This window comes from Mustela nigripes, chromosome 4 (genome assembly GCF_022355385.1).
Source record: "Mustela nigripes isolate SB6536 chromosome 4, MUSNIG.SB6536, whole genome shotgun sequence".
NCBI lineage: Eukaryota > Metazoa > Chordata > Mammalia > Carnivora > Mustelidae > Mustela > Mustela nigripes.
Window position 1 is genome coordinate 117,728,194 of NC_081560.1, and position 64,640 is coordinate 117,792,833.

At 42.5% G+C, this 64,640-nt stretch overlaps 1 protein-coding gene across 1 annotated transcript; it reads left to right on the forward strand.

The window, feature by feature from the left end:
• The first annotated feature begins 2,960 nt into the window (after positions 1 to 2,960).
• RNLS (renalase, FAD dependent amine oxidase) lies at positions 2,961 to 58,456 on the forward strand. Its single transcript, XM_059397643.1, has 4 exons — positions 2,961 to 2,979; positions 4,917 to 5,090; positions 33,036 to 33,211; positions 56,771 to 58,456. Exons 1-4 carry the CDS (start codon positions 2,961 to 2,963, stop codon positions 56,921 to 56,923), a joined length of 522 nt encoding a protein of 173 aa, XP_059253626.1. The 3' UTR covers positions 56,924 to 58,456.
• The last annotated feature ends 6,184 nt before the right edge of the window (positions 58,457 to 64,640 follow it).

Genomic DNA, 64,640 nt, shown 5'->3' on the forward strand with positions numbered 1-64,640 from the left:
GCATAAGAAAGTTGTTGTTTGTTTAGCTAGAGGAGGTGAGAAGTAGGGTCCCTTCTATTCCCCATTTGATCTCTTTTCCTCATACCACCTTTGCCAGCCCACAGGGATCACGGCTGCTTTATCTTCCAAATATGTCTAAAACCCTATGCATGGTAAACACATAAAGCTTTCAAAAAGAGTAAATAAATAAAATACTACAGATGGGGAAAATGGTAAATTGTATTAAAATTAAAACTTTGGGGACGCCTGGTGGCTCAGTCAGTTGGGCCACTGCCTTTGGCTTGGGTCATGGTCCTGGGGTCCTGGGATCGAGTCCTGCATCAGGCTCCTCGGTGGGGAGCCTGCTTCTCTCTCCGCCTCTGCCTGCTTGTGCACTCTTTCTCTCTGACAAATAAATAAATAAATAAAATATTTAAAAAATTAAATTAAATTAAAACTCTGTTCATCAAATCACACGATTAAGACAGTAAAAATTCAGGCCATGGAGAAGAAAGCCTATAACTCACATACAAGACTCCTGTCCAGAATATGTAAAGAACTCCTATATAGCAGTAAGAAAACGGCAGCCAACCCAAGAACAATGAGCAAAGATTTGAACAGGTGATTACAAAGGATATCCAAATAAACAAGGCAGGTTTTCCAAACATGAGTCATTAGCAATGCAAATAAATGCACAGTGTGACGTCATTACACCCCCAAATTAAGAAGGCAGATAGGTAGTAGCAACTAGGGAGGAAGGCGGGGAGCCACTGAACTTCTGTCCATGTTGGGGGCAGGGGGGTGGTGAGGGCGGGTAGTGCAGATGGGCACAATCGCTTCAGAAAACATCTGGCAGGATCTGGGAAAGCTGAGTGGAAAGGAACCCCGTGTTTAGGAGTCCCAGCACTAGGTACAGACCCGAGAGAAACACATACTATGTTCCTCACGTGACACTTGTCGTTGCCGAATAGTGCAAGCAGTCCCCATGGCCATCCACAGCAGAGGGGGTCAAGAAAGGGCAGCAGAACTATCCCGGCAGTGGGGAATGAACTACAGCTACATCCGAACAGTATCTGTAAATATCACAAACTTAGTATTGAGGGACTCCTTTCTGGGGTTCTCGTAATGTTCTGTTTCTTCATCTAGCTGGGGGTTATACTGGTCTGTTTGTAGGAACATTCATCAAGGCGTACTTTTCTGCATGAAAATTAAAAATTGCATGATACGTATTGACAAATGTATATGTGTATATGTGGCATATACGTATATACATATACACATGTATAAAATAGATAAGGTAAATGCACTTATACACACCCAGATAGACACACACACACACACACATACACACACACACACGTATATCCCATCCAAGATGGAACGGCTTCTGACCCGCCTCTCTGTTATCTCCATTCTAATGTGACTCCAATAGCTGTCCCCACTTCCTCTCTTGGAGTCTTTATCTGTAGCCAGAATGATAGTCTCTGAAACAGAGGCTGGGTCCTTACCTGTCTTTGGCTCATACCCAGCAGTAACTACCCGTGTCAATCAGAATAAAATCCTCCAGGGAGACATAGATCCCTGACAGCCTGACCACCCAGACCTGTCACGTTTCTCCATTTATCCTGCTTCATTTTTCTTTATAGTTCTTCTCACCAGCTGACATGCCACTGACTTGCTTCTCAGATTATAACTGGCCTCTTCCCCACTAGAATGTGAGCTATATGAGAGCACAGACTTCAACTTCTGATATCTAGAACAGTGCCTGGCATAAAGTCGGCGATGAATGAATGAATGAATACCAAAAAAATAGAGGAAATAGGGACGGACGCCTGGGTAGCTCAGTTGGTTAAGCATCTGCCTTCAGCTCAGGTCATGATGTCAGGGTCCTGGGATCGAGCCCCGCATCGGGCTCTCTGCTCAGCAGGGAGCCTGCTTTCTCCTGTCTCTCTATCTGCTTCTCTGCCTCCTTGTGATCTCTATCTGTCAAATAAATAAATAAAATCTTTAAAAAAAAAAAAGAAGTGAAACAAGAAAATGCAAAGACTTGATGTTATTCAAGAGTACAGCTCAGGTCTTTCTCTCTCTCTCTCCCTGTTCTCTGTCTCCCATTGTATCCACACATCACACATCCATGCAGTATAATTAGATAACGCTGCTGGTTCAGAATTTAATGATGGTGAATCCAGGTAAAGACTGATCATACTGAAATTTGACATTTTTATCTAAGCCTTGTTTGGGGGATATATGGCCCTTTCGAATACGTAACAGTAGAAAGCCTATCATTGTTCCTGCCAAAAACCTGTATTTGGGATCTAATGATGCTCCCCTCAGCATTCTGCAGAAGAATATTTTTCAAACAAAATGACACCATTTTGTTAGGCTCCACAACAATTGTAAAACTTTCCAGGCCCTGACAATGAACTATTTCATAAGTGCGCATGTCCAGAAACAGAGGTTTTTCCTGTCAGAAGTCCTACCCCCCTGTCCTGGGAGTGAACCGTGGGGGTCCCGGAGCAGGCAAGGGTGTTTACAGTTAATTTCTGGGCCTGGCTAGAGACTGACCAGTTACCTCTTCACAGGGCCCCCAGTGGGGTATGCCACTTGGCAAGCTTGTCTAAAATCTGGTGAAATGAGCCCATCTTGGTTGTCAACCTGGTTGGCCCTTCAATTGGGGTTAGAGAGAAGAGCGAGGCAGCTGAGGACACGGTTTTGTTGCTTGGTTTTTAATTGAAAAAAAGAGAAAGAGCCATAAGCCTGCAAGTACACAGTGCGTACTCAACTGCCATAAAGAATCTCACCCTTCCCCTCCTCCTTCTCGGAAAGCAATGAGCGTAACATCAAGCCGTAACTGTAGCAGCAAATTAAATAATAAAATGAACCCCAAGAGACGCGGAGTATAATAAGGCCAGTGTCAGATCATTTGCTCATCAAGTAGTTCAGGCTTTTAATAAGGCAAACAGTGATGGTTAGAGGGCACGATGATGCCGTTACTTCTAAGTGAGTACAAAATAATCGTTCATGTCAGAGGACAAAGAAATGCCAAAGTTCATTTTTTAAAAAATTTATTTATTTAATGATGTTTCGTTCACCAACACATAGGACATCGTAAGTTTTTGTGTAGTGTTCAACGATTCGTTAGTTGCGTAGAACACATTTTGGGAGCTCAGATTACAGCTCAGGAGGGGAGAGCGCGGAATAAAGAGGATATATATGTGACTCCAGTGCGGGAATTCTGGTTTCATTGGCCACACCACTTGGAAGCTGTGTGACTCAGGGTCAGTTCATTAACCTCTCTGAATATTGGCTTCCTAGGGATGGAAAATAAGGTTGGTAAATACACCTTATTTGCAAGGCTTTTGTGAAGATCCTGTGAGGTCCTAGTTCCAAAAATATTCTGGAACCAAGAATATGCTGTAGTAATGTTTAGGTTTATTAGCGTGCTTAAATAATTCATTGAATAACCTTCTTACCTTCTCCCTACCTCTTCAAGCCACTTCCCTAAGGTTTAGCTAAAATACTGCCCATCCCTTAGGTCTGCCTATCCCTCCTGTTATAGATTAGGACAGTTTTCTATATTTACACAAAAAATTTGTATATGTTTCATATACAAATATATGTATATGTTTGTATATGTTTCATATACTGAATCAGCCTAAGTCTTCAGAATAGAATTGTGGCCTTCTGTGAAACCCAGATTCTTAAAGCTGTGCATATATGAACAAGCAATTCCATGACAAGTAGGAAGACAGATGGAGACTGAGAAGGGAGGGAAATCACCTCCTTCCCCATCCCAGTTGGAACAAATATTTTCTTCTCTATAATAGAAAAAGTGGCTATTTGGTGAACATGTGTCCTATGCCAACCACTGTGCTACCCATTATTTGATGGGATCCTCAAGACATACTGTTACTGCTGCCTATAGACAAGAAGACTATAGACTACTTTAGAACAAGTAATTTTTAAAAAGATTTTATTTATTTATTTGACAGATCACATGTAGGCAGAGAGGCAGGCAGAGAGAGAGAGAGGAGGAAGCAGGCTCCCTGCTGAACAGAGAGCCCCATGCGGGGCTCGATCCCAGGACCCTGGGATCATGGCCTGAGCTGAAGGCAGAGGCTTTAACCCACTGAGCCACCCAGGTGCCCCTAGAACAAGTAATTTGACCAGTGTCACATAGTGGAATCAGAATTGGAACCCAGACCTGCCTAATTCCTTTCCTGGTCTTTTTCCATTCGGGGATTGATGATTTACCTCTTGATTTTTAACTAACTTTGCGTGTCTGTGTTTGCCTTTCTGTTCATTCCCTTATCCTTTTATTTTTGGGGATGCGTGTAACAGAGTAGGGTAGAGGCTTATAATAGAGATGTCTACGGTGTGGTCACCGTGCTTAAGGAATTGTTATAATCCACTGCGAGAAAGATGACCGACAAACAAATCCCTATATGACATGGAAGAATTTAAGAGGTCATCATGGATGGTGCATTAGCCTCCCGGCGTGGAAGTTGCGAGAAATGCTTGACTTTATTCAACTGTTGTTAGAACAGACTGAAATGCCTTTATCAAGTGTGTGGCAAGGACTCGGACACCTAGTAAGTGCCCAGAATCTGGGCTGTATAATGACGCCAGACAGTCCCAGGGTACTAACTGGGATCCAAAGCTGGAAAAGCAACTTGGTGCCAGAGTTGGAGAGCCTCGAATGCCATTCTAAAGAGTTTGGACCTTCAGCTTGGTTAAAAACAATTGTGCCAAGGTCAGTAATCATTGCCAAAAGAAATTAGAGCTGATGCTGTTTGGCGCTACCTTTAAAAACCCATCGCGAGTGAGACAGAGTTAAGGGGCCCTGTTGGACCTGGTTTAGAGGACTTTTATATTCGATGCACTCAAAGGAAAGATGATATTTTCAAGTTTAATGCCCTGTACTGTTTCTTCCACAGTAATTAGTGAATGCCAAAGGCGGCAACTGGAGTCTGTGAGCTACTCCTCTCGCTACGCTCTGGGCCTCTTTTATGAAGCTGGCACGAAGATTGATGTCCCTTGGGCTGGGCAGTACATCACCAGTAATCCTTGCATACGCTTCATCTCCATTGATAATAAGAAACGCAATATAGGTCAGTACCCCCATTATTTCCCTTAAATACAGTAACAATGGTGGGTGTAGATCATGAAAAATGCTGTTTAATTGAGTGTTGCCATTCTGAACAGAGCAAGCATTTAACTCTAAGCCACAGGGGATAAAATTTAATGTCACATTTGGCCAATAATAAAATACACAGTGAAACCAGCAAAGTTTTTCAGAAAAATCATTTACCACATGGTTTGTATTACCAAGTCCGTGAACATAGTGTCAGAAGTTTTAAGATTTTTAAAGTGGCCCTACTTCTGTTGCTTTAATGTGGGTCCATCTATATGCAGAAGTATCTCTCCTCCTTTGTGGCTTGGTGGAGTTTGTTTTCTGTTTGTTTGGCCTTGTTTATGTTTTTGTTTTGTTTTGTTTTTAATTTGCTAAGTGCTGCTCTTTCCACTTCCCAGGCTAGAAATAAAAAGTGAATTTTACTATGTTATGAAAATCCTTCACTTCACTATAATGTTATTTATTTAATTTTCCTCCGGAAGACTGCATAAAATTACTGTGTGTACAATAGGATGAAAATAACAGCTAAAACGTTTCATAAACTCTTCCCTAGAATGGGCTAAAATCTACACTTCGCCCTTCTAGCTGAAGGTCATTATTAAAATTAGATTCAAATTGCAAAAATAAACATAACGCTCATCTCAGGAATAAAGGAGAAAGTATCTCCTCCTTCACAGGATGAGAGCGAGCCCTAAGATAACTGCCTTTTCAAGAATACGCTGTGATGATTGGAAACAATGACTTCCTTTGCAGGGGCTCGTCATTTCAATTCGTTGTTGTGTTATACGGTGCAGTGATGGTTTCACCAAGCCGTTAGTTAGAAGTCTTGCTTGATAAAATCACCAACTAACGTCTCCTGGCCTGCCAGAACTTTAGAGTGATAGAACCGGCTTGGGGTATGGTTTTTGTATCCGAGCACATGATCTTAGAAAAATATTTCTTTTATAACTTAAAACTCCCCCAGGGCTAGACTGTTTATGTTAACATGATCTCACATATATGTATAATCAGCAGTTCACGAAATATCCTGTAACAGCAACGGATTAACCATTTTTAACTCTAAAACCGCTTTGTTCTGAGAAAAAAATAGCCCTTGACCTGCTTGTGTTATAGGTCATGAATTCGACATTATCCTTCGTGTATGGCTTCGTAAGATATGAAATATTTGTTAGGGAGTATTCAGTAATACGCAACAAAAACCAATTTAAACTCGTTTAGACAACATGAGGTCATTTGTTACATTATGTACTATGGACTGAACTGTATCCCTCCAAAATTCATGTGTTGAAGCCCTCATCTCCAGTGGGATTACATTTGGGAAATAGGGCTTTGAGGATGTAATGAAGGTTAAATGAGGTCATAAGGGTGGGATCCTGATCCGGGGTGATTGGTGGCCTTACAGAATGAGGATGAGAGTTCTGGTTTCTTGCGCACATACCAAGGGTAGGTGGTATGAGCACGGTGAGAAGGTGGGGGAGAGCAGGCTCTGTGCAACCAGGAAGGGAGGCTTTACCAGAAACCCAACTGCCGGGCGCCTTCATCTTGAATTTCCCAGACTCTTGGAGGGAAGAGAGATACATTTCTATTGTTGAAACCATGCGGTCTATGGCATTCTGTTATGCCAGTCCAAGCTTACCGAAACGTGATCTAAGAGGAAGACGTCGGACAGGAGACAGCAGGAAGGATCGGTTCAAGACCTGAGCCATAGCTTCAAGGATCTAGAATTCTCCTTCTCTGCTCTCTTCACTCTTCCTCAGAGGGTTGATGGCAAGATGCACTAACTGTTGGAATCGCGTCCAAACCCACCAACGTGCTCAGGGAGAAGAGGGACCATTCTATTTCTGTCTCTTTCTAAGAATCAAGGAATTCTTTCGCAAGCCCTCTCCACTGACTTTACCTTGTATATCATAGGTCAGAATTAGGTTACCTGACCAGTCTGAAACCCATCATCATTCACTGGCCGGAGGGGCTGGGACTGCCGCGATGAACCAGACGGATCAAGATTCATTCCTGGAACTGCTGTTAGGATCATCTTCCTTAGGTCATGTGAGGGGTAGATACCTGAATAAAGTAGGGTTTTGTGTGGAGGAGAGAAGGGTGTAGCAGATGCTAGGTCGGTGGTACATAGCGCCCATCATTTTCAAGTAACGTCACGTGGTGGACGGGAGGTAAAGTTCTAACATCGACACATAAAGAGAAGAACTGTGTAGATTCAAAGTTATCTTTGAAAATCCCCTAAATCTAGGTGACATTTTGGAGAGTAAAATACCTTTCACTAAATTCAGGATAGCCATGGTTCCAACATCCCATAGATTCCGGTTCCTTTGGGTGAGACCAGATGAAATAGTTGGCTTCCATTTGTAGGACAGACTGATAATTTCTACCGTGAGAGGCTCATGGAAAACAATAGCAGTCATATGTCCTAACAGATTAAATCGCCGTGCAGATGGAGGGGGACAGTGAGTGATGCCCCCTGAGTACACCCCGGTCACGGTGTGTTAAAGAGCTGTGCAGATTTCAGAGAGCACACACGAGCATATTCATAAATCCTCCCATGATGGGCAGCATCTGAAATAAGAGAAATAAAATTTTTTTTTGGTATTAACAACCACAGAGGTCTTTAGACCTCTTTAGACCTCTTCCTGCTTCAGCGGGAAGGCTGGGGGGATTGGAAACCACGCTTTCGCTCCAGCCGGGCCTCTTCAGACGGCCAAGAAATGTCTGCCTTTCTTCTCCAGTTTTATGGAAAATTAATCTTGGATTATGCGAGTTTTAAATTGTGGGAGGCCTCCAGTAATGGCATCCCCTAACATAAAATCTAACTGCCTTGCCTTTCAATTAGTTTTTTTTTTTATTTCCTCCCTATCTGGGGCCAGGGTGCTAAGAGTGTCTAGCGGACTTGACACGATATAAATGTCCACATAGCATAACTCTGCTGTGTTTTATTGGCGCTATATTTAGATAGACCAGTAAGAGTTGTGTCTTTATGTTACTAACACTACCCCGCACCCACCCTGCGATCGAATCTAGAAAGAACTGGAGCGTGTGATCGAATCTAGAAAGAACACTGTACGCATACGTGCTCCCCTAATGACTGAGAGAATCTTTGTGCTGTGGAGGTAAGGCGGCAACAAGATAAAAAGTGGCAGGGTTGAGTCCACAAAACACGGTCTGTTGTTAGGTCTTGAAAAGAGCCAGAGGATGAAGGATTTGTGGCCCAGACAGGACAAAGGTCAAGGAGTAGTCATTTGTCAGATGTCAGGGATAGGCAGTACACACAGAAAGCCACAGACAGAAGCCAGGTCTCCTTAGGCAGAAAGGCTAAATTCCAAGACATGTTAGGCCCGGGTTCAGGTACCAATAGTGAGGGGCAGGAACCACTGTCCTTTGGTTTGTGTTTCCCAGAAAGCGCTCAATGGAACACCAGTTCCTTGATAAGCTCTTTGAGAAGGGGTTCTGTCTTCACATCAGTTTGCAAAATGCTCCCAGCTTTACCTAGAATTTAAAGAGTTTCCAGTCATAATTGACCTATTAAAAGACATTTCTATTAAAAAAAAAAAAAAAGCCACCTTCTCATTTCATTTAATCTAGAATTTCCCAAAGGTATTTGACCAGGGGTATTTTATCTGAGCACCATACTTACTAATATCTGACAGAAATTATGCCCCCTTGGGAAACCCTGATGTGGTATCACCGTGTGTGCCTCAGACCTGGAAGGGAATTACAGGCCAGGGAAGAGGAGTCGAAGCCTGGTCGGGAAGCCATCGATAGAAAAATACTGATTTTTTTTTAGAAATGGAAGAAGTTTGAAGCCAGCCTGGAACCCCCAAGTGTTGCCTCATTAGAACAAATCATCCTGCTGTCCCACAAGAAATTCCAAGGGATTTAAGAGCTCTGTGTTAGGAACTAGGATCAAAGAACAAAGATTAGAATAAAAGACATTTTAAGTGCTCTTATCACTTGGGAAATTACAAAGATTTTAAGAGTTCTGTGCCAGGAACCAAGGGGAGAGATAGATAGATAGATAGATGATAGATAGATATTATTTCATATTTCCCAACACAATCTCAGAGAGCCCTCTTAAGATCTTATATTTGGAATTAGCCTGGCCAAGAGTAACTTCTTAGATTCAACTCAGTTCTATCATTTAATAGCTGTGTGATTTTGGACAAGGTACTTAAACTATCTGTTTGTTTTCTGGTCAATATGATGAGGAAAACAATACCAACCCCAAAGATTTGGGGATGAAATGGCTTGAACATGGAAAGAGCTCCATACAGCACTTAGCAAGTTATAAGACAGTATCTCTGGCACCTGTTATTATGACTAAGACTACCACTCTTGCACGTGGATATTATATTTTCCAAAGCAAAGGGCATAGATAAGAAGGCCTCCCTTTGGCGAAGCATCCCTCTGATACCAGTGCAGATAGGAGGATCTGTGGCCTTAATAAGTAAGATATCTGTTACCCTGAAAATGGTTGGTCACAGTTTTAGCCTCCTTCCATGATCACCATCTGGAGGAGTGTTAATGAGAGTCAAATAGCCAATAGACAGCAACCCAAGGGGATTAACACAATCCGCAATTCTAGAAATGTGGATGGCCAAGGACTATGATTACATGGCTTTCTATAACTCATCAAAGGAATCAGTTCAGTTCATCCCCAAAGGAAACAAACACAGGAAGAAAACTTCTTCATCACATGGAATGTACACCTGCCAAGACTGTATGTTTAGGGACCCTCGAGTACCTACACGAGTATAACGTGTGTTGTCTCCAACAGCTGTTTTACAAGAGATGCAGAAATGTTCTTCACAGAGCTGTTTGTTCCATCAATTCTTTGTAAAACAAAAACAAAAACAAAACAAAACAAAAAACCAGGAGCATGCTATGAAGTCCTGTAAATAATTCGGATGAGCCTGGGATCTCGAATCCAGTCATCTTGGGTTGGCTTAAGGGAGTCGTGATCCTTCCAGTTAAGCAGAGAACCATGCAGTTGACGCCATGAAGTGGTCTGCTTGAGGATGCAAATAAGTGTGGAATTATTTGCTCTTAAACTTGCAAAAAATGTAATCAAGAAAGGTAGCACTTTTTAAAAATATATTTATTTATTTATTTGAAAGAGAGAGTGTGCATGCCAGCGTAGGGGGGAGAGGGAGAGGGAGAAAGAGAACCTTCAGGTGGACCCCCCCCCCACTCATCGAGGAGCCTGACCCGGGACTTGATCTCATGAGTCACGAGATCATGACCAGAGCCAAAATTAAGAGTCAGTCGCTCACCCAAATGAGCCACCCAGGCCCCCCAACAGAGGTAGTACTTCATAAGTAGAATAAAAAAAGAAGGGGGAGAAGAAGGATAGGGGACTGTAGTGGGGGTGGGGGTTGGTAAGGAAAGGGGAAAAAGGGCTGAAATCCTCAAAAATGGTTGGGTTTTCTATTCAGGCTTTTGTTTCAAAATGCCAATTCCAGAAGCAGGGCTTGCAGGTAAAATAGCAATCATTGTCTTAAAATAACCAGAAATAACCAGTTACAAGATGCGTGCTATGCTGTCTGTTGTACAACAGACGTAGTCATTTGTGACTCAATTAGGGAGTCACTGCTGTCCAGGTCAACCTGTTAAGACGATTTACTTAACCGCCAATACTAATTACAAATATCCACCTCATTATTACGGTGATGCCACAGAATGTCACATGATCATCGTATCAAAATCTTAGGGTGATCCCCCAGGAAGGAAAAACTACACATGGGGCACTTGGGTGGTACAATGGGTTAAACCTCTGCCTTCCGCCCAGGTCATGATCTCGGGGTCCTGGGATCAAGCCCTGCATTGGGCTCTCTGGTCGGCGGGGAGCCTGTTTCCCCCTCTCTTTCTGCCTGCCTCTCTGCTTACTTGTGATCTCTCTCTCTGTCAAATAAAAAAATAAAATTTAAAGATTTTATTTTATCTCCCTGCCAAGCAGAGAGCGTGATGCGGGGCTCAATCCCAGAACACTGAGATCATGACCCAGGCCGAAGGCAGAGGCTTAACCTACTGAGCCACCCAGGCACCCCAATAAATAAAATTAAAAAAAGAAAAACTACATGTGTGCTTCTACGTGTGTATACACATACACATAAAACTAAATGTCTTTTGTTGTTACTTAAGTCAATAGGGAAAAATCATAAAAGACACTGATCTCATCACATAATATTTGCCAATTCTCAAAACAAAAAGGATTTTCTTCAGAGAGTGAAATTACCGAACCCATCTTGTAAGGAGAACACTTGCACACACAAAGTAAAAACAAACAGCAGATCCCTTTCAGCCTCTGGTTTCCCTATCAAGCTCTCCTCAAGGGGAACGATTTACATCCAACTTAGCACGTGCCCTCCCACTTGCCAAGCAAATTAACTCATAGGAAAATCAATGCCAGAGATGGAGGGAAACTGGAAAAGCAGCAAAATATAGAACATCAAAAGCAAACTTTAAAAAATATCCTGTGGAGAGTATTACTGGGAAAAATATTTTATGGACGTTTCTTGCAGAATACTGAACTCACACATATTTTATTTGTATGTTTCCATTCCCAATTTCTTGAGCAATTACTTATAAATGTGTATTGACTGCCTCTGTGTGCCAGGCACTGTGCTAAGGGCTAGGGGCTCTTATTCCCCACCCTCCCAAAGTGAAGGTCCATGGTCCGCTCTAATGAGGACTTCTGAAGGCAGGAGAGACAGAGACTCTGTTGGGATTGGTGACTTGGAGTCAAGAAGAGTCTTCCTAAGTTTAAATGGATGGACGCAAGACAGAGACCATTAACTCCCATCTGTAATCAGAGAGTCGTGTTACCTTGTGACAACATCATAAGCTTCTATAAGAACACTTAAGACCTTTGGTCAACGTGAAGCCATACTCTTCTTTCTTTAGGGGAAGAAAGGAGAGGTGGGAGCCATCCAACGTTTAAATCCATGAATAAATCAGAAACTTTAGCCCAGCCTATTATTTAACTTTCTCCTGGAACTGCTAAAAGGTTCCATACAAGTAAGTCATGAAATGTCCAGGAGCCAGTGAGCAGAAGGGTAAAGAAAGTCTGGAGCCCATAGCTTCCTGGCATTTCCGTAACTGCAAACAATGACAAATCATAAATTTACGGAGCAGCCACACTAAGAAGTGAGTCTCAAACATCGACTATCCTCAGTCCCCCTTTTTTTTTTCAACCTTCTACCTCCATGGTCTGCCTGCCTTGCCCTTTGCCTTTTTACCTGGGCTGTTGGCCTAAAGTTGTGGCTGTCTCGCGGAGACTCACCAAAGACCCTCACGTTGGGCAAGACGGGGTTTCAAACACAAGAACCAGATGTGATGATGACTGAATGTGGTTTTACCCACGATTTATGGGGTGGGAGGCAGGAATAAGAATCCTGCCATGGTGTACGGATCTGAAATTGACACGTCGTAGACGGAAGCAACTGAGAAACTAACAGAGGCTGCCATCACTGCTGCGGGTTTCAAAAAGAAAAGCAGAGGAGAGCCCTGCATTGGCTGCGTAAGGAGGTGAGGAAGAAGGCCAGTGTACAGCAGAGGGGGAAAGATCTGCAGAGGCGCGCAGACGGCACTTGCCATGGTCTTTCTGTCCTCTCTGCTAACAAAGGTCATGGAACGAGGTGGGTAGCTATTGTCTGATGGAAAAACTGCTATATTAAATGTAATGACACCTAATTTTGGCTATTTGTGATTCCACTCCTTTTAAGGGATGGTTCTTTTGTCTGCTGAGCACCCAAAAGAGAGGAGATGCCAATTGGGAGTGGAAACAGGGAGGGCTAAATTGCTTTGCCTAATTGAGGAGAAAATTTCAGATGTCCTGAGACAACGGGGAGGGCGAGGAGCAGAGAAGGGGAAGAGGAGAAAGCCAGCTGGATGATGGAAATCCTCTGGCTTGACCTGAGGGATCACGGCGTGGATTTGTAACGTCTTTGCTGGATGATTTACTCTGTGACAGCTCCCACAGCTCCCTACAACCCAACACAGCTCTGAATTGAGCAACAGCTTAAAATCCATGCTGGCTTTTTATTGGGGACTTGTTGTTGAGTAAAGTCAACATAGTCCAGGCGCTTTGGGGAAAAAGCTTGAAATTTTAGCTTGAAATTAGATAGGAACTGTGAGATTTCTTCAGGTTAGTTTCCGAGCCAGCCCTTGGAGGGTGGCAAGCCCACATTTTGCATCGAGAACCGTATTTGGAATCAAGACAGAATTTCTCATCCTCTGGACTTCGAACAAAGCCAAGTCCAACTTGCTGCTTTTGTTATACCTGTGACCAGGTCAGCCCGCCGAGGGGAAGGGGAATTGGTAAAAGGCTGTCTCTGTGAGACTGAACTGTTTTGAAGGATCCTGAGGTTAATCCTTACTATGGTCTGAAATGAGGCTGTCAACACCGTGCATTGGAAGCCGAGGCTCGGGATGATATACTCTGCTCTGCTTCCCAAACCAGTGCATGGTTTGCATCACCCCGGAGGCATCTCAGAACCTCTGCAAGTTGAGAATAGTCTTGGAAAGCCATGGGGCACGCCGACAGCTCGTGAGCCTCGGGTCCTGGGAGGCCGTGTAGACGCCGAGCTGGGAGAGTGCTCGACAGGTCTTAATTCTGGCCCATTTTTATCTGGGCCTGTGATGTCATCCACCCAGAGATGTGGGACCTTGCCTTTGCCTAGAGATCCCTCAGAAGAGATTTCACCATTTTCCTGCCTGTCAAGAATTCCACCCAAGGTCAATCTAAACGCCTCGGGGGCTGAAGAATTGTTATGCCCTGTTTGCAGAACCTGTGTGTTTTCTCCAGAATTAGAGCTTCTCCCCCGTAGCAGGGTATAGGCCACGATCCGTCACGCACGCTGTTCATCAGCCAGTCCCTCCTGTCTGAATCCAGACTGAAAATAAGACATAGACACTAACATCGTGGCGTAGCGGGAGCGTGGACCTGGAGCTTGGTAACTTGCCGAGCCCGTCGTCCTCAGTGTAGCTCTGAGATGCCTTTTCCTGGTCCTGAGAGCTAATGTTTCACTGACACTGAGAATTAAGCCCTCAGCCCTGGTCACCCTCTTAGCAGGCAAGGGAAAGTAATAGCTAGTCAGCCGATAGTTGACCCCCTAAGACCATCTAGGGATCTGTTAGCACTGCCCTTTGGATCATGTGAAATGAATGAGCTAGCTTTGTAATTTCTGAATCTGGAAGCCTTTGAAAAACACATATGAGTTCTTGGCAATCAGAATGATCTGAAGCCTCCTTGGGAGGCTCTCTGGACCACGCCTCGAACACTAGGACTAGGTGACTAGGACTAGGGATTGCCAGTAAGACCTGGAGCCCTCTCCCCAGAGAGCTACAAGCATTTTAAGCAACAGATTTACCATGGTCTCTAGAGAATGTACATCTGTTTTGAATGATGCCCTGTGACACAGACCTTGATTTCCAAGGTTACGCTTCAAAGGATCCCACTGTTCTCTTTGTGAAAGATACTTCTTTTTCATACTCGCATGGAGAACAACTGGGCTCCAGCTGAAATATTGAACTTAGAAAATATGCCATAAGCTTCTGCAAATGTGTCATTTCCCTGCCACAGTTTAGCAATTATGTCTCTGTTTTGTATCCTGATGGCATTCAGTGAAATGCTGTCTTGCATCGGAACCTCGCCATAAATGATGAGTTTGTATGTACCCAAGCTCTCGGGGAGTGATGAATTCTTTATTGTATAATTCATGACTTGGTTTTTATTCTCATGGTTGGTCAAAAACAACCGGTACCAGCCAGCGTGATGCAGTGGTCTTTGTACTCATGGAGATCTAGCTCCGAATTAGAAGTCAACACTTGTGGTTAGTTTGAGTCATTTGTGTGGCTTTAATCTTTGTGGATTAAAAATGGTAGAATCGAAGCCTTTCCACGTGATTCAACCTTAGAGCTCTGACCATGAGCAAGTTTCGTAATCTGAGTTTTGCTTATCTGCACCATAGGTATAAGGTTAATAATGCCTCCCAGGAGTGTTTCAGGGGCTGAGTGCAATGGTATGTCTGAAAATCCTAGTACCAAGCCTGGCACAAAGTAGAGCAGTAAATGCTATTTTTACAGTTGCTGTCACAGCTAAATGATTTTACGGTCTATCGGTCTATCCATTACATAAACTTCTTTGATTCTGAGAAAGAGATGAGACGGAAATGGCCAACAGTACAAGTTTAATGAAGTTATATTTTCTTTCGTTAAAAATAATAACACACGTCATTAGGGCCAGTAAACAATCTCTCTTTACCTGAAGAAGGTGTTAAGCTGGGAGAACATTAAGTCAGAAGCACTCTTCCATCTTTTTATGGACTCTCAAATGATTTTTTGCATACAAATTATTCACAAAAAATATTTGCACTCTAGCATATCCTAGAAGAGTAAGACACCGAAGTTAGCTGTCGGCAGATCAAAGGGCTAAGAAGAACATAAGAGCGGGTTTTCGAGTCACACTGCAGGGTCCTACCCCAGGAAATCGCCGCATTGTGTTTCATAAATGCTTTCTATCAGTTAGCATTTTTAACTCTGTCCAGAAGCACCAAGCCATCACGGTGCCCAGATGTGACATGATTCAGTTAATTTTGCCTAAAAAGCCCTTTGGTTTATTACTAGTGACTTTCTTGCTATTGAGTGAGCGGAGAAGGCTTTGATATGCCCTCTAAAGACCATATGTGGGCCCTGCCAGTTTTAATGACCATTGCCCCTACAGACTTCATATATGTGCTCATTTAGATAATGAGAAGAATCCGTGTACAGGACAGGTCATTGAATTCCCTGCCTAATATGAATGAATATTAAACATTGGGATCTGAAAAGAATATTTTGAAATTCCATTAATATTTATAACCAATCTATGGGACTAAGGGAATTCTTCAGTATAAAATATTCCAAATTCATGTTTGTAAGAATGAAGCATCCTTGAATTTAAAATAGAGTTTTCCTCACTGAAATAGATTTCTATTATACGTATGCCTGGTGATATCTTTGTTGGTGATGTTATATATCCTTACATTATTTAATAGGGATGGGAAGGGCATTTTAGAACCTTGAGCTCAACTGAACCTAATTCACTTTTTTTTTATCAAAAATAAAAAGTCTGTTTCCTTTTCCACTGTCTGTATTCATAACAATGGCTTCTCAAGAGGAGCTAACAATATCATAAAGATTATAGTCCCTTTGATATAAGAACTTTTTCCAAACCCTAGATTTGATCTCTCTCTCTCTCTCTTTTTTTTGTCAAAATATAACAGAAAGAATAATTCCACTGGTCTTATTAGTAAAGGAGATAAGAGTGTCCACAGTAAACCAATAAATTTCCTCTGTGGAAAGGGCCAGAAATATTCTGACACAATCATAAATAAAATCTTCCCCATCCAATTAACATCGGTTATTCAAATGCAACATTTCATAATGTCAGGACTGAAACTTCCCTTTAATGCACCAGATGAACCCGAGCAAAGCTTTAGGTCAAATCCTGGGGCCCAGAGATCTATTTCATCTACTTGCGGAACCCTTTTGAACAAGTTGGAAATCTTTTTTTTTTTTTTTTTAAAGATTTTATTTATTTATTTGACAGAGAGAGATTACAAGTAGGCAGAGAGGCAGGCAGAGAGAGAGAGGAGGAAGCAGGCTCCCTGCTGAGCAGAGAGCCCAATGTGGGACTCGATTCCAGTACCCTGAGATCATGACCTGAGCCGAAAGCAGCAGCTTAAACCACTGAGCCACCCAGGCATCCCACAAGTTGGAAATCTGAAGCTGACCCCGGCTTCCCAACTACATGATGAAGTGATATTCTTAGAGGCAGACCAGTCTGCTGGTTAGGGGGGAAACCTTGCCCAATTTGGGGAAAGGGTCCAGTCATGATGCCACTTCACACACCAAATTCCATAGAGGGCACGAGGATGAGTAGGCTGAAATAACAATACGTGGCAGGGGAGAGCTGCTCATTGCTGGTGAGTAGTGGCCTTGGGCGGGTGCTGCGGGGGGCAGGGGTTGTCATTAGAGGAAAATGGGGCTTTCAGACCGCAGAAGAACTCCAGCGAGGGCCTGGACATCCGAGGGATGGTTAGGACAAATCCCCTGATCTAGGGACCTGCATAGGCCCAATTAATGGACTATCAAAATCTTTCTGTGTTTCCTTTTGGCCATGCCCATAAAAGCTGCAACAGGCTGCAGATCTCCTTGTGTCTCAGGATAAATAGATAGTTTTTTTTGTTTGTTTGTTTGTTTGTTTGTTTTTTAAATTTGGTAGGTCTCAGCCAAAGAAAAAGCTCCTTCCAAGCAGATCCTGAAATGAATGCTGTCCCACTAAACACGGCTCCTTTCTTGAAATGGGCAGAATCTATGGAATTTATGGCATTTTTTTTTTACAGAATTAATACAAGGAACATAGAGGAAAGATTATTCCAGCCCTAGACAGGAAATAGAATTCAGAATATGCTTGTTAGCCTAGCATTACTCCCTTAAAAAAAAAAAAAAGCTATATATGTTATAATCAAACTTAATATGTGCAACACTGGCTCTTGATTGCCTGCCTTCAAAATTCAGAACTTGTCCCTTCTCAAATCCTCTGTGTTTCAGAAAACAGAGCCACCCTTCTCCTAGCTCCTCAGTCAAAAATCAGGAATCGTCCTTAGTTTCTTTGGCTTCTCTACCCCGGTATCTGATCTATGACCAAATCCTACTGATCTTGCTTCCAAAACAGACATCGAACTCCATTCTCATCATTGCCATCACAGCCAAGACACCAGCTTATTTTATAACTGGTCTCTCTGTGTTGCCCCTTTCTAGTTCATTCTTCACAGAGCCAGCACGGTCCTCTTAAAACACACGTCTGTTCACAACACTCCCTTTCCAAGTCAGAGCCCTCTGCTGCTTTCCCTGTGCACACAGGATTCAATCTCAAATCCTTATCATGACCTGCAAGGTCCTGAGTGATTTAGGACAGGGGTCACAGACTTTTTCTGTCAAGGCCAAAGAGTGACTAGTTTGGAATTTGTGAACTATACAGTCTCTGCTACAGCTACTCAGCTCTGCTAGTGTAGTGAAAGCTACAGATGTTATAAAAAGGTTTGGACACAGCTATGTTCCAATAAAACTTTATTTACCAACACAAGTGACCGGCCCAAGGACGGTAGCCAACCCCTGACCCAGCACTTGCTAATTTCCACTCCAGACCATTGTGCACTCTATTCTCTCTGTGCATGTAAATGTGTAAATGTCACTCCTACATTTCATTCGGCTTTCCAATTGTCTTTTTATAGCTCCCTGTATTTTAATTGTCAGTCACTGTACATTGCATTGGTTTAAAGTCTGTTTCTCCTTCAAGTTGGGAGGTCCGTGAATGCAAAAACTGGATTTGCTTTGCTCATCTTTGTATCTCCGGCGCCTGGCACACTGCTTAACACAGCGTCACTTCTCAATTAAAGGTTTTGTACATTAAGAATGAATTAATGAGATCTAATCAAAACATGAAAAACAGCAAAAGACAAAAATCTGGGTTCAAAAGACAAAAATCTGAAGTATGAGATGCTTTAAATCCGTTCATTTCCAAGGTATTTTATTTTAAAAGTTCCTCACTCAAAATAGGCAATAGGTGGGAGTTGGGGTAATTAACAGGCGTGTCTCCAGATCTTAAAGCTACAGAGGCAGTGTGTTTGACACATTGTAGCTTACACATGCAGGTCAGGCAGCTCTCCTTCATCTTGTAGTTCTGCTGTCTGGAGCATGAGCCCCCACGGTCAGTGTGGAGGACAGAAGGAAGTGGAAGGAGGCCCGTGGCTTTTCACAGCCGTGGACTGGATGTGACACATTTCACCGGCATATTACCAATGATGTATTTTACTGACTTAAAAAAGCTTTTTGTACATGTTAATTTACCTAGTTTATGATAAGATCTCATTTTGGTGGTAATTATTAGTGTCTTACTCACCTGTCTCCCCCAGACACTTTTCTACAAAGACTTTTAATGGTTAGTAGAGGAAAATGCTCATTTTGTAATAATTTCGTGTTATGATCATGACTTTTCTATATACTTTATAAGTTTGGGTCATTTTAAAGTAATTCTTTGGCATATTTCTTTTTAATATATATATAGAGAGAGGTTTACTTATTTATTTGAGAGAGAGAGAGAGTGTGTGTGAGTAGCGGTAGGGAGGGGCAGAGGCAGAGAGATAGAATCCTCAAGCAGACTCCCCACTGAGCACAGAGCTCCACCGGGGCTCGATCCCAGGACCCTGATATCATGACCTGAGCCAAGGTCAGATGCTAAACGTACTGAGAAACCCATGCGCCCCATTAAAATGTATCCTGACATGATAATAAGTTAGAATTCCTTGAAAGTAAAATTTCAACAGTGTTTTTAATCTGATATTCTCTTTTCCCCTTGTTTTAGTTTTGCAAAATTTTGGAGGCTATGTATTTTGAAGTCTACGTAATGTTGGTGGAGCTGAACTATCCGTGGCTCTATGACACGTGGTCTCATCTGACCAGTAATCCTAGTAGGGTCTTTGGCCATCCTTGAGTGACACTGACAGGAATATAAAAATGTACCTTGTTTTAAAGGAACAATACTAAACATATGTGCTCCCTCAAAGAAGGCAGAAACAATTCTGTAATTTAAAATCAGCCTCCTGAGGTTTAGCCTCCTTATTTCCATAGCTTGCCTGAAGGAACGCCTCTGGAGAGACCGGTCTCCGGCTCAAAACCAGATCTGCTTTTCCGACACGGAAATAAACGCAGGCATGTGAGGAAGGATGGCGAGCGCCGGACTCAAACAGGGGTCGTCGGCCAAGTGGCAAACTTCCCTCATACAGAACCTCCCAAGGACCCTGTAACAGGGATTCTGTGCACCTGCAAGGGTCTGTCTCTGCCGTGGAATCTGGAAGTCTTGCCTCCTTGGTTTGCCACACTGGGAAGCTTTAAGAAATTGCTTCCTCTGAAAGGGTCAGAATTATTTGAAAGATCATCAGAATTTCCAAGTCAGTAGTAACTGTGATTGGGAAAGTCAAAGTCCCAAGTCCTGAGAAGGAGGAGTAGGGGAAACATTACCTCAGACCCTCCTGAGGCAGAAATACGTATGAGTTTGAGTTCCGATGTACACAACGTGTATCAGGGTTTGAGGATACCATGGGTCTCCCCTGTCCCTCTTGCTGTGTGAGCGCATGCACACACAGCAGCTTGGGTATGTGCTGATTAGGTCTTAAATTACAAAGAAGAACATATACTTTTCCCGCATCACAACTCATTTCTATTTTAAAAAAAAAATGCAAAGAGGAGTTTTCTATAGCCTGAATTTAGAACAACTGGGTCAGGAGTTTGAAAAGGACAAAGAAATAAAATGAGAACCAGAATGATGTTTGTTCGACCTTTGAAGACTCCATCCCCATAATCTTTATTAAGCTGCGCTAAGTGCTTTCCAGGCTTTATCACATCTCATCTTTACGACGACGACTCTATGAGGTAAACACTTCCCCCCACTTTATGGATGAGGAAGCTACAGCTCTAAGCTCTAAGTAGAACCACGACTTCACCCTGAACTTCCTTTGTCTCTAAATCTCCCTTTTTTGGATAAAAGCATCTCTGTCCTGGAGATCCTAATGACAGCTCCCCACGGAGACTTCTTTGGTACCACCACCCACCCTTCCGCATACCGAGATTCAGCCGTACCTGGAAACGAGGCCCTTCTTTTGTATATTCTTCCCCAACCTATACTTTCTGTCATATTGAAAATAACTGGCTTTTCAAATTCATTTCCTACAGATGAGATTGTAACACCAAACATGTTATTCCTCCACACCCAGCCTCTGGGGCCCTCCTCCACTCCTGTGTAAGTCAGCTCTTTCCACTGACGGCCTTATCTCCTAGAAAGCCTTGTTGACTTTGAAGATTTGCCTCAAACTTGTGTTCTCCCATCTCCTCTCCTCTCTCAGGACTTGGGGATGCCTCCTTAATACTTAGTGGTCCAGCCCAGCCCCTGTTCCCACCCCCGACTACATCTTGCTTCCAGCAGGGTATGGTGGAATATGGTGAACCATATAGGCAATGTATTGTTTATTTTTCAAGCAGCTTGGATTACCGGCGAATGTTGTCATTTACTTTCTCAGCCGGCTGGAGAAGGCAGAACACACTCTTCTGTGAACAATTTTCCATTGTTTACTGGGAGGTTATTTCCTGAATTTGTATACATTTCCTTATACTGGAGCTCTGGGGAAACATCTTCTAAAATTGGAAGTATGAACTTGAGGGAAATTCTCATTTTATGTTCATTTCATCGTGTGGGGTTTTACACACTTGTTTATACTTAACTAAACGCCTATCAGTATGGTCCTCTTATATGGGATTGTTTAGAGGATGTCTGTGTGTCTTGCTAAACAGAAGACATCCAAACGTATGTAGCCTGAGCTAACAAGGATCACAAACATACATAAGCGTTGGTTCTTAACATTTCCCTTCTGCCCTTTATTTAAATAAAGGCAAATGCATGCCTCCATACATACATATGCTGCAAAAGACACTCACGGCAAATACGCTGCCGCTTTGTCTCGGAGAGCTGACCCCATCCTGTTTGCCCTCCCGCTCCATGCCTCCTGGGTGTGGACGGACAGACAACGTAACTGTTCCTCCAACCATCTGATCATTCAGGTAGTCCAACAAATGTGGATTGCCCACCCTGAGCCCGATCCCAAGGGAGGGTCCGTAAGTTCAAGTAGCTCTCAGTCCAGAGGGAAGACAAGCTAGGAAATAAACAATTAAATACAGTCCCGTTAATACTCTGATTCCTCCCATGACGCATCATTCTCTGAGATTGAGGCTTCCCGTCAGCGAGGTGGGAGGCACGAGCCACGGCTCCGAGGAAATTCAGGAGCCCGAGCCCTCAGAGATGGAGCGAGTCGGCCTCCACGGGTGGGTTTTCCAAATGAACCACGAGGCGCGTTTCCTGCACACCAGCTTCTGAATTCACCGTTTGACAGGGTCTTCATCTGTGCAGGGACCCTGAGCTTGGCACCGCGTTTACCAGAAGGGCAAGACAAAGGCACGAGAGTGGAAAAGAATATACAAATTGGGTTTATATGCAAAAATGCCACATTCACGTGTAATTCACTAACGGTAAGCCAGATACATTGCACCCTGGCCGATTAGCACAACTGACTCAGTGATGGTAAGAGTATGGAGACGCGAGACCTCTCCGATGCTACTGGGGAGAGTGTCCCTTTTGGAGGACGCTTTGGCTGTGTCTGAAATAATTTCAAATGTGCTTACTCTTTGACTCAGCAGTCCTATTTCTAGCAGTTTATCCTAGAGATGGTCTCACGTAAGTGCACCAAAGGTACATGAATAAATGTGCTCATTAGGGCCTTTCATTGCTTGTCACAGAAACTGGAAAAAAGGAAAAGGAATATCCAGCTGAGGATGACCGGTAACAAACCGGGGTAATTCCATACTATTAAATTAAGCAGACCCCCATGAACTGGTAAAAAGCCATACAGATAGGTCAAATGAATAAAAGCAAGTTCAAGAACCATAGGCATAGTAAGAACGTATTTCCATTTTGAAGAGGAGAAGTAGATACGCAGTCTCATGTGTAGAAAATTCTGGAAGGATACGTGGGAAACTGTTGACAGCCATTACCTTGGGGAGTGAGACTGCCAGGGCTAAGTTAGAAGCAATACATTTACTTATTTTTCTCTTTATACCCTTTCACCGTGTTTGAGTAACCTTTTTGTTTTTTATGTTTTCTGAATTTAAATAAAAGTTTTAAACCACCAAAAAGAATTTCCTGCTATTTTTCCTTTAAAGGATCAGATTGGGAGTAACCCTATTAGGGACTCTAAGAAGTCTTATTTAATTTTATTTAAAACAGGCACTTCAAAAATATTTGACCAAAGAATTTCATTGTTTTTGCTTTTCCTAATAACTATGAATATGTCGCATGAGTCATCCCGTGGCAACACTGACCTGAGGAATCACAGGGACAGTATGACCGGCCTTCAGTCACATAGCTGGGTGGTGAGAGACAAATTTCTGAGTCAAGATCCAAAGTTCAATTGATGTCCTTCAGAAACAGTGTGTTGTCAGGATGGAGCAGGTGATCTGATTCATCTATACTAAATAAAACTGAACTGGTTCCTTAGGTGGGGACATAGCACCAGAATTTTCTGTAAATCTTAGATGATAGATGATAGTTTCCTAGGAAGAGTGAGGTAACTACCTTCAGTAGGAATGAGGGGAAAAAATCCACAATTATACTTGAATTACATTTCCTGCCATTTATGTATTCCAGATAAAGCTGTTCATTCAGACCTCTTCAGTGCTTTTCCTTGGGTATTTAAAGCAATCGCTATTACCCATTATTCCGGTCTCCCCTTCCAGGGAAAGAGGAAGGAAGAAAATAAAACAACTCTCTTTCTTCAAAGGTGATAGCATAAAAATGAAATAAGTAGAGGGAGAACTGTGAGTAAACTCGTTTTTCCCCCTTGCCTGGCCCATTGTCATTTCAGCCATCTCTCATTCCAGAACCTTCCTCTTCAGTTAAAACCAGAAAACCATGTCAGATGAATAGAAATAACTCCGTACACATTCACAGCTGTGGTTACAGTTGGAGGTAATGAAGGTGCCCACGAGCCGGGCTCCCAGGTAGGAGGTGATGAAATGGCCTGTGACATGGGTAGGTGCTCAGAAGAATCTGGGTCTCTGTCGTCTGCCCATAAGAAACAGACTGGGCTTATTAAAGAGTGAATGAAACCTGCAGGGGGTCTCTTGGGATAGTGAGGCCCCTGGGGACCTCAAGGAGCTGGAATTCTGGCAGCTGAGTGCTCTGTTCCTGTTTGGGTTGGCTTTGCTGGGAAGGTGGAGAAGGGGAGAAGACCTCAGAAGGGCACATTTTCCCATCTCAGCCCCCTTCCCCTCCCCGCCCCTCAGCATCCTTCCTTTTCCCTGCTGATCTTTCCTCCTCAGGGTGAGCTGGGGCTGGATTGATTTGTGGGACTTGGGGATGTGCTCGTTTTACTGTCCATGACATTTGCTGCTGGGCTTGGCGCTGTAGGAAAAGGCTAACTTGTAATCAGAGCGTTTATGGCTCCGGGGCAAGGGTTGTCGAGCCACTGCCGCTTGGAGCGGGGAGAAGGACACTTGCCACCAGTTTCTACTGCCAGGAGGGTGCAGGGAAGAGAGCCGCACACGGCCACCTGCGTGCTTTGTCTAGTCCGTTGTCCATCATGTTCATCCATCCTTCTGCTGAATTTCACCACTGGGCCACACCTGTTAGCAGGTTCACCAGCGGGTCAGACGGTGGGTCAATCCTGGAAGCCCCCCATGCACGTCCTTCCCGCAGCACTGAACACGACACTAGACGCCCACTCGCGCGCTCTTTGCATCAGGAACTAAAGACAGGTTTTCACGGTTGCCTCACTGCCCTGGGCCGGCAGCTACGGTATGTGCCACTCCTTCCTTCCCTGAGGGAGGTGGGACCTAGGACTGACCTGACCCTTCTGTCCATCATGATCCCACCTCTCTCCCTTGATCAATCCTGCCCAAAAGGGAAGTTTGCCAGGTAGAAGAGGTCTCTAAGATCTTGCATGTGAATAAAGGTGTCCCGGGGAGCTTCAGCTTGCCACCTAATGGAAGAATGTCCATTCTTCCTGTGGTTACATAGGTAAGAAAGCAGAAACTGTCCCAAATTTGGATCAGAAGTGATAGAGGAATATTCTAAGTTATTTTTTCTGCATATCTGATTTTTTAGCACGATATAGAAAATGCGTCTTTCTCCATTGTTTTAAGTTTGTTATCCACTATTTTGGATATCCTAAATCTATTTTAGGATATGTTTCCAGAGATATCTATTTTGATTCACTGACTATCCTTACCCATCAGTATTGGACATTTTTAATTGCTGTGGCTTTAGAGCATATTTAAATATATGGCAAAACAAGTCTTGACTCATTGATTTCTCAAAAAAAAAAAAAAAAGGAAATATTCTCATTGCTTTATTTTTCCCTTTAGGGTCATTTTTATTCAAATTCCAAAAAACTCTTGTGTAATTAATTAATATTTTTTTCTTACTAATTCTTGTGGATATATAGGGAAATCAATTTAACATCAAAATCTTTAAATTTGGGGCACCTGGGTGGCTCAATGGGTTAAAGCCTCTGCCTTCGGCTCAGGTCACGGTCCCAGGGTCCTTGGATCGAGCCCCACATCGGGCTCTCCGCTCAGTGGAGAGCCTGCTTCCTCCTCTCTCTCTGCTTGCCTCTCTGCTTACTTGTGATTTCTGTTTGTCAAATAAATAAATAAATCTTTTAAAAAAATCTTTAAATTTATTTGTAGGCTTTCATGTTGGGTCACTGTTGTTTTCAATTATATGAATTTTCTTTCTGTCTAGTATTACAAATTTTATTTCTATTTTTTATCTTAATGCACTGACCAGAGCAGTGTTATTTACCACCAGTCTTTCTAAGCATCCTTGGTTTATGCTGATTTTACTCTGATAAATATCTGTATCATTTCATTGTAAAGTATGATATAAATCATCAGCTTAAGAAAGATATTCTATCAGGTTTTGAGAAAGTAACTTTTCTCATGTATCTTTTCCCCAATAAATTGATATTAAATATTAGTGAATGACTTATATATACATATTGAGATTATCATGTTTTTCTTAATTATGCCTCCTAATAGGAAAAAATGTGCCTGTTAATATTAACAGAGAAATAACTTGCAGTATTGTGTATATATTTATATGTATAAATATGATGTGTATGTCTATAATAAACATTATGCTATCTTGATAATTTCAAACAAACCACAAGTAAAGCAACCAGATCTTGGAACCATTTTTAAAAAATTAATGTATTGACTGTGTTTTCAATTTCTTTTATATATTCTGGTTTATACTGATTTTCTTTATGTTGAGATAACTTTGATAACTTCTCTCTTCCAAGAAAAATCACTCTGTTTCTTCAAAATTTAAAAGTTTCTCAGCACTGGGGACACCTGAGTGGTTTAGTGGGTTATGTGTTCAACTCTTCTTCTTCTTCTTCTTCTTTTTTAAATAAACCTCAGGGTATTTTTTTTTAAGATTTTATTTATTTACTTGATAGAGAGAGAGAGCACAAGCAGTGGGAGCAACAGGCTGAGGGAGAGGGAGAAGCAGGCTCCCCGCTGAGCAGGGAGCCCAATGTGGGGCTTGATCTCAGGACCGGATTGGCTGAGATCAGGACCTGAGCCAAAGGCAGATGCTCAACCCTCTGAGCCACCCAGGTGCCCCTAAACATCTGATTCTTGATTTTAGCCCAGGTCATGACCTCAGGTCTGTGAGATAGAGCCCGGGTCAGGCTCTGCACCTGCTTGAGATGTTCTTTCTCTCTGTTTCTCTGCCCCTCCCCCTGCTGGTGCTCCCTGTCGCTCCCTATTTCTCTAAAAATAAAAATAAACAACTTCTCTGTATCTGATATATCCTATCTGGCAGAAGAAGGCAATGGAGATGCTTGCCTGTCCTTGAGGGGAGTGGAAAAAACAAGAAAAGAAATGAAATGTCTCCCCTGAGATGCCAGACCACATAACCACCGTCAGGCAGATTTGATGCAAGAATTCATTCTGCCAGTATATTCCAAAAATCTAGTTAAAGCAGTCAGGGGCAGTATTGCCCCCAAGGCATCTGTCAGAAGCTAAAGTAAATCTCCAAAGGAACACTCTTTAAGCTGAGGCCTCAGGGAATTTCTCAGATGCAGTTGCTAGGAACTTTAGGCTCACAGTAGGAAAAAAAAAAAAAAAAGAAATCACAAAATGCACAAGGAAGACACCATCATGAGCGTGCAGTGATAGCCACCCCTCACAACGGAAAGGGGACTCAGACTCATAAAGACCACAGATTGGGGAATAACCAAACACACAGTATAACACATTGACCCCGTTGAGAGAAATAAAAGAGAAAGAAACAATCCAGATGGATCATGTAGATCTAAAAATACAACTTTTACAGATGAAGAATCATTTAACATTTAAGTTAAATAGTTACTTATTTAATATTTAATTATTTAAATAATTTAATATTTAAATTTGAAATTCAAGGGAATATCATAAAAAACATAGATGAAGGGAGAAGAGTAAACCGAGAGGTAAATCAGAGGAAATCACATAGAATCTAGCATGGAGAGTTAGAAATGGAAAATATTAAAAAGAAACCCAAGACACATGAAGACAGAGTCAGAGCGTCTGCTCTATTTCTAATCCAAGTCCCACGAAGATAGAATAGAAAGAACAGGGAGAATTGTTTCCAAAATTCATGACAAAACTGAGTCTCCAGATTGAGAAAACTCAAGGAAGTCAAAGAACGGAAGCAAAAAGAGACATCTCAAGATAGCCAAGTCAAACTGCAGAACCCCAAAGGCAAAGAGAAAACAATAGAAACATCCAGATATAAAAGGAAAATTATCTTCAGAGGATCTGCTGTCCAATGGAGTTGACTTCTTAACAGCATCAGTACAAGCTAACCTATATGAACAGTATCTTTAAAGTGCTGAGAGCAAATATTTTCAATGTATTATATTACATGCCAAGGAAAACTATCTTTCGCAAATGTCAGTGAAATAAAGACATTTTTAGAAAATCAAAAGCCTTCAACAGAATCTCATTAAGGAATTTCAACATGAGATACTTTGGGAAAAGGAAAATAACCCTAGAGACAAGCTGTGAGATCCATGAAGGAAGCTGTGGATAGATAAATACAAACACTGAATTTATTTTTAAAAAAGCTGAATTCGTGAATCCTGGACAAAAACAAACAAACAGACAAAAAACTTGATAAAACATAAAATCAGAATTTAAGTAGTCAAAAGTTCTTATATGAATCTGGAGAAGGATAAACATATTAACTTTTGACTTTAATTTGGATGCTGAAGTCTGAGGGTAATCCCTAAAAACAGAAACCAAGTATATAATGTCCAAACTAGAAAAGAGGAAAAATGAAATAAGGGGTAAAAGTGGTTTAAACAAAAAGAAGGCAATTTTTAAAAAAAATTTTAAAAAGAAACAAATGTTGGAAGAGTGGAACAAATAAAAAATAGAAAATAAACCTCAAGGCATTTCTAAATGTAAAGATGTTCACAGTGTATTGTTCAAAGGCATCAGGAAATAGCCGGAAACTGGTAACAGCTTCAGTATGAACCACACATTGTCAGGATTAAAAGGAGAAACTGGGAATTTTACCATATTCAGGACAGATGTTTAATATATCTCTTTCAGTAATTGATCAGGCAGACAATTCATAAGAACTTAGTTGATTAGAACCACACAGTTGATAAGATTGTCCCAGCGGACTTAACTAAAATTTAATTCAATGACTAAAAAGCACTCAAGCACACAGGCAACACTTAGGAAAACTGACGATGTTTGAAGCCATTCCAGAGATCTTAAAGTATCATCCAGATCACATTCTTTGACTCAACACAATTGAGTCAGGATTTGTTTTAAAAATGGTTTTATTGGGGCATCTGGGTGGCTCAGTGGGTTAAGCGTCCGACTCTTGATTTCAGCTCAGGTCACGGTCTCAGGGTCGTGGGGTCGAGCGTCAGGCTCTGCGCTGTGTGTGGAGCCTGGTTGAGGCGCTCTCTCTCTCTGCTCCTGCCCCTCTCCGCCCCTCACGCTTTTGCTCTCTAAAGAGATAAAGTCTTTAAACAAATGTATTTTGTTATAAGGAGCATTGGGTCTTTCAGTGTGTTTAACCTATTAGTGGTTCTTTTTATGATTGATCTGACCGTGGCTCTGAGGCACTAATGTCCTTATTTTAAGATAAATTTCAGTTTTTGTTTGGGGGACAGAGGACAGCTTTGCAAGTATCTCCCTGGAGGGCCTTCTTGAGCTTGGTGTTCCATCAGCTGTAGACAGAAATTCTGCCCCACTGCTAACCCTGGGGCTCATGCTGTTGTTATCAACTCTTAGCTCTTTGACCCCATTCAAAACTGTAGACTAATTGCTATCATAACAAATAAAACAAAATAACAAGTGTTGACGAGGATGCAGAGAAATTGGACGCTTTGTACCTTGCTGGTGGGAATGAGGAAATGGGGCCGCTGCTGTGGGAAATCGATACGGTGGTTCCTCAGACATTTAAACATAGCATTACCATATGGTCCAGCCATCCCACACCTGGGCACACACCCAAAAGAAGGGAAAGCAGGGCCTCAAATACATATGGGTGCCCCGTGTTCGTATCAGCCTCATTCAAAATAGCCAGAAGGCGGAAGAACACATAAATGGATGGACAGATGACTGAGTACGCAAAACGTGGTCCATCCGTACCCTGGAATATTATTCGGTCTTAAAGAGGAAGGGGGTTCAGACACCTGCTGCAACACAGGTGAGCCTTACAGACATCACGCTAGATGAAATAAACCCATCCTGAAAGGATGTCATATTATTCCGTGTCTATGAGGCACGTCAAGTAGTGGGAATCCGAGAGAGGAACAGAATGGTGGTTGACAGGGGCTGGGGGAACGGGGATGGAGGGGCTCCGTGTTTCCTGGGTGTAGACTTGACGCGGAGAGATTAAAAAGCTCTGGGTACCCACATCCATGATGGTTGTTGGGCGATGTGGGTTAAGTGTACCTAATGCGAGACTACTGCATACTTAAAACAGGTTAAAGTGGTGAATTTTAGATTATGTCTATTTTACCACAATAAACAAATATATAAAAACAGCTGTGTCTATATCCAGGAATAGTCTGCCACGGTTCCTGGGGTGTTGATGCGATCATCAGTCTTCAAGCTTTGAGAGAAGCCAACATGGTTTCCCCTTCTGAAGTGACTCCTGCTATGGCATAGAGCCGAAACAAGAGTATGATCTGGGGGTCTGTAGCATTTGGGTAGCACTTCTTGTCTGAAGAAAGGTTTTATGTGTTCTCATCCATTTAAACCTTGTGACAGCCTTATAAGGTACGTAGTAATGTTCCCTTTCAATTGATGTGCGAAGGTGAGGCCCGAGAGATTAAGTTGTCCGGGACCACTGGGCCGTTGGGGTGCTCAGGTTCAAGTACTTACCTTCCCACTAAAGCCCCTGATCTCCCAGTGGACAGAAACAGTTGTCCCCTTAACGTGAACTTAACATTTCGTATGCCAAAAGTGAAGTGCTGTGCTTATTAAACTGAATAGAGAGAAGGAGAGAAAAGGTAACATTATTACCACCTTCCCAGTGACCCAAGAATACGGACTATAATGACTCGACGCTCTGAACCCTACTCACTTATTCGTGGCTCTTCCCCGTGCTCTCTTTCTAAACCCGAGTCACGTTTAAACTCCTGTTGGCTGTTTGTATTTTGGGGCTCTAGCTTCTAAAGATGCCCTTTCATTTGGGGAGGGCATGGAGAGAGGGGGCAGAGGGAGCGTTCCCTTCAAACTCATTGTTTCAGGTTGCATCGATTCAATTTTTAATCTAAATTCTGGAAAATTTTCGTCTGATTCCAATAAAAACAAGAGCCAGGTTTTCTCTCATTGTCATGCAAGAACAGTTTCATTTTGGGTCTTAAATTTCCTTTTTTACTGTTTTTCTTAGAGTGGATGGCTGATGTAAATGGGAGAAACCTGGCAAGACACCATCACGGCCCTCAGTCATTTTACAAGTCTCTCCCACTCCCAACCCTCCCCCCAGCCCCCATCAAAATGCCTGGGTCAGTGCAACCTTCAGATTCCCAGCACGCGGCTAGCATTCACTTTCCTTGGAAGCCTGCCATCCATAAGCCAGCTCTGAACCCCGACTCTCGTGCTTCCGAAGGTTGACCCAGTAGCTTTCTCTGTCTTTGGGAAGATTTGGTCCCTAATAGAAGGGGGATGGGGCTGACACCCCCTTGCTGGGAGGAAGCCTCCCTGAATCTATTACTTGGGAACCAAAATAACACTCCCTGGGGGGAGATGGGTGACCAGATTTTTTTTTTTTAAAGATTTTATTTTGAAGTAATTACTACACCCAACATGGGGCTTGAATTCAAGGCCCCTAGGCCAAGAGTTGGACGCTGTGTGGACTGAGCCTGTCCTGTGCCCCATGGGTGACAAGGTTGAAGGGCTTGAACTCCTGGGTCCTCCCCTGTGCGAGGTACCACTAACGTCTAGCCTGGTGGGTTTAACGCGGAATGTTCAGAGGTGGTCCCTCCGTGTCCTCCTCCACGTTGTTCCAGCCCCTGTGGGGACAGGCTCCTTACACCGTATTTACCGCACGGATTCCAAAGTCCGCTCTCCCACCTCGTGCATATAAAAATATTTGGAAGCCCTCGCTTGACTTTAAAATGCTCACAGGATTTTGGGACTCCCCCTTCCCCTGCGTTCTGTAAAATTCACAATCCAGGATTCTCTGGGCAGAGAGCAGTGGAAAAAATGAAGCACTTAAAAAAAAAAAAAGGCACTATCATTCGGGCAAGAGCACGGGACCTTTTCTTTTGTCTATATCGGGAGTATTGCTTCTGTTCTCGTGGCTCCCATTGATGAAGCCCCTGCTCGGTGCCAGAAATTGTGCCGAGCTCTCCCCGGCCGTTCATCCCTTAATCCTCACCACAGAACTGTGGGATCGGTACAAAGATTCTGATTTTACAGAAAATGAAACAAAACAAAAACTCTGAAATGGAAAGAAGGTAAGCGGGCCTGTAGCAAGTCAGTGGCTTAATGTTGTGCCACGGAGTACTTTTAGTGTGTAAAATTGTTCAAACACACTTGGCACACCTAGATCGTTGTCTTACCCTCGACGGTCCAAAATGAGAATTTTCAGAATCAGGCTTGCCAGCCCCTGTCAGACCTTACACACTTCAATATTCTCTTCTTTCAGCGAGGGGTGGGGGAGAACCAACTGTCTTATTATGTCATGCATTTTATGTTTTTAAAGACTTATTTATTTATTTGAAAGAGAGAGAGAGATCACAAGTGGGGGGTGGGTAGAGGGAGAAGCACAAGGAGCCTGATACAGGGCTCGATCCCAGGACCCTGGGATCATGACCTGAGCCGAAGGCAGACACTTCACCGGCGGAGCCACCCAAGTGCCCCAATTTCATGCATTTTTAGATCTATGATTGCCTCCCCTCAACTTTCTCTTCTACATGATTTAAAATCATAATAACAGGCAGACTCTTAATGTCCCTGTCAAGACTGTGTTTTGTAATGCCTCAGCCACTTTGCTCTCATCTAAAACTTCATTCAATTTTCTGTATTCCACCAAAGAGTGAAAGAGACGAAGGTGACGTGCATTATTTGAATTCGTGGAAATGCTGCAAAACAAACACGTAAACTCCATGGCAAACAAAAACGGAAAGTAGTTCGTGGGATGAATGAGGACGGTTTTACTCTTAGTGCTGCTTCAAAGATAAAGAATATTCGGAAGTCAAGCCCATTTTTAGAGAGAAGCTTGATTTTTTTTTTTTTTTTTGAACACGGTAATGATATTTTATTCTGTCACTTATATAATTTCAACAAACTATTTTGCAATTCATTTAACAGACAACGAAGAAGCGTTTACTGAACATCTACGTTGTTCTCCGAATTCAAGGAGAGTATAAGCGATACCTGAGAAACAGCTCCTGCCCTAGAGAACTTATAATTTAGTGGAGGAGAGATGGTGATTTTACCTGAGGCAGAAATGACTAGATGTTCCTTTTCCCCTTCCTTCTGGTTCTTTAGTAGGATCTGAAAATTTGTTCTCTAATATACATCGTGACTCTGTCCTCCTCTTCAGAGAAGCTTGATTTTGAATTTCAGAGATAGTCTAATTTGGTGGTCAGGGATTAGAATCGGTTTTCCCCTGTTTGTGGTCTATTTATGTACTATTTACGGTCTGCTTATTGTGATTCGTTCTTAACCCTGGTTTGAAAGGCTGACAGACATTTCCCTCTGACCTGCTTCAAGGCGTGTCTTTGTGTTCCTCTTACACTAGAGTCCTCCGAAGTCGGGCCTTCCGTTGTGGTTCACACCACTGTCCCCTTTGGAGTCACCCACTTGGAGCATGGCACCGAGGACGTGCAGGGGCTCATCTTCCAGCAGCTGGAAGGCGTCTTGCCAGGGCTGCCTCGGCCAGTTGCGACTCAATGCCAGAAGTGGAGACATTCGCAGGTAAGAGAACATGCGTGCGAGGACACAATCATCTTCATCAGTACTCCCTTTTTGTCCTCTCTGTCATTCCGTAGTCCAAGAATGGAACCGTGGGATCCCTGGAGCCATTACTTGTTTGCCCCATGTGTAACCGTAAACTTAACTTCTATGGGTCTTATTAGCCCAGTTATTTCTCAATGAGAGCTGCATACAGTTTTCCCCCGAGGTCATGTTCAAAATCCAGCATCGCAAGACTCACACACCCTGAAAAGCTGGGGTTTCGTATGCAGGCAAGGCAAGTTGTAGATCAAAATGCAGCTGTTTCTCTGGGGTTTTTCTAAGTCAGGACTGTGGTTACATAGAAACCACTTTAACCTCCCAAATTTTCTACAAGAGGTCACATTAACCTTGTAAGTGTATTTTGCTACCACAATTTTCATTTTTATTAAGTTCCCACTTTGGTTTTGACTGCCGCCAGCCAAGCTCCTTGGGGGGACCAAGATGAATACCTGTGTAGTTCAGCTGCTCAAGTTGTTTTTCTGGGTTAGATAAACCTGCTGATCCCTCCACCAGTTCAGATCCAAGCTCTTCACACTAAGTAAATGTTGACTTTTCCGGAAATCTCTGCGTATACCAACAGAAGTTTGTGAGTATTTGTAGAAAAAGTCTTTTGATCTGTAAACTCAATTGTAAAGCCATTTGGGGGACAGTGGAGCGCAAGGCAGAGGAGAAAAGCAGCAGTGATTTTTCTCCCCCTAAGAGCTCTGAGCCCGTTGGTTAGCTGATTGATCAGGGCTGTTGGGCACCCAACTTGGGAAACCTTTAGGAAAAAGGGTGTTGTGAGAAATTGCAGCAGATTCTGTATATTTTACATGTAGGGCTTTCCAAAATCAGAGGAATTGGTAAATTACTTTCTAAAACACTACAGCGTGCCTGTGTGTTTACCTGTGTCTTCTCAAGTTCAATTATACAGGGAACTTTTGGGGAAAATATTTACTTAAATATATCATGGTCACTTTAGAAGATTTTACTCTTTCCTTTTAAAAGCATTGAAAACCATCTCGATAACAAATGTCTTTAAGTGCTAGTAACTCAATTGTAGGTCAGCTTGAAAAAGAAGACAGGACATCATCCTGTTGCTATAATTTGAAGGTGGATGTATTACACAGCAAGTCCTTTTGCAATTTATAAATATTCTTGTGACTTCCACAAAATAATGAGCTGAAAAGATGGGTTAAAATCAATTTATCTCTTCAAACATCATGTGTTAATAGAAATAGATAGGCCCTAACCACAAAATGACCCATCCGAAGTTGTGCAATATCACAAAATTTAATAAAAAATATCGGAACACAAACCACATCCAAACCCTAGCCATGATTTTTATTACAATTTGGATGTTCTGTCTTGAAATGAGCCCAGTGCATTTATAATTCTGTTGTCACAAAATCTGCATTGGCTGCAAAGTCTAAAAGGGAGTAAGTTGTTTCATTGGAACTTAGAAGTTTGCATTTTCTGATATTCCTACCCTGCCCATAGTACATTGCACATCATTCTACAGAGCGTAACGTTATTCTTTATGGCAGAGATATTGCCTACATGGTGAAATAGAAGAAGGTGATGCTAGATAAGTAAATGTTGACTTTTCCGGAAATAGATAGGTCGGTAGATAGGTAGGTAGGTGATGGGTAGATGGACAGTAGGTAGGTAAGTAGATAGATGATAGAGGATAGATAGACAGATGATCTCCTCTATCACCTTAAAGAAAGGAATAAGGAATGACAGGTCCAAAGACGTAATAGGATTTAACTACTTTTCAGTTATTAATCCCAAGAGAACATCTCGCCAGTGCTTTTCAAAGCCCCATTGTAACCTTTGAAATTTGACATAAATGTGTGCCCCCCTCTTCCCTTGCTGTCCCAGAACACATGCATAGTCTATCTTCAACAAGCACACAGATGCACGTGCATGAGTATGGTCTCCTACATGTGTAGACTGAAGGGGAAGATTGTGTAGGAACAGGAACAGAAAAGAAAGAGGAACAACCCTTTGGTTTTGAACTTCCATTCACCTCTGAGCAGAGGTGCAGTCCCCATACTGGGAAAATCCCATCCGTGTCTTCTTCCAGTCTGGATCCTACCCTGTGTTCCTTTTCTTTTCCTCCTCCCCCTCTCCTGTTCCACCCCAAAAGGCTCTAATTCTTCACACTCCCACCCCTGTCATCCCCCTCCCCCTGCCCCTCTTTCTGATGAACAAATAATAGAGCTCTTCAAACCCTTATTTTATGACATCCTCAAGAGACCACAGAACTGGCGACCCCCGCCCCAGGCAGCAGTAGGTGGCGTGGATTCCCCATCCTTTGTCTCCATTCATTTTATTTTTTCTCTTTTTTTCTCTTCTTTTGCGATCTCTGCACTGTGCAGGGTAGGGGAGAGGAGGGAGAGAGAGAGAGGGAGCATGGGTGCCCATAGTTGCAGACCAGGAGCTGGGCCCTTCAAACACGGGATCTCATTTAACATTGAAGGTAGCCTGACAAGGTTGCCAGTTTTAACCCAGTCTAGCGATGAGAAAACTGAGCCCTCAAAGCCATGAAATAAATTCCAGAAGGTCCCTTGGCTCAGAGGGACAGAGCCAGTCTTCCCACCCGCTGAGTCCTTCATTCTCCCTTGGGCCCACCACATCATCTTCGCAGGTCCTGGGGATTAGAATGAAAGTTACAGAACCACAGTGATGGGAGGGAGGAAAGAGGTCTGTAGTTTACTCATTTAGCTACTCATTGACTCAATAAGCATTTAACGAATGCCGGTGGCATGCCTGGGACTCGGCTCCCCCAACCCCAGAGACTATGACTGATTGGCTGACGGCCTTCTCCTGAGACCCTGAGCTGAATTTTTGGTCTTGAGTAAGATAATGGTGTGTTCTTGTGGGCGCTGCTCTGCCAGGAGGAATGAGGCAAATGAAGGAGGAAGGCGTGTGTGAAAGACTCGGGAGCTGCTCTGTGCCTCCTGTTTGGTTTGCCTAAAACACTTGAGTAGGTGGTTTGAACAAACTTAGCCAAGCAATGGCAGGTTTTCATGGTTCTCAGTCCTCCCATGGGTGCTCTTTGCCCTCCAGAATTTAGATGTCCATCCAGTTAGCAGAATGGGATGTCTAAGCCATGATGCGTTGCATGAAGGCTTCTGTGACTGGCGTGATGGGCTAATGCTTTCAGTAAGAGAGTCATCACTGGAGATGTCTTTCCATCTACCTCAACGCCACAGGTGATCAGTCCAACGACCCTAATACTCACTGATATTTGCTGTGCTTTGCCCCCTGATTTCCGGGCTTCTCGTGATGCCTTGTTCCAACTACTGTGAATGACGAGCTTGTGAGTTGAACTCTGATTTCCCTTCACCTTTCTTGAGTCCCCCAAAATGCCAGTGGTTCTTTCCCCTGCTTTATTTAGCACATTCATGGAGTACTTTCTTTAAAAACGAACCAACCAACAAAAAAACCTCTCACCACTGAATGTTATTTTCAGATACCAAGGAAATCAGGAGAGGAATTTATGGGGAGGGAAGGAATATGTTGGTGTCTCGGGCAAAATAAATGGATCTGGACTAACTTCTGAAGCTTTTGTAGTACGATTAGAAATCAGGTTTCTTCTGTGGTTACTTTTTTTTTTTTAACTTGGTCTTTTGCCCTGAGAGGGTATCTTCTCTCTCCCTAGTGGCTGTCTGTTCATATTTTGTAAGAAGAGTCACAATCTCTTTAAGGATCTGATAAAAGCTGGGGAGCCCCCGGTGGCGCAGTTAAGCCTCGGACCCGTGATTTCCGCTCAGGTCGTGATCTCTGGGTCGTGAGATGGAGCCTCCAGTCGGCCTCCACACTCAGCCAGGAGTCGGCTCCACAGTCTCTCTGCCCCTCCCCCACCCCACGCGCACGCTTGCTCTCTTTCAAATAAATAAATTTTTAAAAAAAGGAATCTGATAAAAGTTATGAGCATGAAGGTTCTCATCACTTCAAAGTATACATGTATCCGTGACCACAGAAATTTCATACAATTATGAGGATTTATAATCAACCTAAAGTCCTCCCCTGAGTCCTCCTTCTACAGTACTTGCTATAAAGGTTATTCTACTATATCCTGCATAAATCAGGAACTACTCATGGCCCGGTCTTGTGTTGCAGTCAGGGAAACACAATTCCACAACCAAAAGAAATTTAAAATACAGGCATATCATATTTTATTGCACTTGGCTTTATTGCATGTCATAGATGCTGTGTTTTTTTTTTTTTTTTTTTTTTTTTACAAATTTAAGATTTCTGGCAACCCTGGGTCAAGCAAATCTACCAGCATCATTTTTTTCCTCCAACAGAATGTGCTCACTTCCTGTCTCCGTGTCACCTTCTGATAATTCTCACAATATTTCAAACTTTTTCCTTATTATGATATTTATGATGGTGACCTGTGCTCAGTGATTATGTCTCACTGAAAGCTCAGACGATGGCGAGCGTTTTGTAACAATAATATATTTCTAAATCGAGGTATGTACATTTTTGAAGACATAGTGCTCCTGCACACTTAATTGACTACAGTATAGTGAAAACATAACTTTTATATGCACGGGAAACCAGAAGAATTTCATTTGACTGGCTTTATTACAATCCTCGCTGTGGTGGTCTGGAACCGAACCCTAGGTATCTCCAAGGTGGGCCTCTAACTCCAATCTTTACAAGCACGTTTTTTGAAACTTTAAAGAATAGCCAACATTTGTCATCCTCGCCAGCACTTCTGGAAGTCTCTCTTCTCATTCTCTGTGTCTCCCGCTTCTGGAAGCTTCCCCACACCTTCCCTGTTCAGCTTCACCTCTTAATTCCCCGCCACAGTCTCTCTGACCAGCAGCCCTGTTTACATTCTTCACTCTTGACTCGATCCTCTTTCTTTTTTTTTTTTTTTTCCTCTTAAACAAGTAACTCTTTGCCCTTTTTAGTGCAATTCCCCATTCTGGCTTCCTCATTACCTCAGGTGGCATAGTCCTCACCAGGAATAGAAAGAAAAAAAGAGAAAAGAAGAAATGTACAACAGCGCACAACCAGAATTTTCCTTAGTTGTTTGGGTTCTGTGGGGGGACAGGTATGCACCCAGAAGAGCCCGAGATCCCCCAGTACTTACACTCTTGCCCCGTGAGATTGATCTTCGGGGTGTCGTGTTGTTTAAGTCATCCCTGGAAGGTCAAATGGCAGTTCATATTTTCATTTTTTTTTCTTTCTTATATGTATTTTTTCCATTATATTGCCCTTGATATCTTGTGTTGTGTGGGTTGGAAATAGAAGGCAGTGACTGATTGTATGAAAATGCCAAAACTATAAACTATAAACCCCAAGGATTGTCCTCTTTCAGAGCCTGGCGTGCATTCTTTGTCCTGTCATTGGTTGGATCAGGTCTTTCGAATTTGAGCTTGAATTTGATGTTTTAGGAACAAAGCCATTTGGACTTAAATCTTTTGAATAAAATGGATGGTCAGTTTTGACACTTTTCTTAACTGTGACAGATTCAAGCATATGGCCTCCCGGGATAAGTACTCTAAAAAAAAAAAAAAAATAAATAACCATTGTATTTATCAGTTCAAGTACGTTCCCTGTGTTTCTTGCTAGTTCATGTACATGGTAAAATCATACTGCCACTGGTCCTGTGATTTTTCTCCCATATTTGTGCTTTATAATTTCTGGATTTTTAATGATTTGATTATGTGTGATCTTGGACTCTGGCGTCAGACAGATTTCAGTTCAAAGCCCAGCTCATGGTGGGACTCTGAGCAGGGTAGACGGTGCTCCCAGCTCCAGGGCCCATCTGTAACCAGTAATGACTGAACCTGCCTCCCAGGGTCGTGGTTGGAATAAAATGGGGCAACACGGTGGAAAGCATTTACCACAGTCGCCAGGACGAAGCAAGTTCTCAGGATGTATTACTAAATTGGTAATGAGAGGAAGAAGAGAGGACATGGGGTCATTTCCTTGGTGCTTAGCTCGAGTGTCCCCATTAATTGCTTTCTTTTCTTGACTACCTCTCTCTCTCTCTCTCTCTCTTTCTTTTAAGATTTTATTTATTTATTTGACACACAGAGAGAGGGAGCACAAGCAGGAGGAGGGAAAGTGGGAGAGACAGAAGCAGACTCCCCGCTGAGCAGGGAGCCCAATGTAGGACTCAATCCCAGTACCCTGAGGTCATGACCTGAGCTGAAGACAGATGCTTAATGACTGAGCCACCCAGGTGCCCCTTGACTACCTCTCTTCATGGCCACTTGCTCTCCTACTTTTTTGTTTTTCTTATTCTCCTTTTAGAGTTGCTCTCTCTCCTCTGTGTTCTCTTCTTCACTTATGCCAATAGCCTTGGACAAGGTATGTTTCTGAAGGACTGATTCAGTGCCAGGTGCTATGACCCTTAGTCACACCATTGGGACTGTTGAATAACAGAGCAAGGTGAGACCAAAGAGGTGTATTTCTGTGGATGCAAGGAACTCTTGTCAGTTTTTTTTTTTTAAGCTTATACATTTTTCAGCTTCTTGCTGTTTATTCCCTGATCTGCACATTCTTTAGTGTTAGTGTTTGGTACTTAAACACATTTCTGCCATTTGTGCCATGAGTCAACATTTCCTGGCATGACACTATGGCCATAAAAGCGCTCTTGCCTATGGGTCATGAGTTTCTGGTAAAGTATGGTGGGACAAAGAGGCCCTTTGGGATCGGTGCACTCTGGCATGACCCAGTCCCTCAAGAGCAAGGCACATAACAGGTGTCAGCCTGAACCATTCCATTGTGTCATCTCCTACCTCTTTGTCACCAGCTCGTTACTGACGATTACTTCAGTTTATTATGAGGTGGCCGCACGTGTGTGAGGTCATTGGCTGAGATGTTCTGATCATGGAATTAGGGAGGTACAGTCACAGTTTAATGGAAGTTTCTATGAGCCACTATTTCCTCTTTTCACAAAATTCCGTATTATGCAAACTGTTAAATATTTCAACACATGGGCATTTAATTAAATCCTTTTTTCTTAAGTACTACTGAGACCGACCTTGCCGTTTATTCCGTATCATGGTTTTTCAGAAGAACTGATTATTTTGAGCGGCATTCATTGATGGAAAACTTTTTAAGGCAGGCTGTGTCATTTCTCCTGGACAAATGCTCTATCTGTTCATCTGTCGTCCGTGTTATTACTTCAAACTTGGTGACAGGTGTTACTGTACGGGTGTGGACACTCCAAGAGAAGTAGGCCCTCTTCCAGAACTGTTCCATAAAGGGTAAGTCTACTAGATCTATTGAGGGTCGACATCAGTATTATGCTATAAAACTAACAAGAAAGTTCAGCTGCCAAAAATCTATCTATGTCCACATTAGAAATTAATAATATATATGCAAGTTTCCATTTCACATGCCTATATTGAGCTCTTACCCTATGCCAGACATTATGTGGGATTTGACAGGCTCAAAGACAGCTCCCTTCCTACAAGGAGCTGGCTGTATAATCAACAAAGCTGACTGAAGAGCAGATAATCATGAGATAGTGTGGTTTGCTGTAAAAAAGTATGTATAATACACTCTGTGAACAGAATTTTTTTAAGGATTTTATTTGTTTATTTATTTACTTGAGATAGAGAGAGAGACAGAGAGAGATCATGAGCAGGGGAGAAGGACAGAGGGAGAAGCAAACTTCCCAGTGAGCAGGGATCCCAATGAAGGACTCAATCTCAGGATCCTGGGATCATGACCTGAGCCGAAGGCAGACGCTTAATCAACTGAGCCACCCAGGTGCCTGAACAGACAGTGTGAGGAGAGTGGTAACACATCACTTCCTAAGAGAAGATGCCGCTAGAAATAAATCCTAAAAAATGAAGCCAGACAAGCAAAGGGAATGATGTTGGAATGATGTTCCAAGAGCAGGTGTACTTTCCCAGAGGTGGGAGAGTGCAAGGTGCATTCTTTCTTTTCACCTTCATCTTTGCACCTTGGTCTAAAGCACCTGTATAAACATGATAGCCCACATGATCATTTTATTATACTATGTGTGTGTATATATATTCATTATATAGTCTCTCTATATAGCCATTCTCTCTCAAAAATGCCATTTATTTTTTATTTATTTTAAAAAATATATTTATTTATTTTAGAGAGAGAGAGCATGTGCAGTGCCAGTTGGGGAAGGAGGAGAGGGAGAGGGAGAGAATCTTAAGCAGACTCCTGGCTGTGTGCAGAGCCCAACACAGGGCTCAGTCTCATGACCTGGAGATCATGATCTGAGCCAAAATCAAGAGTCAGACGCTCAACCGACTGAGCCACCTAGGCGCCCTACAAAAAATGCCATTTACTAATCCCCTAGTCTGTGTAGCTCACTGGGCTTTGTACTTAACTCCCCTTCAGCCTGCAAGCACCCTGTGGAGTGTCCACTCCTTCCCCATTGCACAGATGTGGAAGTTGGGAAGTAAAGGCTTAGTACTTTCTGTGAGGTTCTTCCCCCAAGAGGTGGCAAAACCGGAATTCAGCCACAGGTCTGTTGAAAAGCCAGTGCTTTCAAACACCTCACTCTACTGCCAGTAATTGTTTGAATTCTGGCTTTCCCCCAATTATGACACATTCTTCTATCATCGTTCTTTTGCTGCTGTCAGCTAGAAATAACAGTTAACATTTATGCTCTGATTTTAGAAAGCACTTTTCTACTTCTTTTCATTTGCTCCTCACAACAATTCTGACAGATCAGGAAGTAAACATGACTATCTTTGCTTCAAATGAAGAAACTGGGATTAATGTTACAGGTTTTGTCTAATATGACACAACTAGTAAGTAACAAAATGGAAATTGAAATGTTTCATTTTAGATTCAAAAGTCCACATTTCACATTCTATGCAAAAATTAACTAAATGTGGATCATAGACCATAAAACCTTAGAACTATACAATTTCTATGTGAAAACAGGAGAAGATTTTATGATCTTGGGTTTGGCAAACATTTCTTAGATAAGACACAAAAAGCACAAACAGTAAGAAAATAAATAGATAAACTGGGCTTGATCAAAATTAAAAACAATGTCTTTGAAAGACACTGTTAAGAAAATGAAAGGTTAAGACACAGAATTGGAGAAACCATTTGTAAAAACATATATCTGATGAGACTAGCATCCAGACTATATAAAGACCTGTCACAAATTTGGAAATAAGAAAACAAATGGCCCAATTATTTAAAAATGGACAAAAAATTTGGAAGAACAATGTACTAGAGGAGAGGTATGAACTTAACCATGAAGATGTAAGAGATCTACAATGAAAACTATAAAACATTGCTGAAAGAAATTAAAGAAGACTTAAATACAGGAAAATATACTGTATGCTCATAGATTGGGAGACTTAATTATTGTTTCTTAAGTAAAGTCTGTGCCCAATGTGGGGCTTGAACTCATGACCCTGAAATAAAGAGTCCTGTGCTCTACTAACTGAGCCAGCCATGTCCCCTGGGAGACTTAATTTTAAAATAGCAGTATCACCCAAGTGACAGACTTATTGTAATCACTATTAAATTCCCAATGGCCTTTGCAGAAATGTTGAAATTTATATAGAGTTGCAAGGGACCCCAAATAGCCAAATCAATCTCAAAAAAAGAACAAAGCTGGAGGACTCACACTTCCTGATTTCCAAACTTACTACAAAGCTACCCTACTCCAAATAATGTGGTAATGGCATAAGAATAGACATACAGATTAATGGACTAGAACCAAGATAAACCCACACTTATTGCCAATTGATTTCAAATAAGGTTCCCAAAAACATTCAGTGGGAAACAAGGGTCCTCAACACAAAGTGCTGGGACAACTGGACATCCACACACAAAAGAATGAAGTTGAAACCTTAAGTCACACCCCATGTAAAAATTTACCCCAAATGGATTAAGAACCTAACTCTGCAAGCAAAATCATAAAATCTTAGAAGAAAACATAAGGGAGAATCTTCACAACCTTGTACTTAACAGTGGTTTCTTAGATATTACACCGAAAGCATAAATAACAAAAGAAAAAAACACTAATTCAGACTTCATCAAAATTCACAACTTGGGTACATCAAAGGATTATCAAGAAAGTAAAAAGACAGCCCATAGGATAGGAGAAGATATTTGAGAATCACTTATCTAATAAGAGTCTACAATCCAGAATATGTAAAGAACTCTTACAACTCAACAGCAAAAAATCGAACAGTATAATTTTAAAATGGGTCAAGGACTTGAATAGACATTTCTCCAAAGAAGAGATATGAATGGTCAAGAAACATAGGAAAAGATGCCCAGTGTCCTTAGTCATTAGGGAAATGCAGATGAAAACCACAATGAGAGAACATCTTATAACCACTAAGATGAATGTAATTTAAAAAAAGAAAGAAAGAAAGAAAGAAAAGGAAAAGAACAAATGCTGGTAAGCATGTGGAGAAATTAGGATGTTCCTACCTTGCTGGTGGGCATATAAAATGGTTTGGACATTGTGGAAAACAGTTTGGCAGTTCCTCAATAAGTTATACAGAGAATTGCAAGATAACCAAAATATCCCCCTCCTATATAACCGAAAGAGTTTAAAATGTTCAAACAAAACTGCGTCCACAAATGTTCATAGGAGCCCTATTCACAATAACTAAAGGTGGAGATAGGTCAAATGTCCATCATGGACATGAATAAATAAACAAAATATTGTATATCCATAAGATGGATTATCATTGAAGCATAAAAAATATCAATTATGCCTCAATTAAAAAATCAGTCATTCAGATGTTGGCAAGGATGCAGAGATAGGGGAACCCTCCTACACTTTTGGTGGGAATGCAAGCTGGTGCAACCACTCTGGAAAACAGCATAGAGGTTCCTCAAATAGTTGAAAATAGAGCTACCCTACGACCCAGCAATTGCACTACTGGGTATTTACCCTAAAGATACAAATGTAGTGATCCGAAGGGGCACTTGCACCCCAATGTTTACAGCAGCAATGTCCACAATAGTCAAACTATGGAAAGATCCTAGATGTCCATTCACAGATGAACGGATAAAGAAGATGTGGTATATATAAATATATACAATGGAATACTATGCAGCCATCAAAAGAAATGAAATCTTGCCATTTGCGACAACATGGATGGAACTAGAGGGTACTATGCTTAGTGAAATAAGTCAATTGGAGAAAGACAACTATCATATGATCTCCCTGATATGAGGAAATGAGATGCAATGTGGGGGGTTTGGTAGGTAGGAAAAGAATAAATGAAACAAGATGGGATCGGGAGGGAGACAAACCATAAGAGACTCTTAATCTTACAAAACAAACTGAGGGTTACTGGGGGGAGGGAGGTATGGAGAGGGTGGTTGGGTTATGGACATTGGGGAGGGTATGTGCTATGGTGAGAGCTGTGAAGTACATAACCCTAATGATTCACAGACCGTACCCCTGGGGCAAATAATACATTATACATTAATAAAAAAATTAAAAATTAAAAAAAAAAACAGTCATTAAGGGGGCACCTGGGTAGTCAATTAAGCGTTGACTCTTGGTTTCAACTCAGGTGATGATCTCGGGGTCCTGGGATTGAGCCCCACATTGGGTCTGCCCCTCCCCCTGCTCTCTTGCTCTCTAAAATAAATAAATAAAATCTTTAAAAAAAAAAAAACAACAGTCGTTAGGTGGGAAATATGTCTTCAACATATTTCTAATCAGAGGACCCAGGGGAAATTATGTAGAAATACACGTATTAAACATTTGAAGGACAAAAAAAGAAAAGGCAATGATGTATTGATAAATGCTACAATGTGGATAAACCTTGAAGACACTGTCCTCGGGGCACCTGGGTGGCTCAGCAGGTTAAGCTTCTGCCTTCAGTTCTGGTCATGATCTCAGGGTCCTGAGATTGAGCCCCACACTGGGCTCTCTGCTCAGCAGGGAGCCTGCTTCCCCCTTCTCTCTTTCTGCCTGCCTCTCTGCCTACTTGTGATCCCTCTCTGTGTCAAATAAATAAATTAAAAAAAAAAAAAAGAATAAAGAAAACATTGTCCTGAGTGAAAGAAATCAGACACAAAGGCTACATGGTGAATGATTCCACTTACATGAAATCGCTTGGATAGGCCAATCCATAGAGACAGAAACCTGGTAAGTGTTTGCCAGAGGCTACTACTAATGTCTTGTGTATTTTAACACACACACATACACACACACACACACACACAAAGAGATTAGGTGGCAAGTAAGCACACACAAAAATGCTGACCATCATTGGTCATTAAGGAAATGTAAAGTAAAACTGAAATGAGATTCTATGAGCAACCTACTGGAATGGCTCAGCTCCAAAACTCTGAAGGTACCAAGTGCTGGTGAGGATGTAAATGGAATCCTCCCCTCTCGCTGTGGGAATGCAGAATGGCAGCAACCCCTTTGGAAAACACTTTCACAGTTTCCTACAAAATGAAATACACACTTGCCATCTGACCCAAGGACCCCACTCTTAGGGATTTACAGGAGAGAAATGAAGACATACATCCATATAAAAACTTATTTGCAAGGGTTAACAGCAACTTTATCAAGAATTGCCCCAAACCCGGAAATAGCCCAAATATTCGTCGCCTGGTACGTGGGCAAAAGGTTTTAGCTCCATACATGAAAAGCTAGTCTGTAATAAAATGAAACATTCTGCTACTATCTGCAATACATGAGTGAATCTCAGAAGCTTTATCCGAATGAAAGCAGCCATACACAAAGGCTATCTATCGTATCAGTCTACCTGTATAGCTTCCCGAAACAGGCAAAACTGTAGGGACAGAAAATTGATCAATGGTCACCAGGGGCCGTGACTTGGAGAAAGAGATGAACTACAAAGGGGCAGAAGGGAAATTTTAAGGGGGAAACAGAAATGTTCTCTATATCATTGTTGTGGTAGTTGACATGACTGTGTACATTGTTAAAATTTATAGAACAGTACACATAAAGGGTGAATTTCACCATATATAATGTATACCTCAATTAAGTTGACTTTTCAAACCACTCATTTTTTTGTCTTCCATTATTGTTTCTCTGAGGAGCACAAGCATTGACTCTTTTAATCTCACAGCAGTGGAAGTGGAAGGGAGGTAGTTTCTGGAGCTGAATATCAAAATGGCGGCACTCTTTCCACCAAAATCTCACAGCACAAACAAAAAGCCCATAGGTTCATTCAGCACAAGTGAGGACCAGAAAGAAATAAGGGTCACGCTTCTGGGTCATCAAGAAAAGGAAGGGAAACAGAGTCTGGGGAGGATGAAGAAGGAATCGAACGGTGGGGAACTGGGCTGCTGTTAAATGGGGGAGAAGTAGTGATTAAGCCCCCTTGAGTAGGTTGGATGACTTTAGCATCATGACTAGACTCACAGATCAAAAGCATTTTTGTCCTCTGTATCCTAGGATCCCGAGTAACTGGATTCTTTGAGAGGCTGTGGCACAACATTTATATTTAAATGAAATGAAAAGGATCCCAGTCTTTAGATCACCTTTTGCCTAAAAATGCTGCCTCCCCCCACCACCAGCACCCTCCACAGGCTCGCCGACTGCACATATTTGAAGAGTTAATGCATCAATATACTAACCCTGGCTGAAAGGCAGGACAGTCTCCCATTAAATTAAAAACTTTAAAGGGGACTGTAATACAACCATTGTTTTGTCTGTTATTACTGCAAGAGCACTAGAGAAAACAGTATCTCATTCTTGATTGTGTGCTTGTGAACAACTCTTCGTCGAAATAGACAGCTCCAGTGTTTTCAGGACTCTGAAGGGTAGAATAGATCTGAACAGATTCAATGTAGACCTCAGGAATTGAATATACAATTTCGGTGAAGTACGTCCTTTGCCATTTAAGCCCCACTAAAGCTGCTACATGGCTCATATAATTGATTTGCGGCTCCTTCTCCCTGCATCTACCCCTTGGTTTATTAAAATAGAATAGACAAATAGCAATAAAGAGAAAAGCTCCACTGAGAATTGACCAAACCACATCACTTTCTTCACACCTAGGGTATTCCGACCAATAGTAATTTTACAGCGGCATTGCACAGTCCCAGACCCAGAGCCCTGCGGCCAGGAACCTGCCACACGAGCAGACCTTTCCCTGAAGCACAACAAAGCAATGGTTTCGTGAAATCATTAAGTATCATCGAACACCGGAGAGACACCTCGGACAGAGGCAGGAGGACATGATGAACCTAACGCCTAAAAACCCATTAGCAATGCACCGGTCTCCGCAGGAGAGCACACGGTTGTTGATATGCTCCTGATGAACACGAAGGACTAAGGCATAGACCGATACAGACGGAAAGCCTCCAACACCAGGGGCCACAAGAAGTGCGATTTTTTTTAAAGATTTTATTTATTTATTTGATAGGGAGAGAGATCACAAATAGGCAGAGAGACAGGCAGAGAGAGAGGGAGAAGCAGGCTCTCCACTGCGCAGAGAGCCCGATGTGGGGCTCAATCCCAGGACCCTAGGATCATGACCTGAGCCGATGGCAGAGGCTTAACCCACTGAGCCACCCAGGCGCCCTGAAGTGCGACTTTTTTGTAAAGAAAATATACCTAAAAACAGACTAAGTGGAATCATCAGCCCCCCCCCCCCATTTATCATTATTATCCCAGTTCTCAGTGTCGCTTCTTCTCAGTAATACACAACGCATGGTTAAGAAATAACCGGTATCATCACGTGTCTTAATCATGCAAGTATATTCCATATGTGTAGGACCTTGGGTGGTGCCACAACATCTGAGCACAGAGAGTTGACTGTTCAATGAGAATATTTTTAAAAGTTACAGACAGAACTTGGCTAAGTCAGCCGGGAGACTTGGTTTCTTTCCTCCCTGACACCTAGAGCTTTCTCGAATGCTTTCTCTGGGTCCCAGGAAAGGAAGGTATTTAAAGGAATATTTAGACTTTATGTCTGTGCGGGCTCACTGCCGCTTTGACAAGAACCGGAAGCATCGTGGGCTGTGTCTAACGAAAATCAAAGAAACTAAAAACTAAAGAAAATTATTATCATAGAGGGGGGAAAAATGTACCTCCACGTTTAAAGGCCATTCGAACACAGAATGTAAAACTTTGAAAAGTCTGAATCAGTTTTTGGCGGCCTCATGTGCACGCATCCTTTCAGCAAATACTCAGTCAACACCAGCCACGTAACATGGAGAGATGCAGAGAAGATGAAAACGAAAAAAAAAAAAGTCCTCAACAAAACAACCCTTGTCGCTCACTGCTTCTGAGAACTTACAAGGCCTTTAAATGACAAATATTTCTTACCAAATTGCGATTTGGTGAGTTAAGTGTAGAGGATGCAGCAACATTTTACGGCATTTTCATTAGCGCCCAAAGGGACTTTTAAAGAAATAAAAGAAAGAGAGAGACACATTACATTTTTCGTTTGGCCCATAGAATTTTTTCTTAAGGAAGAATCTGCTAAGGGGTTGATAATATTTTTCACCACTGACCCATGAGTGAGGTCTCATCCTTTCAGAGTGCCTGGGCTCGATCCCGGTCGATAAAGATGTAAACAGACATTTCCACTAACATACGCACAAGCCGTGGTCTCTCCTTCGTTTGTTTACATTTCTGCCTGGTTTTGTAAACAGGCATGTGATACATGCTTCAACCCAGGGCCTTGGGAACATGGTAGGAATGGGGAAATGTATACACAGAATCAACACAGGCCACATTTTCTCTCCAGCCTCATACAGTGTGAAGGTTGGTATTTATTCCGCATTTGATGAAGCCTTTTCCCCCAACCCCAATTTTTCTCTAAAGCCTTAAGTTTACTACCTGAGTACTTAGCCACAGGTGAGCGGATGAAGGATGAATTATCCCAGTTTCCAGTCCTAGCTAGATGAAGATGTGGCTAGACGAGGATTGCACAAGTTTCTGGGAAATGAGTTGTACACAAGATTTTATTCCATTTTTAAAAGTTACTCATCCACTCACTGAGTCCAAACCAAGGTTATGTGGTATTACCTGAGATTACTGGTGGTTTCTCCAAGCTGACCTCGGCTCCCCCGGCCCCCCACCCCCTTTACAGAAAACATTCCTTGGGCTGAGCATCTCTGTTCTCGGAGTCCCATCAAGTGCCTCGACCCACAGCTGTGGTTCCAAGCATTGTTATTTCATGGACCAGCAAAATCCCTCTGAATGTTTTGGGAACCACTATAATATTGCCATCTTTGCATTCTGCCATTAAGAATTTAAACAGCAAAAAAAAAAAAAAAAAAAGAAAGAAAGAAAGAAAGAGAAAAAAGAAAGAAATAGTAAAGATATGACCTCATAACCAATTTATAAATAGAATACATTTCACTCCATGAAAAAGCTCATAATTCTTATTTTTTCTCTTCTTGCCATCGATTGACTTTTGGGAACCACTACCTTTGAGCTTTGCATCAGGGCCATAAAAGAATGAGTTAACCAAATATTCAATTTCTGCTGTTTATGTACCATGGCATGGGTTCAAGTTCATCCTGGCAGCAGAGTAGAGGAAGTGAGGAAATGTAAGAGTCAAGCCCATGCCATCTCAGTCCTCTGCGTGGTGCATACTACCAGTGTGGGCCATACCTCCGAAGGGCAGTTACTCAGGGTTTGCCCCAGTCCTTAGTGTGCGACTAGGAGTCAGTAAGCTCTCCCTGCACGCCAGGAACAATCGGAGGCAAGAGCTACCCTCCAACCCTGGAATTCTTAGAATCACTTTAAAACTTTCAATGTGATTATCAAAAGCACAAGGGAGGGCTCAGACATCTCCGTTTGTGCAGATGCAGGCATACTCAAGTCCAATTAACGTGACCCTCAGGAGTGTAAGGCAACGTAAGAAAGCCAAAAAATTACTCAGTCTTTTATAGCACCTTGTTGGTTTTTTTTTTTAATATGAATTATTTCAAATGCAGTTGAGAACTAGGAAATCAGTGTCCTTGGGAATAGTATTGGACATGTGTATGTTCTCAAGCAATCTGGGTGAATTTCCTCACCAGCCAAGAGGAAGCCTTAGCAAATAGGGAGGTCTGAAGAAAAAAAGCCTGAAAGCCTCCAGAGGTGCCTTCCTCTAGGGCAAACTGTGTTTGTCACGGAGGCCTTAGCAACTGCTGGGTTTTCCACCATTGTAAGGGCTTCAGCAAAGCTGTTGCTGCTGATGAAGAGATCATAAAGACCTTCCCCCCTCAGTGAAACGAGGAAGAAGGCTGCATCCTGGATATTTTAAATAATTCAAAATTAGATCAAAGTGGTGTCTTTCAGGGGTGCCTGGGTGGCTTAGTCGGTTGGGTGGCTGCCTTCGGCTCAGGTCATGATCTCAGGGTCCTGGGATGGAGCCCTGCATCGGGCTCCCTGATCAGCAGGAAACCTGTATCTACCTCTCCTTTCTCTCTCTCTCTCAAAATAAAATCTTAAAAAAAAAAAAAAAAAAAAAAAAAAAAAGTCTTTTAGGAGCAACTGCTGCCCAGGACCTATATCTTAGAGGAGGAAGCCTGAGCCCCAGACTTCAGGATACAGAGATGTCCCTAGATGCAGAGACTGGGAGAACATCCACTGTGCTGGTTATTTCACTGTGATATGTACTGTTTGTGTTAGCACTCCAGTCCGAGCTTGGTAGATTTTAAACCGTCTGTTCCAACCCTACTTTTCCCATGAGCCCTGATAGTTACGATGCGCAGTTTTGCAGTACTGTGGGAGGAACCAAAGCACCTGTTTTATTTTCACACAGCAGTCAAAGTCCCAGTGTGATCCACAGAGGGACAGGGATGTGGAAGGACGTTAGGAATTCAGAGCTGGGGATAGTTATTAGGTTATTAGAAGAAACGAGAAGCAGGCGTCTGGCATCATCTAGAGGAAATCGCTCCTGATGGGCTCCTAATTCTTAGCTCTGAAACATATCTGGTCTGGACAAAGGCAATGCTTCAGATTATCCTGGCTTCATGAGAAAAGAGAAAAAAACAAACAGTGAAGAACATTTAATTCGCTTATTTGTAATTACGTGGTTGCTCTGCCGGCTTCGAAGCCAGAATAGCTTTATAAGATTCCTCTCAAGTGCCAACTCCAGCTGATCTGCCTGAAGCCATCGGGTAAGAAGGATGCTGCGGCCACATCTAGGCTCGGTGGGGAAGAATGCCACCATCGATCAGTGATGCCTGTCAGGACACGAGCCACAGGGGTCACAAGGAAGAAGGCTGCATCCTGGATATTTTAAATAATTCAAAATTAGATCAAAGTGGTGTCTTTCAGGGGTGCCTGGGTGGCTTAGTCGGTTGGGTGGCTGAAAGCCTCCAGAGGTGCCTTCCTCTAGGGCAAACTGTATTTGTCACGGAGGCCTTAGCAACTGCTGGGTTTTCCACCGATTGCAGAAAGTGAGGAGATGAATGGGCTGGGAAGACAACCCCACAGGGTCCTGGAATACGTACGTTTACACTTTAAAAAGGAACACATCGATCCTCGGATAGCCAGTCTGTCTCTGTCGGTTCCCCTGAGGCTGGTCCTTTGGGTAAACTGAGAATGTGGAGGGTTTAAACTAGCAGTGCTGAAGATAGTCGCATTGGGACCCCGAGACCCTGTGACCAGAAAAGGCCCCACTTCAAGGATCCTGCTGCTCATTACCTTTGGACTTGTAATGCATTTACTCAGCCTAAGTACTTGCCATGCTTCTCCCCTTCCCCCATTTTTAAAAAAAATTAGTTGCAGGGGTAGAATTTAGTGATTCATCAGTTGCATACAACACCCAGGACTCATTCCATTAAGTGCTTTTTTTAATGCCCATCACCCGACCCCCTTACCCCATTTTATGTTTCAGTATTTCATTGCTTGTGAGATGCCATGGTGTTGGTATACACCAGGACACTGTCAGGAGGTTGTTTTCACGCATGTGAACTTGACTGTTTGGGGTGGTTTAACAGTGGGACCACCAAGGCAACCCCTTGATATTTTAATTAACAAATTATTAGAGGACCATTCGAGAAGAGGGTATGAGTCCTGGTTGCTGTCTGGAAAATTTTCTTTCCCACCAAAGAGAAAGTACATGACCAGAACTTGCAAGACAGGTATCAGTGGCTCAGAGAAAAAGCCAGAAAGTACAATTCAGGGGAGCACTCATGTAAGAAATACTCTAGGAGGCACAGAGGACAGACTATGACATAGGGAAAAGCATGGATGTGGACAAGTCTGAGTTAGAGTGGAGAAGTCATGCTCTATGTGTGAAGACCTTTTTGGAAAGGCTTAACCATATCCCTCTTGTATGTCCTTTCGAGTTTTGCAGAAGAGCTACTTGTAGATAAGTACAAGAGCTTCCTGTCATGCTGCGCCATTTTTCTTCCTCATTGGTGCCCAAATTATTGGTGCCTCTTCAGGCTGACTGTGCCTTAGATCCAGTGAAATGCGGCATAATTTACATCCGTGACAAGTGAGGAAATGCAGTAGTAAGGGGCTAATTGTTGAAATATTGTCCATATCTTCTTAATGGGTTGGTTGCACATCTAGGACTACAATGGGTGACAGTTCCGTTCTTGCCACACCACATGGATGTCACTTAATGTCATATTTCAGAAAGGCTGGTTTTGAGGAACCCAATCATGGGCTGTGGACAGCCAACTAGAATGGATCAACCCAAAGTAGAGCCATGTTTGAGGCCACACAGCAAGATTGTTCTGTTTGGGTAGATGCCTGACAGTCTGAGCTGTCAGCTTAGGTATGGAAGGAAGAATGCACGTCGCCAAGTGTGTCACTGGATTATTTCTTGCTAATTATCACCTTCAACTTCGTTGATAATCCCCACTTTTAAGTCGCCATTAGCCTTCTGATCTGCTCCTCTCTCTTGTCATCTTTAATTTCATTCTTACACCAAAGGGACTTCTTGGGTGTGTTTTTACCGCTAATAATCACAATACAAAGAAATCGTTAGGTTAAACGGTGGGAGGGGGGAATGAGATGCTTGTCCAAATCACCCATTACACAGGTGCGTCTAAATTCCTACTTTGGATAGTTCACAGTCCGAGGTGAGGGGACAGCCCTGTATGTGTCACTATTGAGAACATTCTAATCACAGTCTCTTCCATTTGAGCTTCTGCCCCCTTAGTGGGAGTCTCTGAACAACACTTCCAATGTAGATGGTTCCCTGTGAAGACTTTCATTTGATCAGTGGTGTGTACAATATTGTCTTTTCTTGTTTAACTCCATAAACATCCACTGCACACGTCATAGAGGCTAGACGCTGCCATCCCCAGCCTTCGACACAAGGATTGGTGCAGCCCAGCCCCTGCTCTTTGAAGCACGTAGTCTAGGAAGGGAGACAAATCTGGACATAATGACAGTGCAAAATAACATGGAACGTCATAAAATAACATGTTGTAAAGGCCCTTAACCCAGTGGAGCAAGAAGACCTCAGCGCAGGTGACTTCTGGGCTCTTCTAGAAGAGCAACCATTTCCTCAGCAGTGAAGAGGGGGAGTGGTACAACATCACCCCGCAGGACGGCTGGTGCAAAGTCACAGACACAGGACAAAGAAGGGTGTGTGTGAAGTAGCTCAGTGTGAATGTAGACAGGATATGTGGCAAAGGTGAGCAAAAAGATGAGACAGCAGGCTTGTGTAAGACTTGGTCATGGAGGTCGTCCACAGGGAGGGAGGAGGTTTCATTCTGCGGGTGAGGAGAAGACACAAAACACATCGACGCCGGATGAAACGCTTGGAAAGAAAACCGCTTTTTCTGCTTCGATGTGTATGTCCAGTACGCAGAGAGAAACATTGCCTTAGCGACCCCAGAGCATCAGTGTCGGTGGCGAGAGGTTTTTCTGACCAGCCTTGGTGCACATGTGGGCCGTGGGCCGAGGCATCTGGATTTCCGAAGGGGGTCTCAGCTCTGACAGCTCTCCCCACACAGTCATTGCAGTCTGGTCCCTCCCTGCAGCAGGAGGCAGAGCCAAAGGCTGCGTTACTGTGAGAGACTGTGGCTTTGGCCTTCGTGGGCTCCCCCCACTGCCTCGCTCTCTCCTTCCCTTGGGGGAAGGAGCTTGCCAACACACACTTCGTGTTTCAAAGTTTCCTCCTTGGGTCGTTGCAGAAGAGGCGATTCTACTTGAAAGCAATGAGATTGATTTCCTCCCCAAACTGTAGGCTGCCCAATCAGCGGCCGGGTCGTTCAGCCACGTGACCTAGCATCTGACATTTACCACTCATGGAATAGAATTACACCGCACTGCTACACTGTGCGCTCCCCCTGGGCAGGGCTTTCTCCCTTTGGCTCCCTCCTGCTTAATATCGGTTAATGTGCAGTAGTGCTGGTTATCTGGACAGGGATGTCAACTGGAATGTATCAAAGCTTTACCACAAATGGAGATTTATGTGTGTGTGTGTGTGTGTGTGTGTGTGTATGTAAATTATACATAGACACACACATATGTATGTATATAGGAATACTATGAATGAGTTATCCCATTTATGTGATTTTCTTGATGCATTAAGCTGAGACCATCAAACGTTTTTGCTTTATTTTAAAAATTATACATATATGTGCATGTGCATTACTTTGTATGACACCTATGTGCATACATGTATCAGTGTATGTATGAATGAGTTACCCTGTTTATATGAATTTTTCAGATGTGTAAAACTATCAGTGACTATCAAACATTTTTGTTTGTTTTATTTAAATCAAGTCTTCACGGAAATGTTTCTGAATGTGTCGCAAGGGTGAGTTCTGGAGTCCACTTGCTCTGTTCGAATCTGTTTCTTCACGTCATCAATCTCTGTCCTCAGGCAGGTGATAATCTCTGAGTCTCAGAGTTCTCCTCTATAAAATGAGAACAGTAGTAACTGACAGTGAGGCCGTGTTTATTAAATGGGCACACGTGTAATGCACTGGCATGTGGCACACTTTCAAGAAATGCTAACAAGGAATACTTTATGCGTATTAGAACTTGTTCTTGAATATTGGGGCCATCATCAGGATCGCTGGTGATTGTGGGAAAACAAAGCCAACACCCTCATGGTCTAATAGGAGTGAGAACATTATTTGCACTTCTATTCAGTGGCCCCAGACTGCCAAGCTTCCGACCAGTCTTATCTGGTTTCTGAATGTTTAAATGGCATCCCTTGTTTTCAGATTATCAGCTATTGCACTCTGAAATCATCAATATGTTTGAGTACCTAACGGTCTTCTTCTTTGCATAGTGTTTCACTGGCAAATCAAATAATCCAACCTGTTTAAATTCTATCCAAAGTAGGAATTTAGACGCACCTGTGTGGCTGACTTAGTTAAGCATCTGACTCTTGATTTCAGCTCAGGTCATGATCTCAGGGTCATGAGGTCGAGCCCTGTATCCAGGTCCACACTGAGCACGGAGCCTGCTTGTCCCTCTCCCTCCCCCTCTGCTCCTCCCCTTGTTCGCACAAGTGCCCTCTCGGTCTCTTTCTCTCAGATAAATAAGTAAATAAAATCTTTACAAAATTAAAATAAAACAAAGTAGGAATTTGAAGGCTCTGACGGAAAACTGAAGTCTATGTTTCAGTATCTATACTCTGTGTTGTCTGTTTTAGCCACTTAAAGGTCTTTTCAGCCGATTTCAAGATTATTAGCTATGGAAAGACAAATGCTTCATGAGCTCACTTCTATGCAGAATCTAAACTAGTCAGACTCATAGATGCAGAGGGTAGAACAGTGAAGGCCAGGAGCCGGTGGGAGGGGGGAATGAGATGCTTGTCCAAATCACCCATTACACAGGGTGAGTCCATTCTGGGGATCTAATATGCAGCAACATGACTTACTTACCAATACTGTACTGTGTACCTGAAATTCACTAAGACAGTAGATCCTAAAGTGATTCACCAGAAAGAAGGAAGGATAAATGGTAACTATGTGAGCTGAAGGATATATTAGCTTGATTCTGGATGACTTTACAATGTATACATAAGTATATCAAAACATCAAGTTGTACACATTAAATATATACAATTTTTATTTGTCAATTTTACTTCAATAAAGCTGGGGAAAAATCAAATTGCAATTGAACATAATAAAATGAGGGCATAATTCACTTCAAGTGAAGTGACTCGTCCCCTCCCCTTTGAAAGCTTCTCTATCCAGAGAGACTCCTGGTGTCACAGGTATTCCCATAGCGCGTTCTTACTCACCCTATCTTAGCCCTTAGATGCTGTCCGATGCCGGCATTCTGGGCTGAACTGGAAACTCCCTAAGGACACCGTCCTCTCTTTTTGGTTTCCCTTGTCTGGCATGTTGCAGAGACTCTATCATTAGTAAATGATTTCATGAATATCATTTCCCCCTTATTAAAAAAAAACTGTACTTCCAACTAATTAAGCCTCTCATGACCTACTAATTTTCCGGTTCAACAGACTTCTGATAAGTTTGTCAACTAAGTGAAAATGTCAACGTTTGAGAAGGTCAGCATGAATCCTTGGGTGAGGGGAGGGGCTTAGGGGGTCTCAGTTTTGTGAGACACGGTGATTTCCCCAGGTGGGTGCTAACATCACAGCACAAGAGGGCAGAGAATATCAACCATAATCCTTTTGTGTTGTTGTTGTTTTTTAACCTCTTCAGGTTACAAACGCTGCTGCCAACTTCCATGGCCAGTTGACTCTTCATCTCAAACCTTTCCTTGTGTGTGGAGGGGACGCATTCACCCAGTCCAACTTCGATGGCTGCGTCACTTCTGCCCGGTGTGTTTTAGAAGCTTTAAAGAACCACATTTAGTACCTGTATCTTTGTTCTCTACATGAGCTTCGGGTTTTTGTCTTCTCAAGTTTCTGTTATCGATCATTTTGGTTTCTATTTTGTTGAGAGAAATTACTGGAAAATGTCTCATATGGAGTATTAAATTGATTTTATGATTTTGACAGTTACAACCCACGCTAGAATGAAAATTCCTTGTACCGTGCACCTTTCACAGTGTTTCTGAATTGCCATGACTCCCCCTTGTTAGAGAAAAACAGTGGTTAAGAATAACAAATGACCCTTGCAAAGAAGCAGGTCCAATCAAAATAATAGTTCATGTTCCAAAACCTTTATTCTTTTGAAAAATTTCCATTCTAGATAAAGAATAATTATCATCCAATCCTCGTTTTTAATCTTCAAGTTGGTCCTTGATTCAGTGTTTTTGCCAATTGCTGAACTATAAGATTTTCCCAAACTGTGGCTAACAGAGAGTAATTTCTGTCTTCTCTGGTTATTAAATGATCCTGAATTACAGGTCATAGATGTCGTCGTTTCTGGGACTGTGGTTTGGAGGACAATTCGCTGATAAAGAAATCCCTCTTCACGTTTTCCCATAATAACCAGATCCAAGTAGACTCTCCAAGTCGTGTCATAGTTTTTCACCTTAAAACAAAAAAATATTCAGCCCTAACATGAAAGGTAAAAATTAAATAGAAGCTGAGAGAATATAGATCGATCTTTACCTCTTGCTCTGCTGGTTGGCTGGTGCCACTGCCTTCCTATGTTCCCCGGGATGTGCTGTGGCATTTAGACTGGGTTGAGTTTAATGAATTTAATACAACAAGAAAATTTACTGAACTGGAAAACAGATGCACTTAAAATAGTTCAATATTTGCCAACTTAGTGGTTCAGTGTATCACACACATGGTTCAGTGACCCACCTGTTTCCCGTCACTCGCTGGCTGGACAGAAATTGATTCCCATCTTCTACACCAGCTACCTGTCACTAAAGGAACAGGGAACTGCATTTGATTTCTGGGTTGATAAGATGACCGATATTGAGATTTCTTTCATCATTTTGGCCCATATTTGATTAAAATTTGTCTTCCTGTGGGTTTTACCCTCGAAGCATGACAGAAAAGACATTCAGATGTGTTAACTATCTTGTGTTTAACTGATGCCATCCTGGAGCCATTGGATTAAAAGCCTCCTGAAGCCTTAAGAACAATTGTTACATTCGTCCCACAAGCCCACATCCTCCAAAGGAAAGAGCAAGAAAGGACCTATGAAGGCAGAGGCAGTTACTTAGGGAAAAGATTCGTCTAAGTCATTACTGATGACTTTTAATATATACTCCCTCTAATGCCCTGATAATTCCGCATCTGTTTTGAGAAAACCATGGCACTTATAGGAAAAGGCTCAAGCCTGCTTCATATGTAGATGATCGTTGCTTTGCTATTCTGAGTTGTTTTAAAAACTCATTTTACATGTAGATCCGTCTCTGAGAGGAAGAGGCCAATTTCCTGCTGCTCAAATAAGGAAATAAAACGTATCCACTGCTTGTGTTCTTTATTTTCCTTCACCTCTTTCCTTTCAGAAATTGAAATGGGTAGAAAAATATCTTGTGCTGGAAGCCATCCCGGGAGGCCACGAAATTCAGATGGCCAGGGGCCCTGGAAGACCCCGGGGCAATGCCCGGGGAAGTCGGGGTCGGCAGCATGTGGAGCCGTTGTCAGCCCACAGGACCACACAGCACTGTGGCATTTCCAAACAAGAACTTTTATTAAATCAAGCCAGCCAAGGAAAGCTGCTCTGTTTTGAAAGGAGCATATTTAAGTGAGAAACGGCTGGAGCAGTGGGGTGATTTAACACTTGTTAGCTGATAAATATAGCCTTCACCAGAATAAAACTTTATGATGCCGTGTTGAAAAGCTTAATTACTAAACCATCTATGCAGATCTTTCTTGCTCAGGCAGCCAGGGTGACAAATTATAGCAGCGGAATAGTATTTTTCACCTCTGGCATTTCTGAAGGGGAGAAGTATGTCTAGAAACATCGCGAAAGCAGTAATAATCCCAGACTAGATATTACCGAGGGAAAAAAAAGACGTTTCCTTGAGTCACCAAGTCTTCTGTGCAAAATGCCATCATCCCCACCCCCCGCCTACCCACTACCTTGTTAAGTAAAAAGAACAAGGTCAATTTTACATTTATCTGGTATTTTATACTCATCCAAGTACATATACATATATACATATATATGTACTTTATATATAAGATGTATGCCAGAAGAGGAGCCCACGCCTCCAAAACCCATTTCTATTTACGGGGCACCACACTGCTGCCCGATTAACATGGTCACCAAAGCTGAACCAAAATACTAGTTGGCGATCTGGTCCTCACCACGTGACTTCATTTCAGAGAGCTAACATCAACCCTGATGTGATAGGTACCAGGGTCTGATATGGAATAAAGTCTTCACAAGTCCTGGCTAAATGATGGATCTTCCCGTGATTTTCATTTGCTGGCTTATTTCCTTCCTCGGGGGTCGCTTGCTCTGACAAACAGCGGCATTCCGGAGATGCGGAGCTCCAGCGCAGGCGCAGTTGGCCGAGCGTGCAGACCGCCGCGCACCTGTCCTTCCCTCTGTGGACCTGTCAGGCTCGTTGTTTGTGGTGTCCTTCTCTTGCCCTCTGACCTGTCTTTCTCCCCTTCTGCTTTTTCTCCTGCTTTTTCCTTTGGGCTCAGTCTTCCATTCTCAAAAACCAGGGATCCAAGTGGACTCACTTTGTGATTCATAGTATTTGTGATTCCCTGTTTTAATATATCTTTTTCTTTTTCACCCCTTAAAATTTAAAGCTGTCAATCGGGTTTGTTATTTGAGGTGACTGGACCATCGTCATTTTGATTTTCAGAAGTAATGCGAGAATTTAAAACTGGCTAGAGCGTTGGGGGAATCTCGGTGCTAATAACCTAAAAAATATACATAAAACATGGTACCAGGCTCTGTGGCTGACATAATGGAGCATCATCGGCAATGTCCAGTTGGGAGCAGACAAGTCCCATGGAGTGGGAGGCAGGGTAAGCTCCGTGTTTGTGTCATCAAAGGTGGTAGATAATATGCTCTAGAAGCTGGGGAATCTGAAGAGAAAGAATTAGGTGTTCTTGGGAGGGTGTCCCTGAACAGATGCAGAGATGTGTCAGTTTAACTCATCCAAGGCATCATCTGGGTTGACCCGGCTGACTCCACGAGTCCAAACTGCATATCATGGTGGTCAAGACAAGTGAGGGCTTTTGGTGGAGAAGGCTCAGGAGAAGGTAGAATGTGATCTCTGGGAAGAAGAAGACGCCCCAGCAAACCTCACACCAGGTTGGGGCAGGACTGAGCTGCCATAGTCCAGGCAGGAATGTGTGTGTGTTCCCGCGGGTACCATCTGGCCAGGTAAGACAGGGAAGGTGAGAATGTGGTAGATTCTTCGTTTTCTTCTCCACGGAGGGTGATTATAATCCACTTAAGACCTTCGAGGGAGAAAGAGTCTTTAAGAGAGTGTTGATTTAAAACACATGTAGAATCACAGAATCTGGGAATGTCTGAGCTTAGAAGGGCTTGGAGATCATTTAGACCAGTTCATAGCCATCTTGGATTTTCAGTCTTCATGAGAAGCTGTAGAAAGGTATGGCTCTTCTAATAACAACGAAAATGCACAGAGACACATAGAATTCGCACACCATTGTAGAGCCTGCTGGCCTCCTGCCTATTTTTGTAAATAAAATTTTATTGACACACAGCCTTGCCCATTCATTTGTATTGTCTGTGGCCATTTTTGCATTACAACGGTAGAGATGCGTGGTTGCAACAGAGACCAGAGGGCCTGCAAAGCTTATCTGGTCCTTTAAGAAAAAAATTGCTGACTCCTGTCCTAGAGAGTTACAGGCCTCTGCAATCTATTTTTGGACACTCAGAGGTCTGTGAACCCCAGATTAAGAACCTCTAAATCTCAGCCCTATCACTTTATGTAAATACAGGCTTATCTTAGATCCACACATCTGGCCCATTGTTCCTTGATCCTATGCCTTATTGTAAATCCTTTAAGGCCAGCGGTGTAGCTTTGCAGTTAAGAGCGAGTCCTCTGGAGTTCAACAGATCTGTGTTTTAATCCAGGCATTGCTCTTCATTGTGTGACCTTGGAGCTGTTAAAAAACCCCTCAGTCTGCTTCATCGTCTGAGAAGTGAGTTCAAGCATTATATCTCATACCTCCCATACGATTGCAGGGAAGCAGGAATGCGCCCACAACTATAGCAGAGTGCTGGGCACACAGTAAATGCTTAATAAATGCTTAATAGCAATGATGAATGGGAGTAGAAGGAAGAGGAACAGATCCTCCTGGTGCCTCCAGACTCTTGTTAAGACCAGGTTCCTCTGCATTTACACAGAACACTTGGGAGAGTTGATAGTTAGGCTAGCATGTGTGTTGATCGCAGATACGATGAAACACAGAAGATTAAAAACTCTAGGTTTCTGCAAACCTTCATGTAACAGAATGGTAGTGTTCACCTGAGACTAACCATGGACCACTTTCTCTTGTCCTGCTCCAGGTGGTAAGCAGATACCTGTCGCTTGGGAGGTGAGGTGGTTTGTTCAGATGCGGTCCTTGAAAAGAAACCGGGATAGGTCATTACCAGGAGTAGGGCAGGTGGAAAATACAAGAGTGTTCTCTGCACTGAGCACTGTCTTCTCTTTTGCAAGCGCGTGGGCAAAAAGTTGCATGCTTGGACAGGCTCCTTGAGATTATTTACTCCGAAAGACTGTAGAAACTGGGAGTGAGTTATTTTCACATTCTTAACATGTTTGGCTAAGTATGCAGATTCATTTCCTGTCCCTAGCCTTCGTTTAAAAATGAAACCTAACTCCTGGTAAGTTCCATGACATGGTGGTGGGTTCTGTGACCTCTCAAATCCACCACCTACTAGATGTTGATCTTGGACCAGTTTCTTCATCTCTAAGCCTCAGTGTGTTCATCTGTAAAATGGAGATATTAATTTTACCTACCTTAGGGTTATTCTGAGAGCTATAGGATATCCATATAAAGGCTTTATTTAGCATGTGCTCTAAACCTAGAGTGTGCTCAATAAATTTTAGCTGGTCCTATTACTATTATCATACTGAACTATGACTTATGAAAATAATCCTCTTTCCAGAGGCTTGGGTGGCCCAGTCAGTCAAGCATCTGCCTTCAATTCAGGTCATGATCCCAGGGTCCTGGGACCAAGTCCAACATTGGGCTCTCTGCTCAGTGGCAAGTCTGCTTCTCCCTCTGCCTCTGTGGTCTCTCTCACTTTCACTCACTCTCAAATAAATAAATAAAAATCTTAAAAAAAAAAAAAAGAAAGAGAAAATAATCCTCTCTCATTACTACTACTGCATTGGTGGTTAATCTAAATTAACCTAACCCTCAGTTAGATGGGGTGCCTGGGAGGCTCAGTCGGTTAGACCCCAGCTAGGAAACCGGGTCAATGTTTGTCAAATTCTCCAGGGACTGTCTTCAGGTGCCACCGTAAGTCTGGGCGCAGAGTCATTTGTGATCAGAAATTCTTGTTGACTCTTGAGTGAATGAATGAAAAAATGCTCTTGCAGCTTATTGCCGTGCTCATTAACATACCCGGCACCCCATGTCCCGTGAGCAGATCGAATCTTCCCCGTCTTGTGATACCAGTCCCATGTGTACTTCCTCACTCGTCATCGACTTGCCACCCAAACCGCAAGACCCACAAAAGCAGGGCCTGACATATAGGAAGTACACAGCAAAAATCTGTTGATCCAGCGAATAAATGAAATCAACTAATTAACATTTCTTATTCTAGTTTTAGTAAGTACCAAAGGGAAATGTTGCTGATACAGAATGATCCCACAGAACAAAAATGCACCAGCCTTATCCACAATAGAGGAGATAATCACAACAGTACCTTCTCTGCACTCCCCCTCCTTCTTTCCTCTTCAGAGGTGAGAGGCTACCTCAGAAAGTTCCTCCTCCATGCTGCCTGCTAGTTTTTGGAGGGTGGGAAGATGTGGGAGCGCTGCTCTGCCATTGGAAACTGCCTAATAAACACTTGGGCTTCACTTCTCATCATTTTGCCGACTATTTAAAGGTTTCTGCCTACGAAGCCAAAAATTCAAGCAAAGTAATATGCCAGACTACAGGAGCCTGCTGTGACTGTTTTGTGCTCTTCTACCTGAAAAGCTGAAGATATATATATATATGTATATATACATATACATATATATATATGATTTTATTAGAACTATAGATAATTGGATTACCTGGAGAGGGAGGTTATGTGAATTCCAATTTAAATCATTATGAACCAGAAATTCCTTTTCTGCACCAACTTCTGCATTGCTGCCTTTTCAGAATGCTTGTTTCATTTTTTCTTTTCTTTTCTTTTTTTTTTTTTTTTAGTGCCTATACATAGCATGTTGTGGCGTATGGTATACATAGCATATTGAAGTTGAATAAATCTTGCAAAGCTTTGGAATTGGGGTTTCACTATAATATAGCAAGCTCCATGGGGCAGAGATTTTTGTCTTTCTCCTTCACTATGGAATCCCCAGTATCCAGGATTTTGCTTGGCACATACTGAATACTAATTCGAGAACATTCAGACCACCAGCCCTTAGAAAGCCAGATTATGCACCTAAAACATGTAGCAAGAGAAATGGGAAACAGTTACTAAATTCTGACAAGTTACAAAAAATGAGAATGAAAAAACCTTGAGTCTTATGGCTGTGTAAGCAAGTTCTATAAAGACAGGGATCCTGTCTAAATTATCTAAAGTGCTAGATCCAAAATCTAAGCACACAACAGGTCATAGAGTAGAACTTAAATAAATTTTTGTTGAATAATTCAATGGTTAAAAGAAGGAACCATCTAAGTGACAATGAATACTACATTCTAAAAAAGCCAGGTGAAGCTTCTAGAAAGACAGCATGCACCAGGATCCATTTCTTTGTAGTTGGTGTGTTTGTGTGAGCACACTGTGTGCCAGAGTGGGGGAGGCGATGTTTTCCCCATGCAAACAGCACAGCTCGCATGGCTGCGAATTCTGCTCAATGGTTTATGTCCTACCAACAACAGGCAATGAAGGCTTATTGGCTTACATTTTCATTTTCTTGGTCTTCTTTTATTAGAATTGATTTAAAGCTGACAAGAGTTAGACCTAGTATAGCACTCACTTCTATCAGACAGTCACAACCTCAAACTCAAACACTGTTTTAACCATTACAATAGGCCGTGTTTATTTACGCTTTGGAAAACAGACTATTTGCTGCAAACCAGAAGGTTGTCAGAAAACAAAATTTCAGTGGTGCCAAGACCAGGGTGGAGAAAAAAAAATCAGCAAGGGTCACTCATTTGAGAAGAGTAAGTTCTAAGAAAGATCTAAGAGAATGTGCTTATAATTAGGAAATCCATTCGTTCAATAATCTGTGTTAATAGTTGAAATAATAAAAACAAAAAATAATAAAATAAGTAATAATAACAAATAAATAAATAAAATGAAAAAATAATACAAAATAAAAAAAATCCGTGTTCATAGTTGCAAAAACAAAAATAAAGATTATTTCAATAAATGCTGAAAATTATGTCATAAAATGAACATGGATTGGGCGCCTGGGTGGCTCAGTGGGTTAAGCCACTGCCTTCAGCTCAGGTCATGATCTCAGGGTCCTGGGATCGAGTCCCGCATCGGGCTCCCCGCT

Excerpts from the sequence above, each read along its gene's own strand:
- RNLS (XM_059397643.1), top strand. Across the intron at positions 5,091-33,035 it reads TAATAAGAAACGCAATATAG|AGTCCTCCGAAGTCGGGCCT; the intron begins GTCAGTACCCCC and ends CTCTTACACTAG. Across the intron at positions 33,212-56,770 it reads AGAAGTGGAGACATTCGCAG|GTTACAAACGCTGCTGCCAA; the intron begins GTAAGAGAACAT and ends TAACCTCTTCAG.